Below are 60,948 nucleotides of genomic sequence, written 5' to 3' on the forward strand. Positions count from 1 at the left end.
TTTCAGGAAGTGATGTTTGTAAATTACGCAAATTTTATATACCGTATTTGTAAATGAAATCAGTATTTTGTGAGCAGAGAATGGCGGCTCATGTGTAAATCACATCCAAGGATTAAAATACACTATAGAATTAAACATTCAACTACAAAACTAAACATTCATCTGTAAAATCAACTACAAATTAAAAGCATACAGTAACATATAAAAAAAGATTATGGTCAGAGTAGAAGACGAAAAAAGATAAAAGCCTTTCATATAAACAGAATCTTAGAAACTACAATAAAATACATTTCCACCAAAAAATCTCACACCACAAAGATTGATAAATAATATAAACCTTTGCATATATGCCTAGGTCCACTATTATCCAAGAGTTATGTAACATATTTCAAAATATGCAAAATAAGAAAATTAAGTAATAAAGTATTGACCTTAAAGAACTTGTCCGTACATTGCTCAACTAACATCTCTCGCACAGGAAATTACCTCCATATGTACAAAACTGGCCTCTCGCCAGAGGAAGAGAATGATATACCTCTAATTGTTTTCTTCAAAGCCACTTCGGCCTTTCTAAATGAAAAACCAATTACTGTGTTTCCTTGTCTGTCTAATGCTACCTCCTTCACCATAAAAGGAAAAACTATTTTTGACAAAAAAAAATGTTCTTTCATGAAGCTGCAAGGAAAAAAAAATAAAAATCAAATGATTTCTTCTATTTCTAGCACACAAAAAAACATGTTTAAATATTACATCAATCTGTTTTGTCTTCTGGGGATATCTGTGGTCTGTTTACTAATCTTTTGACATCTACAAGACAAAAAATATAAAAAAATAAATTAAACACTTATGCAAATGTCTAGCCATGTAAGGAATAAATGTAAACATGCTGTATAAGTTAGTATGGTACACAGTGAACCTTTCTGACTTATCTATATCTCAATCCAGCAAACATATCTGCATAGTCTACATCTTAATGGGGCTGATTCTGAGTCACAAGTAAATTGGCTTTAGTTGCGGTCAGCGACGGAAGCCTGATTTACTATCTTCTGTTAATGCGGATTCCGTAGTGCTAATGCATCTGGCAGCGTAAACCCCTGTCGCCAATTTATTTTACACTGCCATCATTGTTATCTGCAGTTGCTCAAGCCCTATGTTAGCCATCGGTAACAGGCTTCCCTTCCCCATATGCCAGACTCAGAATTGCACAGAGCTTTTAGTACATGCCCACAACATTCCCACGACACTCCCAGAAGGTGGTTCAGAGAGCTCCCATTGTTGTCGCCCAGCTGCCGTCTGAAAACGGCAATTTCACAGAAAGACAGATGTGTCCGAGTTCCATAGGATAGCACGGCGATATGCAAAAATGCATAAATTCCATCCGCGCCTGCGCTGCATGCATAAACTCACCATTGGCACTAGGGATGAGCGGGTTCTGATTTCCGAAATCCGAACCCCCCTGAGCCAAGCCCGGGACCCGAGTCTGACTCAGGTTTTCCCGCCAGACTCTGTTCCCGAGACGAGGCAAAACGTCATCATCCCGCTGTTGGATTCTCGCGGGTTTTGGATTCTATAAAGGTCCCGTGATCGCCGCCAATTTTTCATTCCGGCTGTGGAGTGTGCAGAGTTAGGGAGCTGGGAGATACCTATTGACTTGTTAGTTGTTATTATAAATAATAAAGTACTGCTGGCTGGCTACTGTGAAGAGCGAGGGAGCTGGGAGCTGTTGCTGATGCTGACCATAGCGGCTGGCGGGCTACTGTTGTCCTTGTCCATATAGGGGCTGGCTGTTGTCCTGTCCATAGGGGTTGGCTGGCTGGCTTTAGTGCTGTGTTGTCCAGGGGGTGCTCTGTTCTTCAGGGGTGCTCTCTTCACCCACCCACAGTGTGAAAATCTGCCCTTCATCAAAATAAGTTTTACAGGGGCTGTCCTGTGGGTTGTATGCTGCCCTTCATAAAAATAATTTTTACAGGAGCTGTCCTGTGTGGTGTAGGGGTACGCTGCCCTGTACCCTGTGTGCGGCCCACTTGTGTCGCTTAGCATAGTCATCCAGCTATTTCGGTGCAGCCTTTTGGCCTAAAAACAATATTGTGAGGTGTTCAGAATAGACTGGAAATGAGTGGAAGTTAATTGAGATTAATAATAGTGTAGGAACAATAAAAAAAAATATTCTGTGATTTTAGTTGTTTTTATGCTTTTTTCCAAAAAAATACAGATCCAAAACCAAAACTCAAAACCCGGAAGGTGCTCTTGGCAAAACCAATCCAAAGCCAAAACACAAAGAAAGATCCAGAGCCAAAACAAAAACACAAAACACGAAAAGTGGCCGGTGCACACCCTTAATTGGCACCGATGCATGGAGATCTGTGTGACTCGGTATTTTAGCTGTTTTTATGCTTTTTTCTAAAAAAATACAGATCCCAAACCAAAACCCAAAATCCGGAAGGGTGGTTTTAGCAAAACCAATCCAGATCCAAAACACGAAGAAAGATCCAGATCCAAAACAAAAACAAAAAGTGGCCGGTGCACACCCCTAATTGGCACCCATGCACGGAGATCTGTCTGACTCGGTATCATTGACAACAAACAAGTGACTGCAATTCATAGGGATGTGTACAGCAGAGCCATAACTAGACTTTTTGGTGCCTTGTGGCCCATTGAAAAAATGGGGGGGCGCCAATGCACTTTTTGGTCAAAAGTGCATTGGTGCTCCCCCCTTATTTTTCAAATAGGGACAGAAGACGTGCACCTGAAAAAGGCCTCGTGGGGAAGGGCAATGACAAATCTGATGGTTGCATTGATGATACACAATAATTATGCAGAATGACTCACCAGCTCTAGATGTAGGAGAGCGCTGGTGAAGCTGCACCAATCAGTGGCTGTGTTCAGGGCTGCCATCAGAAATTGTGGGACAGAAAGCTCCATGTGTAAGTTGTCTGGCTGCCATGTTATAGGTGATACGTTTGAGTTCCGGGTATGACATAACAGTATATTTATATGTGTTTGTTAAACAAAAAGACGATGTGACTTAAGGGCATAGTTGCCGACATTCAGCTCCCTCCTTCCGGGAGGGAGCTGAATGCCTGCATTGTGTGGGGGGCGTGGCCGGGCTATGATGCCGTTTTGGGGGCAGGGCCAGGGGCCTGCCCGCACGATCGCGTCATCATGGCCCTGCCCCCTCTTCACAATGCCGGAAAAAAGACATTGTGAAGCAGGGGGCGGAGCCACGATGACGCGATTCAGCGTTTTTACTATTAGTCTGGGGGGGTAGGCGGCAGCCGGGAGGCTTGCCTGCCTTTCCGGGGGGTCGGGAGCGGCACCCGATATTCGGGAGGCTCCCGACCAAATCGGGAGGGTAGGCAAGCCTGCTTAAGGGAGGTGGCCAGATAGAGGGGGAGTCGGACAGGGAGGAGATAGGTGAGGCCAGGAGATGCCGGAGATAAAAGAAAAGAAAGCTACAAGTGAGAAATATAATAAACAGAAAATTGACAGGCCCAAACAGCGTCCCCTACCCTGCGGTGCCCTGTGCAGTGACACAGGTCGCACCACCCTAGTTACAGCCCCGGTGTATGGTAAACGGACAATGGCGACTATAGTTGAAGTTTCTCTCTATACATAAACACCTGCTTGCCAGGATTTTAGTTTTGGGGAAGTTTTGTTTCTGTGGTTTTTTAAACTGTATAATGGAATTGCATTTGTAAAACATAATACAGGGTGAATCAGCCAGCAGGTGAATATTACCCCTGAAGGAACATTTTCAGTGTTAGGGGTCTATTTACTAAGCAGTGTTAGGAGACAGAGTGAAAAGTGAAAAGTGATACGTAAGTGATAAGGTGCCAGCCAGTCAGCTCCCAACTGTCATCTCACAGGCTGTGTTTGAAAAATGACAGTTGGGAGCTGATTGGCTGGCACCTTATCACTTATCACTTTTCACTCTTTGTCCTAACATTGCTTAGTAAGTAGACCCCTTGGTGTATTAACTTCTCAGCCAGTATTAACATGCATCTAATTTTGTTTTATTAAAGTAAGTCACATTGTTCATTCAGTTGCATGTTCATTTGCTGGCTTTGTGCTTTCAATCACTAGTAGTTTGGGCCAGTGGCATTACTAGGGGGTGTGGACTGCACCGGGTGTCACCCTCAGAGGGGGTGACACCAAAATGTCAGCTCCTCCTCAGTGACAGGGAGCCGAGCGCTGCACACCAACACCACAGTACGGTGCCCGGCTCCCGATCACTGAGGAGGAGCCGGCAGTGCAGGCAGAGACTGAGTCACTCTCTGGGGGCAACCCGGCATCTCTGGGATTGCTGGGCACGCCCCCAGAGTGATGAAATGGGGGGTGTTATGAGGTCACGCCCCCTTATCAGCGAGGCCATGCCCGGTTTATTGGTCGATTGGGTGTCATCGATCCCAGTGCAGCCTCCTGTTTGGGCACCTCTCCTGTTTTATGGTTGTGAAAATCTAACTATTACTTCTTTTAAAAGTAGACATAGTAATAGTAATGATGATGTTACATGACTCGTAAGGTGTGGTATATTAAGTCGACATTCAGAATGTGACATGGTCTGAATGCTGACTTTCATAATGTTGACACTGACTTAATGTCAATATTGCCAAAATGTCAGCATTGTGAATGTCAACTGTCGGTATGTTGACAATGCGATTTTGCATGCAATTTTCATCTCAACTTAATCTCATCCTAACCCTAAAATCGGGGGTCGACAACTCGACATTCTGACTGCATATTATCTCGAAATGGTTTTTATGTTGTGTCTTCTACATTCACCATCCTCTTAAGCTAGAGAATTCCCTTAACCGTCCATTCACTGGTCGATTCACCCTAAATAAATTGTAATCATTGCGGAATCAACAAGTGCTGGTGGAAGTTATTATGGGGGCATTGGAACTAACAGGTTTCCCTCTCATACCCACCTGTCTGGATACCGAGCATCGGGATGCTGCTGTCGGCATTTTGACAAAAGTCGTCCCGACTGTCGGTATTTCACACTGATTCCCTTAGAGACAAAGGAGGTGGTATACAGGGAACATTCAGGTACAGTAGGTAGTACAAAGTCACATAATACTAACACCTACAGGCAGTGCAGATACAGCAGTAGAACCCATACAGTAAGCAGTGCTATAAATAGACAGTGCCTTTAGTATTATATAAGTCTGATGAGGGATTTTCATTACTGCATTGTTGACATTCCTCCCATACCATGCATCCTGATGAGATTGTGCTGGCATCCCCTGTTGAAGTTTGTTCTGCCAACTGCTGGCAAAGATTAAAGAAGTTCCCATGTAAATAAATTCATCCTGTGACCAGCTCCTTCCTGGCCGCCCCCTTGCCCCATCCACCCTATAGGTAAGAAGACATACAGTATGTACCAGTAAGGCAGACAATGCTGGCAGTGCCCAGGTCAGGATTCAGCGCATGAGGCCCAGAGCAGAGTAAGACACAGGGGAATCTATTTATGAATTACATAACAGAGATTTGCCTTGTCTTACCATGGGGAAGCCTTAGTAACAAGCATCGTGACAGTACAAGAGCTTCTGCAGTTCTTCTGTTATTATCACCATATCAAAAAACAAATGTGATTGCTAATGTTTATATTTATTTAAAAAAAAATTCTTCACTAAGTAGGACTGAAGCCCGAGTCACTTGCATGAACCATGTAGCTAGGCTAACTATTACCACTCAGCCGCCCAGTAAATGAAGGCAATATAGGGTGTTTTCCTATTGCTGCACTAAGGTCCTTATCCAGAGATGAATGGAATTGTAGAGCCGGACACAAACTTATTCCATCCATCTGAAATGAGAATGCAGCAAGAGGTGAATAGACATCTCCGTGCTGCATCTGCGATCCCACATTACCATCGCAACCTATGGTCACAAATTTTGGCGCCTTTGGCCAGGCTGTGGTACCTGAAGCTTACTGGCTGGGTCCTGGCAGCTGCGAGGCCAGGAAAGCTGCGTCCACCAACACAGACCCTGTCCTCATCCCTCCTGGAAAACGGATGCGACATGCCCGTTTCCAGTAACGGTGGCCATCCACACCCCCACTCCGCTCACCAAACACTGCGGCATGTCAATCATGCTGCGGCTTGGAGGGGGGGTGTCTGCGAGGACACAGAGGTCTTATACTTATTGTTTGTGACGTGACCCGGTGCTTTTCACATATTGTATTCACACCTACATATAAGGTATATACAGTTATATACAGTGCATCTATATATGCAGAGCTGCCTAAGGCCACCACATACAGTAGAAGCTGGGGATTGTCTGCATTTATTTCCTTTATTGTCTTCCTGCTTTGTTTTGTGCTCCTTTCCTTATTAGCTGTAATTAGCAGGGGCTGAAACGCTGCTGATAACATATCAGAGGACAGGAACTGTCTCCGCTGTGTGAGAGCCCCTCCTCCCGGAGCCCAGACGGACCCGGCAGTGTCTTCCAGTCACGCTAAGGGACCTGGACCCAAATGTCTAATGACCAGAAGGTGGAAGTGGCGGGGACCAGAAGATGGAAGTGGTGGGGGCCTGTATCCAGCAGATACAACTCATGGGGGCGCTGAAATGAGCTGGAGAACAGTTTCAAGCTATTGCCTATGAATTTCTTAGAATCCTTTCAACAGGTATTAACCCTGAATCAGGAGCTGGCGTTGTATTGGGGTCAGGTAATATATTCCAAATCCTTGTGAATATTTATGTAGTAGGTACAGAATAATCCGTGTATTTATGTTGTTTATAATCTGCTGATCAAAACAGAGAAATAATTACTGATTTACAGTAAATGCCTAATTTCATTTTATCAAGAACCGTACCATAAGCACTATTTCCAAAATCAATGTTTATATATCATAAAACATCTTTTTCATATGTTATTCAGTAATCCATAGTTGCCTTCATTCCAAGAACACAGAGGATACACCATAATAATAGGGGTCCAGGACTCCCAGGAGAGCTGGTTCCTAGTGAAATGAACAAGATGGGGCGACGATGCTACAATGCAGAGAAAATTCACAACCCCCAATGCGTGATGCACAATTTATGGCATCATGGAAAGGGAAGGGCCATAATGTGATTTGCAGACCCCCTGTAATTCGTGGCCCCCTGCGTGCTTACCAAATACTGAAAGCAAATGTTCGCATAATTTTGTCACTCACAGATATGTGAAATTGGATCATTTTCCTCAATTTAAAAAAATGAGCACGTCTAACTTTACTGTCTCATTTGTTTGATTTGATTCTCTTTATCTACTTCTAGGACTTGTGTGAAAATCTGAGGTAGTTTCAGCAGAAATATAGAAAATTCTGAAGGGTTCACAAACTTTCAAGCACCACTGTACATAGTAATAGCCTAACTTGACACATAAGTAAAATATAATGTAAACTGACATATCTAGGAGTAATGTACAACAATTAAAAGACAGACTAGGTAGGACGAGGACACAGGGGGCGGGGTGTATTAATGCTTACCGCCGCAGTCTAGGCTCTGAATTTGCTGCCGTGACGTCATCGAGTTTCTTTACATAAAGTTAATGTGAAAAAAAAAATTGGAAAGAGCATTAATGAATTCCCGCGATGCTACATAGACAGCTGATGGGACGAGCGGCTGGCGTATGTAACATGGGAGGCAACGTGAGTGCGGAAGTACTTTTCACGTTAACTTTGTGTAAAGAAACCCGATGAAGTCACCGCTGCAAATTCAGAGCCTAGACCACAGCGTTAAGCATTAATACATCCCGCCCAGGGTGAGGGTAGGGCAACTCGCTAACTTGTAGAGCAAGTGGAGGTAACTGACAAGGAGTGGAGGCAGTTCAGCACTCTATAAGCCCTTGTACAGGGCCAGGGCAAGCATATAGTATCAGAGACGCTGAATGGACAGAGACAAAAGAAAAGGAGCACAGATGATATGGAGAGGGCTAAGTTGTAAAGGGAGAGCAAAAATGGCTACTGACAGGAATGTTTATTCATTGTCTTTATGTGTGTGTCAGGCATGAAATGGTACAGGAATGTGGAAACTAGACACGCCCATTATCTTTTATCTCTCAATAATCCGCTACACTGGTTAAGTAACAGGGCTATTTGTTACCTCAGGGCATCCGCTGGTGTATTTCCAACATGGAGGCCAGTAGATCCTCGGCAGGCACCAGCACATGCAGGTTTATTAGCGGAACCCGTTGTTCCCGACAAAACAGAAGACAGTGCTACAATGCAAAAAAAAAAGTAGAATATATATTACTGTTAAAAGTCACACAGGGAGATGTATCAAACTTCCGGAGAGATAAAGTGGGGAAGTTTCACATAGCAATCGATCAGCTTCTTACAGATTGTGCTAGATAAATGATAGCTAGAAGCTCTTTGCTGCTATGGGCAACTTCACTTTATCTCTCTCAAAGATTTGATACATTTCCCCCACAGAGAGAAGCTATTACCTTTCATTTCTGATTATTACTAAGCACTAAGTAGTGATATCACTGCCATATCTGGTGCACATTTACAAGAGAAAAGCTGTAGGTATGCGTTTAGGAGACAGGAAGGGTTCAAATATGCAGCCTGGCTGGTACAATCACATTGTGTAGAGTACATTACACAATGTGCACAAAGCCACAACTGTTATGTCACAATCCAGAGTGCGTCGCCATCTGTCACTGCGCTGAGTGGGAAGTGTATAAGACAGAAGTGAGAGGAAAAGCCATTGTTAGGGAAGACGGGCGTACCATTCCTGTACCAGCTCATAATTGCCATTAGCCAGGTTTTCCTTTGAGGTCTGGGACACACAAGCGTCTGGATGTGCCCGGGTTAATATAAACACACAGAAGGGCCAGCTCGCTTGTAAATGCTACATCTGGTGTGTTTTCTCTGACCTACATCTCTGACTCTCAGCTGTTATTTATACTGATTACTTTCTGCCATAATCAGAGGGTAATGTAATAAACACCTAGATGTATATTAAGTAGTATGTCACTTAGAGCCTGACATATCAGCAACTGGATAGATAGATAGATAGATAGATAGATAGATAGATAGACAGACAGACAGACAGACAGACAGACAGACAGACAGACAGACAGACAGACAGACAGACAGATAGATAGATAGATAGATAGATAGATAGATAGATAGATAGATAGATAGATAGATAGATAGATAGATACAGTACTTTATCTGTGATGATACGTGTTGGAATAGCACAGGCACCTTTACTGAAGGACAAGCAACATTTATATATAAGTTTACTGAAGCTAAATATAGCTGCCACATCTCTTTCCTGCTCAATAACTTATGCTGCTTTGGTCCCTCTGTTTTAGGTGTGCTGAGCTCCTCCAATCAGAGCTCTGCTCTGGCACACAGTCACCCAATGAGCCTCGCAGCCATCAAACCTCCTCCCACCAGTCCCCAGTCCCAGCTGCTCTCCCAGGTACTTCGTTATTTCAGTACATCCACCCACAAGTTTCCCTAATAAAGAGACCACAGGATTGGGACAGCTTGCATTATTTCCTTTTTACTGCCCAGAGAGAACTGGGGAAAAATAATAGGTCATGACAGGACTTTGCCACCTGAGCTCTGCTGCATGTAAGGCACATGGTTTTCCTTTAATCCTGTGTAGTGTAGATGTCAGCCAAAGGTAAAATTAAAACAAGACAATACCCAATATTATATACTAATAATGGGGAAAGAAGAATTACTTGCTCATATGAAAGAGAATGGCTTTTATCTCCCTCTTTATGTCACCCCCCCTTCATCCACTAGATAGATAGACAGACAGACAGACAGGCAGACAGATAGATAGATAGATAGATAGATAGATAGATAGATAGATAGATAGATAGATAGATAGATAGATCGATCGATCGATCGATCGATCGATAGATATGATAGATTTCATTAATCGTTGTTAATTAACGCAGGCTAATTGATCTGCTGAGGCTATTTAATTATAAAAAGAATTACACATGTACAATGCCAACATTACTAATTATATATAATAATACATTTTGCAATAGCATTTTGCAATAAATGAATAGAGGTTTTTGGCATAATCATGGCCATGGCTATGGGCCTACCCACTGGTAGGTTAATTGGCTCCCTACAAAAATTTACCATAGTGTGTATGTTTGCGAGCATGTGGTAGGGAATATAGGCCCTCATTCAGAGCCGCTCGTTAGCGGCAGTACGCTCGTTCCGAGCGATGTTTGCACATCTGCGCATGCGTACGGTTTTTAGTACGCATGCGCGAACCAGTCAGTGCGGCCAAAAATCGTTGGTACGCAATATAGCGAGTGCCTGCTATTTTGAATGACAGAATGAGGCGTATGTGGGTGGTAACAGGGGAAGGTGCTTGAAAATGGGGAGTGGAGATCCGAACGCAGGCGTGCTTAAAGGTCAAAACGGGCGTTTTATGGGTGTGTATATTTAAAACAGCAGCGTCATTGTTCACGTCACTGGGTTATTTTATAGCCTGAACTGTTCGCAAATTTGTGGTAGCAAACACCAACCACAAGAATAGCGAGCAGTTCATACGCTGGTCGATGTACTCGATTAATCTAATAAATAGCGGACATGACGTAGGATGCGAGCGGCCAGGGGGCGTTTTTAACAAATAAACGAGCGTATGTTTTGCTCGCTCGTCCAGACTTAGAGGTGTGAACAGACTACAATGTGCGTACGGATCATTTGAATAGCCACCCCTTGTTTTTAAACGAACGACCGCAAATAGCGAACGGCTCTGAATGAGGGCCATAGATTGTAAGCTCCACTGGGGTAGGGATAGATGTGAATGGTAAGATTTTCTCTGTAAAGCGCTGCTTGAATGTGTGTGCGATATATAAATAACTGGTAATAAATAAATAAAATAAATAATAAAATCACTATAATGAGGAAAGGTGTTGGATAGATAAGAGCAGCTACTGCTGCATATAGTAAGGTGAAAAATAAAGATGTGAAAATAATACATATATATTAAACAGACAATAGAGGTGCTAAAAGTGCAAGAAAGGAAAAATGTGTTTATAATGTGATAATGTGATGCCATAAAGCAGCCCAACCAAAGCAATCCAGGTGACCCACGCCCCAAAAACCAACCCATAGCTGCACTACAGTATAAAAATTTTGTAGGACTTATCTAGATTTTGCCTCTTACTGTTTTTATGGGCGCCTTAACTAATGGACGCCAGATGGACCAATTCAATTATTGCTCCATTCAAGTGAGAGCCGCTGGCACCGACAATTTCTGCTCGCAGCCCCCTGAGGTGGCTAACAGTTCATGGTTAGTGCCCGCAATGATGCTGCGGCAGCATTCATTACTATGGCGCAAATGCACCAGGTGCCATGTCCTTGGGAGGGGGTTACCCTAGCATTGATTTTTTATTGTTGCCTAGTTGCACCGGCTGGCGCGATCTGTAAATTAATTTAAACGGTTGGCGCTGTGGCACCTAAGGATTTTGGTTGTCTGCTCCTCTGAACCTTGGGGGGCGGTACAGTTATCCTTTGTAAAACCCTGTTGTCGCGCCTGGTGTTATATTATGTGATGGTGCTAAGTTCCAGTATGTTGCATTAGAACTAGGGGCCATATTCAATTAGCAGCGAAAACTGAAAATTTTTTCGCCATAGGCGAAAACGGACGTTTTTAGCAAAAAAAGGCAATATTTTCACCAAAAAAACATGCGAAAACGCAATTGGAGAAAAAAAACTAGAGAGAAGTTTTCTCCATCCCAGACCAGGCGAAAAAATGCAAAATCCCTATTTTTGGCTAAAAATGTGGGGATTTCTTTCAGAACCCTTTGGACACCCCCTAATGATAAATTACCCCAAAAATTCGTAAGTTGCGCACTTTGGTGAATAACAACTGCACAAAATTTTGGGTAAAAAATAAAAAAACTTTGAAAATGGTTTTAATGTATTGGGTCTGATTTTTCGGGGGACGGTATGGATGTGCGAAGTATTTAAAAAATCGCACTCTGTCGCAGCAGGTGGTTTTTTACGGTTTTTAAAATTGCATTTGTACGACACGAAAATATACCTGCACCCATTTTAACGTACCCCCAATTTACGTGGAACAGTAATTTCCTGGGGAAAAAATTGCTTTGTATAATTTTCAACGGTTTTTATTTTTTTTCACCTAAAATTCTGCGGTCGTTTATCTCCAAAGTGCGCAACTTATGATTTTTTGGGGGGGTAATTAATCATTAAGGGGGATGTCCAAAGGGTTCTGAAAGAAATCCCCACATTTTTAGCCAAAAATAGGTATTTTGCATTTTTTTTTCACCTGGTCTGGGATGGAGAAAACTTATCTCCAGTTTTTCTTCTCCAATTGCGTTTTCGCCTGTTTTTTGGCAAAAATATCGCCCTTTTTGAGAAAAACCTCAGTTTTTGCCTATGGCGAAAAAAACTGCAGTTTTCGCCGCTAGTTGAATACGGACCTAGGCTTGTACATTGGAGGAGTCGCCATCCTCACTTGCCCACTGATGGTAAGTGATCATCAGCTGAAAAACACTGATGGTAAATACCCTGATGGATTACACCACACCCCTAACCCTGACATCACAGAGTCTGGAAAGTAGTGGTCCCTGCTCTCTCAGCAACGTTGTCCATGGGATGATAACTCCTCTGCTTCCAGGAAGGAGCCAAAATCAATATACTGGCAGGACGAAACATGGCGGACGAGATCCTGCAAGAGTATGACGGTCTTGATGTGTTGACGTGCTGATTCTCCCTCCTGCTGTGTTATCAATGGCCTGAAAACATTGCTGTCACCATCGCCGGAAAGCCATAGATGGCAGAGAAACATCGGACCCTGCCATACATCGTGAAAACCATCGACCATTGTTTGCTAAACATTGATGATTGATGGCCAACCCAAGTTACTACAGCACAGTGTAGAAGGAACAAATATTACATGTATTTTATAAGAATACTTTATTTGAAATAACATAACAAAAATGAATAAGAAATGTGTTTTCTTCTAGCCACCCTTTCCCCATCATAAATCACATAGACCACCCTACCCGTCCCCCACATTCATGCAGAGCATTACTGAGACTGAGGTAATCTGCTCAGCTGACCAAATGTAAATGACCCCACCCCCCTCTCCTAGCTTTTAAGCCAGAAAGTGGGAGACAGGCAACACAACCATAACTCCATTCCAACGGATCTCTGCTGCCATTATAGCGTTATAATGCTCCATTATAGTATTGGTCATTCGTGGGTTCATTGGAGCACTCGGAGGACCACTCTCTACGGGCTATCTGTGTTCCCATCAGCACGGCTTGTACAGAAAGACTGTAGTATGCTGCAAATATAAAATATACAGAACAGCATCAAGGGAATGGTGCCATATACTTTCATTTGTTTTGTCTACATTGCAGGGTTCAACTAGTTACATATATTGCTCATAATACATAAAAAACAGATGGAAATCCCACAGATGTAACCAAGTACAGAATGTGTAGCAAGCTGCTCAGTGAGGACTATCTGGAATCCTTCATTTGTATTCCTCAGTCTCCACCAAATTCGTCATCTAGCAATGAGAATAACACAACCTAAGTGCTCACTCATCACCCCCTAGTTCTCAGTTATATGAGACATGACAGGTCTTCCCCTCCGCTCCCTGAGTCAGCGTCGAGGTTCTGCACGGGACCCGTTCTGCAGAGTAAGGAACACTCATTACCAGACTTACAGTCCTTATGTCACTATTAAGGAATTTGCATGTGGCAAAAGGATCATGTTAGTTTATCTGTTGATGTATAACATAGTCAAGCAAAAAAAAAACATTATGCCAGGACATTACCTTAAACAACCTGGTGGTCTGCACAGCGCATGCAGCTGGTCTTCTTAATGAAAGTGTCGTTTTTGGCTAGATACTGTGTTTTCAGGCTGACTCTGCAAAGAACCATTAATAGCCAGAGTATTAAAATACCATGCAAGTGACTCACTGATATTTTGCTTGCTGTACTTAGGCATATCTTGTGTTTTTCTGTGCCCTCAGCCTTGGCAATTGGCTTACTCTATATGTACATAATTGCAGACAAATATTTGAAATCATTTCCTCATGATGAGTCCATGATACTGCAATGCCTTTAACTGATGGTAACAGGTCGCTACCCCCGTTACCATAACCTAATCTGTCTATGAGAGGAGTCTGATCAGCTACTTTTTGCCCTTTTGGGTGTTTTTCATGTCCACTGTATCACTGTTACAGTCTCTTAGGAATCACTGTGTAAAACCCCTAGAACCACTCTGGCGAGCTCTTCTGCCAATTGCAACCAACCACCTGCTGTTCCAAAAGAACACGACACGTTCACTGGTACTTAGGCAGCCCCCTGCTCTTCTACTAGGGATAGTAGAGGCTTATATGGTTATCCTAAGACCACAGGATGTTATGCAACTGATAGATACTGACAGGGTGAGAGTCTTTGAAGGTAGGCAAGGGTAGCCAGGATGTGGCCTTGAGGGCCGGAGTGAATGCAGGCTGAGAGGTGCTGCCTTAAAGGCTAGGATGCAACCTCGAGGGTCGAGGAGCTGCTTTGGCAGTTGAGGTGTGTCTTGAGTGCCGAAGTGAGTGCAGACTGCGAGATGCAGCCTTTAGGGCCGGGGTGCGGCTAATGAGCTGGTAGAGTTTCAGGTTGAGATTCGGCCTAGAGGGCCGAGGTGCGGCTATGACAGCCGGGTTGCGGCTTGCGAGCTGAGGTGATTACAGGTTGTGTAGTGGCCTTGCGGGCCAAGCTGCGGCTATGACAGCCGTGATGTGGCTTGAGAGATGGTAACTGATGGCCACAAGAGTGGCAAGGCAGCAGGCACAGCATGATAGCAGTATATCAGAACTCTAGATGGAGCAAAGAGAGTTAGGATGAAGAATCTATGAGGTAGTGGCAGAACAGGCATAGACATGCAAGAACACGTCTGTCAGGAACCGCAAGGAAACGTACAGACACGCTATAGCCGGCAAGGTACCAGCAGTCTTAAAAAAAGATTTAAATCAATGGAGTAACAGGGCAGGTGATTAATGGTAATCAACAGGTGAGGAGAACACGTCATCCAGCATCACGTGCTGTAATCCGGCGTCTCAGTCTCCTATCTACAGAAGTTGTCGTCCCAGTACGGCATGTACATTGCACAAGAGAAGAAGTCTGGGCATGTGGCTGGCGGCCAGGAAGGAGGAGAGACAACCAGAGCACGGATATCTAAGAAGGCGTGCTGGCGACTTATGACAATCACTCAGAAAACTTACATTTCTCTAAATATTTCTATTTATATTATTGTCTAAAGTACTCAATAATAAATCATAGCATGAAAACTTAATTTGTAACTAATACAACTACAGTACATGGACGCGGTCACATGTTAGGGACCACATACATGGATCCTGCCTATAATATGTGAATACTATTCTGTATCTGCTGGTGACCATGAAAGTATCGGAGATGCCTACAGGGGTTCGGGCTGATCTGGTTAGTCTCCTATGTATTTAGGATTTTATATTGATCCAAGAGGAATACTGAGGCCTCTAATAACATGGGTGCTGTGACACATTGGATTGCTTTGTATTGCTGGAAATGTTTCAAGGAGACAACATTTTGTTTCTCAAAGATCAGTCGTGGCCGATAGGGCTAAGAGAAGTATATGGCAGCCAATATATTTTTTCTGTAGAAAAAGCCAGGAGAAGAACTTTGGAGATTACAATTGAACCACAGAAAAAAAGGGTGTTACCTCCAGCACTAGTTGCATGCATTTTCAAATATATGATTAAGCGCCGGGCCAGCATCAAGGCTCCTCTATACCGGCGTCCCTAATATTCAGGGGTTCATGTCTGAGGCGCAGGGCACCCCAAAAGAATCCAGCCTAGGACCATCCCCAGGGTATCACACGAAAAAAGGAAAAAAGGTGATAGTGAAGTATAAAGTATAGATGTGTACAGATAATAAATAAGTGTTAATGTAGTAAGAAAGAATTAAAATTACATGAATAATAAACAAACAAATAAAAAGGTGATTTGAAAATTTATCTATGTATTTATTAACATTATTTTTACTAAAATAAAGTGAAAAGGGGTGTTTTCACACCCTTTTCACATAATTTTAGTATCACCTAAAGTTACTACAGGGTAATTGGAGTAGAATTCGTGAAATTCTACTCCAAGCCCTAATTATCAGTTATTAGTACGCGGATCGCGTTTCCCATAATTGTAATGGGAAATGTGATCTGGCCAAAGTTACTAAAAATAAATTGTGAAAAAATCCTGGGGAAAGCCCTGCGATAATAACGCCACCTGGATGTGGGTTTATCCAGGGTCTAATTAATGCTTATCCAGGGTCTAATTAATGCTACCTAATAGTAGCACCCACTCTGGGTCATATAAATACATATCAATGTACTGCATAATAACAGCATATATATAAATATACATAAGCCGAGAGCTGACTCACCTAGGAGGTACCCCAGAAACCTCCAAATGGCACTATATGAACCAGCATATCCTCCCAATGCTGGCTCCCTTCATACCTCTCAGAACTGCAATAAGAAATATAGTGGTCGCTCACATCAGCTTAATGGTATTGCACAGGTGCTTGTAAAGGGCAGGGTTTACCCTGAACCACAGAAATAAAGGGTGTTTCCTCCAGCACACTGCTACATATCAGCAAAAATCCTTGGTATAGAGGAGCCTTGACGCTGGCCCGGCACTTAACTATACAGTATATTTGCAAATGTATGCAACTAATACCTCTGCATTTCTATTACTATGTAGGGTTCAAGTATTTTGCTGATATTGTAGCAGTGTAAACCCCGCCCTTAATAAGCACCTGAGCAATACCATTAAGCTGATGTGAGCGACCACTACATTTCTTATTGCAGTTCTGAGATTAGAACTGACCCTGTCTAAGAGATTAGTGTCTCAGAGCCTAGTGGCAGTAAGTAAGGGTAACCTCCAGTTGGGATTAGTCACTTACGAGTGTCTACATACCAGGAGAGACTGTAGCACTCTTAAGAAGTCTGCAATTATGTCACCATGATGGTGTCCTTGCATAACTAACAAAGGGTCCATAAACCCCTTTATTTGTGATAAACACCTTTATTTCTCCCATCCTCTACTTTAACGCTTTTGTCTTCTTCAAACCCTTTATTTCATGTCTTTACATTTTCTTTGTCTGCTCTCTTATTCCATATTGTGTCTTCTGTGCCCCTCAGCATAATGGCCATTGCTTTATATAATGCATTATGCTCCAATATCTGATTACCACGTTTTGACGTTACCTGCCAGCGAATCAGATCTAGAGGAAATTGTGGGAATTATTTGAAAACATTCTCTTGATTCTGACAGGCTATAAGAGACTCTGCAAATACTGATCATAGTGCCACGTTTCTTTGCATCAGATGACAGTGAGGGGGTGAACCATGAACATCACATAGAACAAGGCACAACATGGACTGTGCTTTATTTCATTTAAAAGTTTGTTTTGTTTTAGTTTTGTTTGTTTTTTTCAAACGTAGGCTATTGATTGTAGTTTTTGCTATTTTTACTACTTGCATAGTATTCTGTTCTGTTTGTGAGCCTCTGTCACAGCTTAAACAGAATACATTACTGCATCTCCCTAAATCTAACGGCCTCTTTGCTTTTGTCCTGCAAGTAACCCAGTATGTTGCCTTGATCAGTCTGCCGGTGGCACCATTCTGAGATTGGTCTATGGCTAACCCAATCATCAAGTGACTGTTTCATCAGACAGCCTATGACAGGGCGCTGGCTCACTGAGGGCTAGATGTATCAAGCTTGGGAGAGAGATAAAGTACCAACGAATCAGCTGCTGTCATGTTACAGGCAGTTTTTGAAAAATGACAGGAGCTGATTGGTTGGTACTTTATCTCTCTCCAAGGCTTAACATCTCTCCCTGAGAGAGAGTGTGAAAAAAGGTACTGGGTGATGACAAGTCTGCCCAGTAACCATCCTCGTAGGTTCAGAGATTGGTCTCACATGTAAATTGCATGAAAAATTAATGTGGGCACTTTTATTGACTTTTTCATGTTTTTATACATGCACAGAGAGCACTGAATTTACTATAGTGAGCTGACTGACATTGGTAGCCGTGACCCGTCTCACACTTGGCCAGACATGGTAAAAAGGTTTGAACCAAAATGCAAAAGGGTGCATTCTGAATTACTATATCTGCCATTCTCTGTTCTCCACAGCCTGCTGAATAAGCACTGTACGGGAGGCAACAAGGAACTTTGGGGTCTATTTACTAAGCAGTGTTAGGAGACAGAGTGAAAAGTGATAAGGTGCCAGCCAATCAGCTCCCAACTGTCATCTCACAGGCTGTGTTTGAAAAATGACAATTAGGAGCTGATTGGCTGGCATCTTATCACTTTTCACTCTGTCTCCTAACACTGCTTAGTAAATAGACCCCTTTGTACCTCTTGTGAGCAGTGTGTACAAACTTAAAAGACATATAGGCCTGAGTCTCGGGTGGAGGAATTTCAGGGGCAGCATTTCTCTTATGTAATAATAATAATAATAATTTTATTTATATAGCGCTTTTCTCCCGCAGGACTCAAAGTCGCTTTACATGGGGTTATTTCTCTTATGTACATGGAGTTATTTCTCTTATGTACATGGTGTTATTTCTCTTATGTACATGGTGTTATTTTCATGGTGTATAATATGTGCAGAAGTTGGGGGCGGGCCATGGGAGCTCTGCAGCGATAAGGGTGAGAGTGCAAGCGCACATGGATGGGCCTTAATAATAATAATAATAATAATAATAGTGCGTAGTGTTTTCCCTCAGCATAATCTCTCACACCCTAGTAGTTCTTTTCAGATATAGCTCCTTCTTAGTTTTCTGCTTGAGCCCATTGATTGAGATTGTATATAGTCTAAAAGCTCTTCTCAAGTCCTCTTTCCATAGTAAGAGCTCTTGTGTGTTGCCTGGAAAGCTAAATTAAAGTGTGAACATTTCCTGCTATTGGAAGACAGTGCCATCTAGTGGTTATACCTGAATGTGCAGGTTGGCATACTGGCATTGGATAATTTCCACACTAGTAATGTGAATATATAGCATATTGCAGTAGGGAGTAGAAAAAAAAAACTTGGCATATAAGAGTACGATTTTCATTTAACAGATAATAAGTGAGTTGTCTTGATGCAAAACAGTTTCATTTATTGGCTTTTACATACCCATTCTACATTATTTACTAAACACATGTGTTTTAACATTCTTGTCTAATTCTTTATTTTTAAGCATATATTTATATTATTAGGCTGAGCTGTTCATTTGTAATGCCCTGAACAGCACTGAGCACTCTGCATTAGATACCGTTGTACACTGTCAGTCTTGTGATATTCCCAGGCTAATGAAAGTTGACACATTTGCCTGCTCATAAAATAACAGAATGAAGCAAAAATATAATATGAGATATGGTAAGAACTTACCTTTGTTATCTCTATTTCTACGAAGTCCATAGGGTTCCACAGGATACCTTGGGGTATAGGTGATGACGTCAGGCATCGGGCACCATAGAGTTAAGTTTTCAGCCTCCCAGGATGCACTCCTATACCCCGCCCCCGAGCCAAGGCATCTCAGTTACGTACCAAGCCATAGACCGGAGGAGGAGAAGGAAGAGAGAAAAAATATCTGGACACACACAAGAATCACATTCTCACCAGAGGGAGACAGAAAAACCGGTGACCAGAGCAAAGCTCATCTGCAGCACAGGTGCGACAGGGCGGGAGTCCTATGGAACCCTATGGACTTCGTAGAAATAGAGATAACAAAGGTAAGTTCTTACCATATCTCATATTTTCTACATTAGGGTCCATAGGGTATCCACAGGATACCTTGGGGATGTCCCAAAGCAGTATCCTTTAAGGGTGGGGACGCTCCTGTGCTGAAAGGAGAATCCGCCGCCTGAAGGAAGCATCCTGAGAGGCAAAGGTGTCAAACGCGTAATACCTCACAAAGGTATGGACCGAGGACCATGTGGCAGCCTTGCAGATCTGGACTGCAGAGGCACCACGTCGAGCAGCCCATGAAGGACCCACAGACCTAGTGGAATGAGCCCTCACAGAGGAAGGAACCGGAAGGCCTTCATGAAGATAAGCTTCAGAAATGGCCATACGAATCCAGCCTGCCAAAGTTTGCTTTGAAGCAGGCCAACCCTTTTTATGGAAGCCATAGAGGACAAACAAGGCGTCCGACTTCCTAAATGAAGAAGTGCGGTCAACATAAATCCTTAAGGGCCGCACAACATCCAAAGTGGCCTCACCCACTGAAAGATCAGGTGAGTTAAAAGCCGGCACAACGATTTCCTCGTTGATGTGAAAACTGGAAACAACTTTAGGAAGGAAACCAGGACGAGTGCGCAGCACCACCCTGTTCCTATGAAAAATCAGAAAAGGGGGTCTACATGAGAGAGCCCCTAAGTCAGAAACACGTCTGGCCGAAGCAATGGCCAGAAGAAAAATTGTTTTAGCTGTCAGCCATTTCAGGTCCACTGAGCCCAGTGGTTCAAACGGCGGTCCCTGGAGAGCCCTCAGGACCACAGCTAAATCCCAAGGCGCCACCGGTGGAACAAAAGGTGGCTGAATTCTGAGAACACCTTGCATAAAGGTGCGCACATCAGGGATTGCAGCAATCCTATGATGGAACCAGACGGATAGGGCAGACACCTGCACCTTCAGAGACGCAAAGCGAAGCCCATGGTCCAGTCCCACCTGTAGGAAAGCTAACACTCTAGACAGACGGAACTCCCGAGGAGCATAACCTCTCAGCCGACACCACTGGAAGAACGTATGCCACACACGATGGTATATCCTTGCAGAGGATGGTTTCCGAGCCCTTAGCATTGTTTGCACTTCAGAGCTGGAAAACCCCCTGGACCTTAACATGGCCATCTCAACAGCCACGCCATCAAAGACAGCCGAGTCAGGTCCGGGTGAAGACAAGGACCCTGTGACAGGAGGTCCGGGCGTAACGGCAACCGCAGAGGAATGTCCACGGACAGTCCCTGGAGGTCTGAGAACCAGTGCCTCCGGGGCCATGCGGGAGCTATCAACAGGAGCGTCCCTCCTTCCTGTTTGAATTTCTGGATTACCCGTGGAAGAAGGGAAAACGGAGGAAACAGATAAGCAAACCGGAACATCCACCGGACGGACAGAGCATCCACCAGAGACGCCTTTTCGTCTCTTGTGCGAGACCCGTACACCGGCAACTTGTTGTTGTGCCGTGACGCCATGAGGTCGATCTCTGGAAGACCCCACCTGTCCACCAGAAGTTGAAAGACGTCCTGGTGCAGAGACCATTCCCCCGGATGAACATCCTGGCGACTGAGAAAGTCCGCCTCCCAGTTTAGGACTCCCAAGATGAATACTGCTGATATGGCCGGGAGATTGCGCTCCGCCCAAACCAGGATTCGGGACACCTCTACGAGAGCTGCCCGACTTCGGGTTCCTCCTTGCCGATTTATGTAGGCCACGGTGGTAGCGTTGTCTGACTGGACCTGCACTGGGTGACCTTGGAGAACCCGATGTGCCTGCTGGAGAGCATTGAAAACCGCGCGGAGCTCCAAGATGTTTATTGGAAGCTCTGCTTCCACCCGAGTCCACCTGCCCTGGAACAAGTGTGGATCCGTGACTGCTCCCCAGCCCCGAAGACTGGCGTCTGTTGTCAACAGGACCCAATTCGCCAGCCAGAACGGACGACCCTTGTTGAGATGGGTTGTCTGCAACCACCAGGCTAGGGACAGGCGAACCTCCGGAGTGAGCACCATCGTCTGGGATTTTAGACTCTGAGGCAGTCCATTCCATTTGGACAGGATCAATTGCTGCAGAGGTCTGGAGTAAAACTGGGCATATTCCATCATGTCGAATACTGACACCATGGAGCCCAGTAACCTCATCGCCGAGTGCAGAGACACATGGCGATTCTGCAGACAACTGCACTCCCTCAACTGCAAGGCAGAGATATTTTCCCCGTCACAAAGATCCTTTGCTGTCCGGAGTCCAATAAGGCTCCGAGGTGCAGAATCCTCTGAGACGGGATCAGGGTGGACTTCTGCCAGTTTATCAACCAGCCGTGCTGTTGCAGTACCGCAATGGTCAGGTCCAAGTGGCGTAGAAGGAGCTCTGGAGATCCTGCCACCAACAGAAGGTCGTCCAAGTACGGCAACATGCGGACTCCCTGCAGCCGCAGGGAAGCCGCCATGACCGCCATCACCTTGGTGAATACACGTGGTGCTGTCGCCAGACCAAAAGGTAACGCCCGGAACTGAAAGTGGTCGTTGCGGATTGCAAACCTGAGGAACTGTTGATGGCGTAAAAGAATAGGGACATGCAGGTAAGCGTCCTGTATGTCCAACGACACCATGTAATCCCCAGGTTCCAGCGCCAGAATGATGGACCGTAGGGTCTCCATCCGAAACCTCGGTACCCGCAAAGCCCTGTTGAGTGCTTTGAGGTTGAGGATCGGACGATACGACCCATTGGGTTTCTGCACCAAAAACAGATTGGAATAGAAACCTGATTGGAACAGGCACTATAACTCCAGCCTGGAGCATAGTGTGTAAAACCTTCTGCAGTTCAAAGGCTTTGTTCCGGTCTGATGGAAGACCCGTGGTGAAGAATCGAGACGGGGGCCTGTGCCGAAAGGAGAGGGCATACCCGTGAGAAACCACCTCGAGAACCCAAGTGTCTGTTGTGGTAACCGACCAACACTGGGCGAACTGCAGCAGACGGCATCCCACTTTGGATCCCCCAAAGGGAGGCCCGGACCGTCAGGTCGCAGGCTTGTCATCTGGCTTAGGGGCTGGACGTCTGGTACTCCAGGCCTGTTTCCGGGCTTGGCCGATTTTTGGGGGCCAGCCTGACGGGGAAAAGACTGTGCTTTAGGCCTACCCTGGGCCCTGTAAGGCCGAAAGGATGACGTACCTGAACTGGAAGGAACTGCAGCAGATGGGAGACATGCAGATTTGGCTGCCGCCAGCGTGGCTACAATTTTGTCCAGATTCGGACCAAATAGGACTTCTCCATTAAAAGGCAAAGCTTCCAAGCCCTTTTTGGAATCAGCGTCCGCCTTCCAAGATCGCAACCATAAGGTGCGACGAGCAGCTACAGCTGCCGAAGAAATCTGAGATGCCAGGGTACTGATATCCAAAGCCGCTTCATTGATATAAGTGGCCGAATCCCGGAGATTGCCTATCAACTCGGTCTGTTCAGCCGAACAGTCGGAATCCAAAGACGCCTCAAAACTATCAGCCCAGCGCTCGATAGCTCTGGCTACCCAACAAATGGCCATAGCCGGCCTAGCTGCCCCCCCCCCGCAAGGGAATAAATGGACTTTAGGCAGATCTCCACCTTACGGTCCGTAGCATCCTTCAAGGAAGACATGGAGGGCATGGGCAATGTGGCACTACGAACTAGGCGTGTCACATGAGAATCCACCTGTGGAGGGGATTCCCACTTAGAAAATAATTATCCGCAAACGGATAAGCCACCGCCAAGCGTCTCTGAGGCTGATACCGTTTGCCAGGATGTTTCCACGTCTCCTCTAAATGGTCCACTAACTGACCCGAAAGAGGAAACACTGTGGCGTCACCCTTAATATCCTTAAAAAAGGCATATTTAGACTTGGACACCGGAGGATCTTCATCCTCAATCACTAAAGCTGTGCGGACTGCCCGAATAAGTCCAGGAATATACACCTTGGACCTAGCGTCCGAATCTTTAGTATGGAGAGGTTCCTGGTCAGAAAGATCCAGAATCTCCCCATCATCAGACGTCACGTCGTCATCCTCATAAGGAGCAGACAGAGACGCCATCGGCCACTTATGTGGCCTCAACACAGACTCCCCTGTAACACGTTCGATAAGTGCTGTACAGAACTTGTCAGTGAATTAACCCACGCAGGCTCCTGAGAGACTTGGGGAGGGGAAATAGGGAGACTGTGGGGTACCATCAATTGTCTCGGGAAACCCTATATGGGTGACGACACCACTGACTGCTGGGACAATCCCATCTGTGAGAACGCAGGCTGCGGAACTAACTGGCCCACGAGGGTTGTAAGCGCTTTGGCGAAACAAGCCCAGGGCGGCTCCTGTACCGGAGCCGTGACAGTAATTGGCCGCACCAATAAATAACACTGCCGACATAGCCCCTCTGCGTTACCCTCCCCCTCCGCTATTGGTACCTTGCATGTAGTACACATAAGCTGGAGAGGAAAGTCACTCTCAGACAAGATGATAAGTATGTGACCCCTCTCATACTTGTTAGTACAGTGTGAGACCACCCTGCAATCACCGCACCGCAAGGGCTTTAGCAGAAAAAGATCAGGGACAGTGAAATGGCTGACAGTAGAAAGTGAAAGTACAGGCAGCAGATGCTAGCAAAAGTCACATGCAATGCAAAGAAATCAATTCCTACACTATCAGCGCTGATTCTCAACTACGCAGACACAGAGCCTGGTAGGACACAGCGCTGCATACACAGACCTTAAGCCAATGGAGGAGAGGTATGCCGGGGGACCCAGACCGCGATGCCACCGATCTTCAGCGTCCAACACCGCTCACCATGCTTCCAGGAAAGATGGCCACCGAGGAGCAGAGAGGAGGCTGGCCTGGGGGAGGAGCGCTGCCACAGGGCCAGTCAGTAGAGCAGAGAGGGCTGTGTGCAGTGGGGGAGGCGCCAGCTGTGTTACAGGGAAGGCGCACTCCCCTGGCATGCATTTAACCCCTGGGACGCCACAGCGCTACGGCTCAGCCGCAGTCTGCTGTCCCAGGGGGGTTGTGGAAGCGCAGGTTAGGTACCTGGCTCCATGCTGCAGCCAGTCCCCAGGGAGCCCCCTGCCTGGGGACTCTGGACCATGTGTCAGCAGGGTCCCACCGCGGAACCCCACTGCTTACCTGCTGCCCCTTTGGATGCGGCCATGGTCCCAAACATCTGGGGTCACCGCTAGCTGTGACCCCAGATGCTTACCAGCATCCCCGGATCAGTACCGGCGTTCTGGTACCGGCGGGGGTGTAGGGAAGACAGCATGGACGTCAGTACTGACTGTCCATGCTGTACATCCAGATGAGCAACCACAGCTGCTTTGAAGAAAACTTCAGGGGCTATCCTTAGCCCCCCTCTAACAGGTGCATCCAACTCTGGCCGGGCACCAAACGAAACTGAGATGCCTTGGCTCGGGGCGGGGTATAGGAGGGGGACCCTAGTGCATCCTGGGAGGCTGAAAACTTAACTCTATGGTGCCAGATGCCTGACGTTATCACGAATACCCCAATGTATCCTGTGGATACCCTATGGACCCTGATGTAGAAAAATACGTTTATCTGCGACTTCCGGCTCCGCCCACTATGCTGTGAGCTGTGCCTGGCTGCAGTTCCACTCCGGACCCAGCGATTTCGCCATTACACGGCTGTTAAGCAGCCTCTAATCTGCCCTCTGAAGCACCCGCTGCTACCTCTGACCCCCCTCACCTGTATGGATCTTCTTATCCTCGCCAATGCCTGGGAAAACGCAGAGAAGCCGCACTGAGCACCGCCCCTCTGGATCCAAGATGGCGGCCACGACTTCAGTGCAGGCTTGCCTACCCTCCCGATTTGGCCGGGAGCCTCCCAATTTTTGGGTGCCGCTCCCGGCCCCCCGGAAAGGCAATCAAGCCTCCCAGAAGCCGGCATCCCTCCCTACCCCCCGCAGAGTTAATATCAATTCGCGCTGAATCACGTCATCGTGGCCCTGCCCCCTGTTTCACAATGCCGAGCCTGCTACAGGTACCACTGACTCTTTTATTACTTATGGGGAGATGGTTCAGGCCTTTAAAGAGGCTATGACACCCATGCTTCAGGGACAGGCAGATCTTTTTCAGCAAACATTGGCCCTCATTCAGACCCACTCGCAAGCGGGCGCACGTACGTTAGGCGTACGTACAAAATTATTTAAATTCAATGGCTCGCTCGTATTTTCGTTCGCAACTAAAATTCCTCCCTAAACTCAGGCGACCCCTCCTCTAACTAACGAGCGTGCGAAATAGCGAGCGTACATCCCCGAAATGGCTTGAAGGGAACGCACGCACAAGTATAAACCGGAAGTGGCCTTGTCAGATGTCGATTACCTGCTCCTTTATTCTGCCTACCTCCATCAATCGTATCATGCCAATCAATGTATCAATTAGCTTAATTGTTTGTTTTTTTTCAACACAATGCAAGAAACTTTACTCTTGTCCGTGTTTGTGTTTACCCGCAGAATACGTACGGATGGAACATTCGCTTTTATTGTTCCAAAAACATGTGAACCACAATTAAACAATTGTTCTATTGCTGTGGATCCCCGCATATTTCCCGGGGTTCATTTCTTTATTTAAATTTGCTTACGCATGTCACTGCATCAAGCCTATCATAACTCTCCAGAGATTTCTGGCCCTGTTGAACACATGACTCATACACTAACCAATAAAATTGCTCCTGTTAATTTCCAAAATACATTAGCCAATCAGAAATTTTTTGCACACTTTATCAAAAATGATTTGTATGAAAAACACCATTGCCATCATGAGAGCCTCCGCATTCACCAGGCGCGAGCTGCTGGTGCTTACGGAGGTGATGGATCGCCGTATCACCAGCCAGCCTCCACCCATCACCAACCGGCAGAAGCGCTCCGCGTATGCGGAGGCACGGTCCCGCCTGCGGTCCTTCGGTTCACGCCGCAACATCGGGCAGCTGGAGCGCAGGTGGTCAGACCTGCAACGGCGAACGCCCCGCTTGCTGGCATGCTTTCGCATGCAGATACAGGAAAGTAAGTGTTATGTATTGTGGTTTTCATGTTTGTGTTTGTGGGGCAAACTGCGTGTGCATGTTTTCCTGTCTGTCCTATTTATTATTTTTCCTCATATCTGCGTGTGCATGTTTTCCTGTCTGTCCTATTTATTATTTGTCCTCATATCTGCATGGCCATGTTTTCCCTCTATTTCTGTTTTTTTCATTCTACTCCTATTTGCATGTTTTTTGTTGGTGGGTTTTTTTGGGGGCACCGGATTTGGCCAGAAACTAACCTCAATTTGTTTGTCATATTTTAGGTGGACAGCCAAGACTACGCCGTCACCGTCCGGCCAGACGGCGTTCCCGCCCACTATCCCCAACCCCCAGCCAACACTCCACCCCAAATATTTCCCCTATACCCCACTCCTCCCCAGCCTTCCAAGACCCTCTCCCGGAACTGTCGGGCCTCCTTCCCCTCCATCCCACTTCCCCCTCTCCTCCACCCACCCCTCTTCCAATTACCCCCTCCCCGGAGTCCGTCATTACCCCTCCCCGTTCTTTGGGGAATGAAGGCTCCTCCGAGGAAGAACATGGAGGGACTTCCGGAGCTCCCATTTTGGCTCCTGGTATGTTTTTCTTTCTCATTTTTTTTAAGCACAAACTGTTTGTATGTAATCATGTGTCGTGCCTTTATTCGTGCTTTTTTGGTTTACTTTTGGTGATTTAGCAGTTTGCCTTTACCTCTTCCTGCTGATTTCAACATACACATATCACACCTGTGGGAATTTGTACATAGGCCTTGTATTTTTGGCAGCACCCCCTTTTTGTTTTGGTTTCTTTTTTTTAGGTTTAGGAGTGATTTCGTTGTGTTTTTGTTTTTTTAATGTGGATTCCCTATTGTTTTATTAATCCACACACTTTTCTCACCCACAGAGGAACAGAGGCGTCGGCAAGAGGTGGACGAATGTGTTGCCCAGATGCGCCAACATGTCATTGGCGTTCTTGTGGGCCTTGACCGGCTGTCTGGCATCCTTCGCCAGTAGTTTTTTTTGTTTATTTTCGTTTTCTAAATAAATTTTTTAGTTCTAATATACGTTCTGGCTCATTCTTTTTTTCCAAAGCAAAAATAGTTTTCCCTGACATAAGTAGACTGTTCCTGCAAGGATTTCCCTTTTTTAAAAGTTAGATTGTGTTTTGTATTTGTATGTTAAACAGCCACAAGAAACACATAACAGTAACAATGTCATTTCCCTTTTTGGGTGTAGTGTCAATTAGATATTTCGACATTTTACAGGTTCCTAGTTGGTGTGCAAGCTGCTTAGGCCAATCTTCCAAATACAAAGGTTTGGACAGGCTTCCTTTTGGTGTGGGTTGGGAACCTGAAAACATATTTCAGTTTACATAAACTGGTGTCAGTACTGGATTACCCCTTAGTCAAATGTAAGGTGTGTTAACCTGGTTACACTTGCTGTTAACGTCCAAAAAAAGGAAGACCATTTCACTCTCCAAACATTTATTCACAACATAAATGAGAAATCAAAGTGGTCACTCCCAAAAAAAAAAAACAGTGATAATCTCAAATACAACACATACAAATAAAATATTTAACTAAAAAAAACAATCAAGAACTGGTTGACGAAGGATCATGCCAACATGATTCCACATACATGGCGTTGCGATATGGGTTCCAGAATATATGCCCAAAATCACCAGATCCAGGTTTGATAAGGGTAGCAGGAAGTAGTGAGCGTTGGAGTGGCAAAGATTATGTGAACAAACAGAAGATGGTGAAAAAAATAAAAATAAATTAGATGTTCGCAAACAAACACAAACACATTAGGTATAAACACTGTAGTTTTGGTAAAACTTACCTAAAAAATCTGGCCACCACATCATCGCGTATGGCCCCCCCACATACTGACCTCCGACCAACCTCGGGGGGGCCATCCTCAGGTAAGGCATCCTCTGGCTGCATTGGGACACCACTCCTTATGGCGATGTTGTGAAATATCCCACACAGGACCACAATTTTCGACACCATATCCGGCAAATACATGAGCTCGCCACCAGAGCGGCGGAGGCATCTGAATCGGCCTTTTAAAAGGCCGATACAGCGCTCCACCACTTGCCTGGTGGCTGTAAGTGCGGAATTATACTCACTTTGTGGGCCTGGTGTGGGAGCCAAATAAGGAGTGAGCAGCCAGGACATGCAAGGGTATCCACTGTCTCCTGTGAAAAATAAGAGCCAACATCAGGAACACTGTGTATCAAGCTTAACATTGTTAAGTACTAAAGGTCTCCACTTACCCAGAAGCCACGCATCACCAGCTTGTAGGTTGGTTAATTTCTGCCATATCCCTGATTGCCGGATGACGAAGGAGTCATGTGCACTTCCTGGTAATTTAGCATTCAGGGACAGGATCTGGAGGGAGGCATCACATACCACCATTACATTCAGGGAGTGATAGTGTTTCCTGTTTCTAAATATTGCCTCCAGCCGTGCTGGAGGCTGAAGTGGTATGTGAGTACCATCCACAACCCCTATGATGTGTGGGAAGCCAGCTATTTGGTAAAAATTGGCCTTGGCCACACTAAGGGCACCCATATCCAAAGGCATTTTAATAAAATGATGGAGGTGCTTGAAAAGTGCCTCCATCACTGCCCTCAGGATCCGGGAAAAGGAGGATTGGGAGATGCCCGCCACAATTCCCACCGTTGTTTGAAACGATCCTGAGGCACAGAAATGTAACACCGCCATAAATTGCGTCAGTGGTGGTATTGCTGTTGGACTGTCAATTTGCCGCTCAAGATCACTTTCTATTAATGAGAGAGTGTCTATGATGATTTTGGGAGGTAAACGGTAGCGTCTTAAAATCTCATCATCGGGCATTCCAAAAAGGGTGACACGTGTTCGAAATATCTGGGGCCTTGCATGCCTACGATGCCTACGCCTGGGACGAGATTGAGGTTGGTCGGCTTCCGGGCGCAGGGCCAGAACAATTCGACCCAGATCTACCTGAAAGTTTACAATGTAAGGCTTTTGAGCCACCCCAAAAGTAACATAAAACAACTTAGCTTTATGATACCATCCATAGCTGCTTACATGCCGGGGTATTGTCATGATACGTCAAAACTGTAAACAAGCCAAAAATTATACATCAAAAATTTACAGGGTGAATTTATGTTTGTCAAATTGGTGCAAGCCAAAACATAAAATAGGCGAAACACACATTTGGGCATCGATCAAAATGACATTGCACACCGTACGTCAAATAGGGGTCAAATGTAAGCCAAAAATGGAAAAGGGAAAACAAAAACTGGTTTACATGATGAATAAGCATCCCAAAATGCGCAAATTAGTTCGCAAATGCAAGTCACTAGACCAACAGTGAAAAATGCGCTAATTAGTTCGCAAATGCAAGAAAAATAATGGACTTACCAAGAGCTAATATAAAAGATTTCCCTCAAAAAGGTCTTTGGGTCCGCAAGCCAAAAAAATCTAAAAGAGATGAAATTAGTGTTAAGCTGAAAATATTAAATTAAAAACAAGAAGTAGACACCAATTGGCCACAAGTTAGACTTCACCAAACGTACCAAATCAGGAAACGAGGCCCAAAAAAAATAACAAAAATGCGAACGGATAAATAAATAAACTGTAGCAAACCCAAAAAATGCCAAAATCCGCCAAATCCTCCAACCGTAAACCACAAACTCCAACCAACTTAACCGCCAATAATCCAACAACGCAACCTCGAATCCACACACCAAGCCATAAATAGTGTTTATTTTCCCGCACAAATTAAGGATGAAGCATAGGGACGCACAATCAATGATGCGGCCGCAAACTAAGGACGCATGTATAAATACGTCACGAAATCACATAGAAATTCTGGATGATTTCATGCTGGAAGCAGAGACATGGCTTCAAACCAGGGAAACAATGAGCAAAATTCCGGCGGTAAGGCCTTCAAGCATTTTGTCTCAATGATTATTTTCAAACATAATATTGTGCAAGTTGTGAAGTGGCTAAATCAGCATATTTACCCAAATAGTTGAGGACGATGACATGGAAGAGACTGCTGGCCCCAGTCAACCCGCCAAAGCTGCCAAAAAAAAAAGGCAGCCACATTTCACAAGAAAGGAGATGGAGGTTTTGATACAGAAGTGTGTGGACATCCTGCCACAGGCAGACAGGAATATGAGTCTAAGCCAGAAGGGAAGAATGTGGGAAGAGGTAGCCGTAGCTGTCAATAGGGTGGGTGATTATGTCCGTCTAGCCCGGGATGTAAAAAGGCGGTAAGTAAACACTTTCCCACCCTATAAACAAGCCCCATTTTAAACAAAAGGATAATGGTTCCAATTTCATTCCACAGATGGGGCGACTTCAAATATCGTCTCAAGCAAAAAGTTGCCGACAGGGCTAGGCATGCAAGGGGGACAGGTGGGGGTCCCACCCCTGTGTCATTGGAGTTGACAGACTTAGAAGAGCTGGCACAGGGGTGTGTGCAGCCTGTGGAGGTGTTTGGCGTGTCCAACATGGATACGGACATGCCAGACTTTGCGGCTCCTCATGTTGGCCCAGGTAAGTCTTGTGATGTCACCAACTCTGAAATGCTATTGTGCCAATATGTAGATTCTAATGTGACTCTTTTCTCATTTTTCCAACAGAGACACAGGCGGATGAGTCTGCTCCAGAGGGGAGCCTTGGCCGCAGAATTTCTGCTGGCTCTGCAGGGGAGGAACCAGTACATCCGGCTGAGGACCCTGCAGAAGCCAGTCCAGGGCGTGCCCCCTCACAGGCAGTGGGCCTCCTCACAGAACTCAATTTCAAATCGGATTTCCATACGGAGATTCTGCAGAGGATGGACGCCAGTCTGATACGGGTGGCTGAGGCCCTGGAGCAAAATGCTGCGGCCAACGTGACCATTGGTCAGGCCCTGGCGGAAAATACCGGGGCCAACGTCCGCATCGCCGATGCCCTGGAGCAGCTCGTTCGCCAGCACATGGTGGAGCCGACCTCCCTTCCTGCCGGAACATCAGTATCCTCCACCTCTGGCACAACATCAGCCAATCCTCCAAATGTGCCTAGCCCTGTGCCTAGTCCAGAGGCCACAACATCTGCCTCTGGACAGGCCAGCCCGATGGCATCCCGGACCCGGTCTGGCGCCCACCCTCCCCCATCCAAACGGGCGAAAAAACGGTGACAGCAATGGCGACTTTTCCCACACTCCTTCTGTGCTTGGCTCATATTCGTTTCTGGTCAAAACTTCCCTCTCCTTTCTTGTGAAATGTTTTTAATTTATTTTTGTACGTTTATGTTAGCAGTTATTGATTATTTATTTTTGTGAAAAAGTATCTTTGCCAGAAAAAAAGGCAACAAAATATTATGCCAATTGGTTTGTGTTTAAACAATAAATTTATGATAAAAATCTGACATTGTATTGTGACATTATTGTACAAATGGGTTACATTTAATCCTGGCCCTAAAGCAAAAACTGACCAAAAAAACAATTGCATTTTTTTTAAAAAAAGGCCTCTTGAAGGAACGTTTAAAAAATCACCTAACGATGCAAATTCTACAGTTAAAAAAAAAAGGGGAGCTAATTAAAACATGATGACATTATTGTCACAATAGGCCATAAACAACAAAATGAGGCCAAAATAAAACCCAAAAAATGTACGCAAATTGATTGTGTAATCCTGACATTAGCAGGTATGATTTCCACCTGCGTACGCTTTTGTGCTATCCCAATAAACTGCTTTACAAACACATACCAAGCCGGTTTTCAATACAACACTAATTGCTTTTGTGACCACCCGCGATTAATCACTGCAACATCGTGGAGTCCCGGGACGGAGGAGAAGGCCATCGCCAATGTGGTCGAGTAATCCAGACCCTAAGCTGTGCAAGCATTTTGAAGGGAAAGAGGATGTTCCAGTGACGTATGAGACGGTCCGAACACATTTGACGTTCGAATCTGCTAATGTATGTACGCCCCCAAAACGCCTCGCCACGCCTGCATTTTTCCATCTCCACCCCCGTGAACACCCAAAAACGCCCTGTTCTGTCAATCACATTTGACATGTCACTTCCTGTACGCTATTTTAGGAACGAGATAAAAAAAGCTCGCAATCTGCCGTACGCACATGCGCAGTGTAACACCGACGCATGCGCGGTTAGTCAACATCGGAACGCAACGAGCGTACTGTTGTTAACGTGCGGCTCTGAATGAGGGCCATTGTCTGCCTTAAAGGGCCAGTTACAGCAATTATCCCAGAGAGTCTCTGGGACTGAAAATGTGTCTGGTACCAATTTTCATAAACTTAACACTCTCAAGGCTGATTATGCTACACTGCATAAGTCTCATTTGCAATTACTTAATAAAGTTGACGACCTTGAAAATAGATCGCGTCGCAACAATTTAAGAGTGATAGGATTACCCAAAACTCTCAAAGGACTGGGCCTTGTTACATTTTTGACCAATACACTCCCTGCTCTTTTGGATGTTGCTGAGGGTTGTAAAGATATTATTGTGGAGAGAGCTCACCGTCTGGGCCCACAAAGGAAAACCCCTGACCGCAGACTCCGAGTTGTAATATTTAGATGCCTGAACTTTATTCATAAGGATATCATATGGTCAGCATCTCCCTAACACGGCTGTTAGGCAGCCTCTAATCTGCCCTCTGAAGCACCCGCTGCTACCTCTGACCCCCCTCACCTGTATGGATCTTCTTATCCTCGCCAATGCCTGGGAAAACGCAGAGAAGCCGCACTGAGCACCGCCCCTCTGGATCCAAGATGGCGGCCACGACTTCAGTGCAGGCTTGCCTACCCTCCCGATTTGGCCGGGAGCCTCCCAATTTTTGGGTGCCGCTCCCGGCCCCCCGGAAAGGCAATCAAGCCTCCCGGAAGCCGGCATCCCTCCCTACCCCCCGCAGAGTTAATATCAATTCGCGCTGAATCACGTCATCGTGGCCCTGCCCCCTGTTTCACAATGCCGAGCCTGCTACAGGTACCACTGACTCTTTTATTACTTATGGGGAGATGGTTCAGGCCTTTAAAGAGGCTATGACACCCATGCTTCAGGGACAGGCAGATCTTTTTCAGCAAACATTGTCTGCCTTAAAGGGCCAGTTACAGCAATTATCCCAGAGAGTCTCTGGGACTGAAAATGTGTCTGGTACCAATTTTCATAAACTTAACACTCTCAAGGCTGATTATGCTACACTGCATAAGTCTCATTTGCAATTACTTAATAAAGTTGACGACCTTGAAAATAGATCGCGTCGCAACAATTTAAGAGTGATAGGTTTACCCAAAACTCTCAAAGGACTGGGCCTTGTTACATTTTTGACCAATACACTCCCTGCTCTTTTGGATGTTGCTGAGGGTTGTAAAGATATTATTGTGGAGAGAGCTCACCGTCTGGGCCCACAAAGGAAAAACCCTGACCGCAGACTCCGAGTTGTAATATTTAGATGCCTGAACTTTATTCATAAGGATATCATATGGTCAGCATCTCCCAAACACTGCAATTTAACTTGGGAAGGCCACAGATTATTTGTGTTCCAGAACTTTTCTACAGAAGTCACAAAAGTCTGGAAAGAATTTTCCCCTATCTGCCAAAATTTGTTTTAGAGTGTGTGTGTATGTGTATATATATATATATTCAGTCAGGTGCATAAATATTGGGACATTGACATAATTTTCATATTTTGGCCTCTATTCACCACCACAATGGCTTTGAAATGAAACAAACAAGATGTGCTTTAACTGCAGACTTCAGATTTAATTTAAGGGTAATTACATCCAAATAAGGTGAACAGTGTAGGAATTACAACGGTTTCTATATGTGCCTCCCACTTTTTAAGGGGCCAAAAGTAATGATACTATCAACTCAAAAGCTATTTCATGGACAGGTGTGGACTATTCCCTCGTTATTTCATTATCAATTAAGCAGGTAAAAGATCTGGAGTTGATTCTAGGTGTGACATTTGCATTTGGAATCAGTTGCTGTCGACTCTCAATATGAGATCCAAAGAGCTGTCACTATCAGTGAAGCAAGCCATCATTAGGCTGAAAAATCAAAGCAAACCCATCAGAGAGATAGCAAAAACATTAGGGACTCTATTTACTACAATCCGCATATTGAATGCGGATTGTAGTGTGATATTACCGAGTGAATTCGCATTGCGAATTCAGGCAATATCACAGGGATTTACTATAAATCCCTTGCAGGGACAGAGCTTGCGATAAAGCTCTGTCCCTGCGGATCCCATCCGCACTCTAGTCGCGGTATTTTCGGAAAAAATACAGCGACTAAAAGCCCGCGCACGCGCCGACCCACCGTCGCTGCTGCCCCCCACCGACGTTAAGCCCCCCCGCGATCGCGGACCCCCCCCTCCCTTCATTACACTTACCTGCATCCTCCTGGCCTCCGGTGATCTTCTCCGAGCTTCCCGATCAGGTGATCTCCCATAGTGCACTGGGACCCGATCACCTGATGACCGGGCAGCAGTGCACTGTGGGAGACCAGCTGACCGGAGAGGAGCCATCACCGGAGGCCCGATCACCGGTCCCTGGAGTCAGGTAAGTAAAAAAAAAAAATTTTTACATTTTTTTTTTCTTTTTTTTACAGCACTCAGCTTGCGGTCTGTTTAGACCACATAGCTGATTACTGGTACCGGCTCCCGCCTCTGCTCTCCCCGTTAGAGCAGAGTGGGAGCCCGGTAACCGGGGGAGACCCTGGATAACGCCACCTCCAGGTGGCGTTATTATCACAGGGCTTCCCTCGGTATTTTTTTACAATTTATTTTTAGTAACTCTGGTCGGATCACATTTCCCATTACAGTTATGGGAAATGCGATCTGCTTTACTAAAAATAAGTGATACCTAGGGGTTGGAGTAGAATTTTACTAATTCTACTCCAATTGCCCTGTAATAACTACAGGTGAAACTAAAATAATGTGAAAAGGGTGTGAAAACACCCTTTTTCACTTTATTTTAGTAAAAATAATGTTAATAAATAGAGCCCTAGGTGTGGCCAAATCAACTGTTTGGAACATTCTTAAAAAGAAAGAACGCACCGGAGAGCTCAGCAACACCAAAAGACCTGGAAGACCACGGAAAACAACTGTGGTGGATGACAGAAGAATTATTTCCCTGGTGAAGAAAAACCTCTTCACAACAGTTGGCCAAATCAAGAACACTCTCCAGGAGGTAGGTGTATATGTGTCAAAGTCACCAATCAAGAGAAGACTTCACAAGAGTGAATATAGAGGGTTCACCACAAGATGTAAACCATTGGTGAGCCACAAAAACAGGAAGACCAGATTAGAGTTTGCCAAACAACATCTAAAAAAGCCATTACAGTTCTGGAACAACATCCTATGGATAGATGAGACAAAGATCAACTTGTACCAGAGTGATGGGAAGAGAAGAGTATGGAGAAGGAAAGGAACTGCTCCTGATCCAAAACATACCACCTCATCAGTGAAGCATGGTGGTGGTAGTGTCATGGCGTGGGCATGTATGGCTACCAATGGAACTGGTTCCCTTGTACTTATTGATGATGTGACTGCTGACAAAAGCAGCAGAATGAATTCTGAAGTGTTTCGGGCAATATTATATGCTCATATTCAGTCAAATGCTTCAGAACTTACTGGATGGCGCTTCACAGTGCAGATGGACAATGACCCGAAGCATACTGGAAAAGCAACCAAAGAGTTTTTTATGGCTAAAAAGTGGAATGTTATGCAATGGCCAAGTCAATCCCCTGACCTGAATCTGATTGAGCATGCATTTCACTTGATGAAGACAAAACTGAAGGGAAAATGCCCAAAGAACAAGCAGGAACTGAAGACATTTGCAGTAGAGGCCTGGCAGAGCATCACCAGGGATGAAACCCAGCGTATGGTGATGTCTATGCGTTCCAGACTTTAGGCTGTAATTTCTTGCAAAGGATTTGCAACAAAGTATTAAAAAGTGAAAGTTAGATTTAGGATTGTTTAGTTTGTCCCATTACTTTTGGCCCCTTAAAAAGTGGGAGGCACATATAGAAACCATTGTAATTCCTACACCGTTCACCTGATTTGGATGTAACTACCCTCAAATTAAATCTGAAAGTCTGCAGTTAAAGCACATCTTGTTTGTTTCATTTCAAAGCCATTGTGGTGGTGAATAGAGGCCAAAATATGAAAATTCTGTCAATGTCCCAGCGGGATTGGATTTCTGAAATCCGAACCCCCCCCCCGATCCGAGTCGTATCCGAGTCAGGCTCGACTTTTCCCGCTTGACTCGGATCTGAAATCGAGGCAAAACGTCATAATCCCACCTTCCGGATCTCACGGGTTTTGGATTCTATAAAAGGTCCCCGCATTGGCGCCATTTCTGACTCCGGCTGTGGACAGTGAAGAGGGAGGGTGGGAGCTAGGGCTGGCTGGGCTGTGTTTTGCTGCTGTTGTCCATAGGGGCTGTGACCACTCAGTCCATAGGGGCTGACTGGGCTGTGTTGTGCTGCTGTTGTCCATAGGGGCTGGCTGGGCTGTGTTGTGCTGCTGTCATCCGGGCTGGCTGGGCTGTGTTGTGCAGTCAGTTGTCCATAGGGGCTGTGTTCACTCCAAAGTCTATAGGGGCTGGCTGGACTGTGTTGTGCAGTATCCCATAAAGGCTGTAGTCCTAGAGGGGTGCTGCAGTGTTGTCCAGGGGGTGATCTGTGCATCAGGGGTGCTCCCCCAAAGTGCACTCCAAAAAATTATTATTTTTTTCTGTGTTTGTGAATTGTGTGCGCAGTAGCCGGATGTGCATCAACAAAGTAGCGCCAAGCGTGCGCCTGTGTCATAAATCAAGGGCCGGCTGGCTTGTCCGTTAAAGGGTGCTGTAACCCACAAAGTGCACTCCAAACAAAATATTTTTTTTTTGTGTATTTGTGAATTGTGTGCGCAGTAGCTGCACGTGCATCAACAAAGTAACACCAAGCGTGCGCCTGTGTCATAAGTAAAGGGCCGGCTGGCTCGTCTGTTAAAGGGTGGTGTAACCCCCAAAATGCACTCCAAACAAAATAAAAAAATATTTTCTCTGTTTGTGAATTGTGTGCACTGTGGCTGCATGTGCATCAACAAAGGAGCAGCGCCAAGCGTGCGCCTGTGTCCCATAAGTAAAGGGACGGCTGGCTCATCTCTTAAAGGGTGGTGTAAGCCCCCAAAGTGCACTCCAACAAAAATAAAAATTTATTTTCTCCGTTTGTGAATTTTGTGCGCTGTAGCCACATTTCCATCAACAAAGGAGCAGCGCCAAGCGTGCACCTGTGTCATAAGTAAAGGGCCGGTTGGCTCATCCGTTAAAGGGTGCTGTAACCCCCAAAGTGCACTCCAAAAAATATATATTTTTTTCTGTATTTGTGAATTGTGTGCACTGTACGTGCATCCTCAAAGCAGCAGCACCAAGCGTGCGTCTGTCTGTTAAAGGGTGGTGTAACCCCCAAAGTGCACTCCAACAAAAAAAAAACATTTTCTTCTGTGTTTGAAAATTGTGTGCACTGTACGAGCATCCTCAAACCAGCAGCGCCAAGCGTGCGTCTGTCTGTTAAAGGGTGGTGTAACCCCCAAAGTGCACTCCAAACAAAAAAATAATAATTTTCTTTTGTGTCTGTGAATTGTGTGCACTGTACGTGCATCCTCAAAGCAGCAGTGCCAAGCGTGCATCTGTCTGTTAAAGGGTGGTGTAACCCCCAAAGTGCCCTCCAACAAAAATAAACAATTCTTTTTTTTCTGTGTTTGTGTGCGAAATATATGCGCAGTAGCCACACGTGCATCAACAAAGGAGCAGTGCCAACCATGCACCTGTGTACTATAAGTCTGTTAAAGGGTGGTGTAACCCCCAAAATGCGCTCCACAAAAAATAAAAAATTCTTTTTTTTTCTGTCTTTGTGAATTGTGTGCACTGTAACTGCACGTGCATCAACAAAGGAGCAGCGCCAAGCATGCGCCTGTGTCCCATAAGTCTGTTAAAGGGTGGTGTAACCCCCAAAGTGCGCTCCACAAAAAATAAACAATTCTTCTTTTTTTTCTGTCTTTGTGAATTGTGTGCACTGTAGCTGCACGTGCATCAACAAAGGAGCAGCGCCAAGCGTGCGCCAGTGTCCCATAAGTCTGTTAAAGGGTGGTGTAACCCCCAAAGTGCGCTCCACAAAAAATAAAAACTTCTTTTTTTTCTGTGTTTGTGACTTGTGTGCGCTGTAGCCGCATGTGCATCAACACAGGATGACTGGGCTGTGTTGTGCTGCTGTTGTCCATAGGGGCTGGCTGGGCTGTGTTGTGCTGCTGTCATAGGGGCTGGCTGGGCTGTGTTGTGCAGTCAGTTGTCCATAGGGGCTGTGTCCACTCCAAAGTCTATAGGGGCTGGCTGGACTGTGTTGTGCAGTGTCCCATAAAGGCTGTAGTCCTAGAGAGGTGCTGTAGTGTTGTCCAGGGGGTGATTTGTGCATCAGGGGTGCTCCCCCAAAGTGCACTCCAAAAAAAAATTTCTGTGTTTGTGAATTGTGTGCGCAGTAGCCGCACGTGCATCAACAAAGTAGCGCCAAGCGTGCGCCTGTATCATAAATCAAGGGCCGGCTGGCTCATCCGTTAAAGGGTGCTGTAACCCCCAAAGTGCACTACAAACAAAATAAAAAATAATTTTCTGTGTTTGTGAATTGTGTGCACTGTGGCCGCACGTGCATCAACAAAGTAGCTCCAAGCATGCACCGGTGTCATACGTAAAGGGCCGGTTGGCTCGTCCGTTAAAGGGTGCCCTAACCCCCAAAGTGTACTCCAAAAAAAAAACACATTTTCTTCTGTGTTTGGGAATTGTGTGCATGGTACGTGCATCCTCAAAGCAGCAGCGCCAAGCGTGCGTCTGTCTGTTAAAGGGTGGTGTAACCCCCAAAGTGCACTCCACAAAAAATAAACAATTCTTCTTTTTTTTCTGTCTTTGTGAATTGTGTGCACTGTAGCTGCACATGCATCAACAAAGGAGCAGCGCCAAGCGTGCACCTGTGTCATAAGTCAAGGGCCGGTTTGGACATCTGGTCTGGACTGAAGGACGTGCCAACAATTTCTGACATGTCTACTGTCACTGCATATGATACTGTCACCACTGACAGAATGGTGGAGGATATCATTGGTGACAGCATCCAAGTAGGGATGTCAGACAGTCCGTACCTGTACTGGCAGGAAAAAGAGGCAATTTGGAGCCCCCTGTACAAACTAGCTCTATTTTACCTGAGTTGCCCCCCCTCCAGTGTGTACTCCGAAAGAGTGTTTAGTGCAGCCGGGAACCTTGTCAGCGAAAGGCGTAGGAGGTTGCTTCCACAAAATGTGGAGATGATGTTCATAAAAATGAATTATCAACTGTTCCAGGGAGACCAGCCTCTAGAACGTACAGAGGGACCTGTGGTGGTGGATTCCAGCAAGGACGAATTAATACTCTGTGAGGATGAGGATGTACACAACACTGAAGAGGGTGAAGAATCGGTGGATGAGGAGGATGAGGACGACATCTTGCCTCCGTAGAGCCAGTTTGTGCAGGGACAGATTAATTGCCAGCTTGTTTTGTGGGGGCCCAAACAAACCAATCATTTCAGCCACAGTCGTGTGGCAGACCCTGGTACTGAAATGATTGGTTTGCTAAAGTGTGCATGTCCTGTTTATACAACATAAGGGTGGGTGAGAGGGCCCAAGGACAATTCCATCTTGCACCTCTTTTTTTTCTTTGCATTATGGACTGTTTGGGGCCTAGTTTTTCAAACTGCCATCCTGTCTGCCACTGCAGTGTCACTCCTAGATGGGCCACATGTTTGTGCCACCCACTCGTGTCGCTTAACATAGTCATCTCGCTACCTCAGTGCAACCTTTTGGACTAAAAACAATATTGTGAGGTGTTCAGAATAGACTGGAAATGAGTGGAAATTCATGTTATTGAGGTTAATAATAGCATAGGAGCAGAAAAACCCACAAATTCTGTGATTTTAGCTGTTTTTATGCTTTTTTAAAAAAAAATACAGATCCAAAACCCAGAACCCAGAACCCAAAACACAGAAGGGTGGTTTTGGCAAAACCAATCCAGATCCAAAACATGAAGAAAGATACAGATCCAAAACCAAAACACAAAACATGAAAAGTGGCCGGTGCACACCTCTAGTACACACAAAGGCGGTCTTTCCAGTGAGACGCGCGGTGTCAGAAATGATGTGGAATGTTCAGGGCATTCCTGGCCGGTGACTGGGAGGTGGCTAGTAAAATGCATGCTACAATGGTCCATTTAATGGGTGGAGAGATGTATCTTCCTTTTGGCCAGAGTGGTACTCACTAGGGGCGCCAGCGCAGCTCGGTGGTGCCACCCATGGCCAGGTCCGTCTGTGAATAGTCTGTGCTGCTGCCTCAGTCAGAAGCATCAGCCCTAGACGATGAGGGAGGGGCTGTTTACTAACTGTTAGTAAATAGACACCATGGTGGCTGCTCGGGGGGAGTGATCCCCCCATTCCTTTCCCCTCCCTCATGGTCCAGAGCTTCTGAGGTGTGCAGAGGGACTGCTGAATGTGGTCAGTATTACTTATACAAACAGGCTCACAAAACAACTGCAGTAAAATCCATTCACGTTTACCCTTCCCTCCCACAGTTAATAGAACGTGCCCTGCTCTCTGCTCCACAGAAATGTTTGACAGGCTTGCAGAGCCGGCCCTAGCCAAATTAGTGCACTAGGCAAGATTTCGAATGGTGCCCTCCGCCCCCTGGTGGGATCCTGAAAAGGGATGTGGCCTCACAGAAGGGACACGGTTTCATTGTGCTGTAGCCCCTTCCCCATTGTGCTGTGCTCCAGCACTCCACTCCCAGCACCGATCACAGCACAGCACCCGTCACAGCGCCTCTCACCCATCACCCCTCTCCCAGCACAGCACCCTTCACCCAGCACAGCACCCCTCTCCCAACACAGCACCCATCACCCCGGCCCATTAGCTGAGCTCTGATTGTGGACAATAACAGCTGCCAGAATCTCTGCTCACCTGGCAGCAGGTGCCCCGGCCATACCTGCCCCAAACCTTCGCCGGCCCTAAGCGGGCTTGGTTTGCCTATGCCTAGGGCTGGCTCTGCAGTCAGGAGAGGCAAACTGATTTTCTCCTGCTAAACCACATTACTTTCACAGTCTTCACTTATCTAATTTACTTTCACAACTGCCTTAACCCCTTCACCCACATTCAGGGCCGGATTAACGGGTGGGCAACATGGGAGATCGTACCTGAGCCCCCACACCTGAAGGGCCCCCACACCCATCGGAGTTAAAGTGAACCGGAGGAGACAGAATCAGTTCCACCCCTCCGGCCAACCTAACCCCGGCGCCACAGGGAGGCACCATTTGCCAGACGCCCGCTGAGATTGTAACAAGCAGGTGCCCGGCTCCCTCCCTCCCCACAGCGGCAGCCAGAGCCAGAGACTGGAGCACAAGGCTCCGACTCACGCAGTGTATTATGGGAGAGAGACATCATGACGTCTCTCCCAAGGTGCAGAGGAGCAGCCGAGCCGACTGGGGGTGGACGGCAGCGGCAGCAGGGCTTATGGTAAGTATTAGCTTTCTTTTTTCTTTTTTTTTTTTTATTCTTTTTTTTTTAGTGCAAGTGGCTTCTGTACTGGGGGCATTACTACTAGGGGCACCACTTCTGGGGGCAATACTATTGGGGGCTCTACTAATTGAAGGTGTGGCATTACTACAGGGGCACTATTACAGAAGGAGCATTACTATTATGGGCACTAATACAGGGGCATTATTACTGGGGGCATTTATACAGAGGGTACTACTACAGGGGGCATCACTACTGGGGCCACTACCACAGGGGGCATGACTACTGGGGGCATTACTACTGGGGGCACTATTACAGGGGTATTACTACTGATGGCAGTGGGCAGCACAGACGGTGTAAAGCTTAGCGTTACTGCCTCACAGCTCTGAGGTCATGGGTTCGATTCCCACTACGGCCCTAACTGTGTGGAGTTTGTATATTCTCCCTGTGCTTGCGTGGGTTTCTTCCGTGTACTCCGGTTTCCTCCCACACTCCAAAAATATACTGGAAGGTTAATTGGCTCCCCACAAAATTGACCATAGTGAGTATGTGTGTGCGTGTGCGTGTGTGTTAGGGAATATAGAGTGTAAGCTCCACTTGGGCAGGGACAGATGTGACTGGTAACTCTGTAAAGCACTGCAGAATATGTGTGTGCTATATAAATAACTGGTAATAAATAAATTAGGGCATTTATACAGGGGGACATTACTATTGAGGGCACAACTATAGTGGTATTACTACTGGGGGTATTTATACAGGGGGCATTACTATTGGGGACACTACCACAGGGGGCACCACTCCTGGGGGCACTACTACTGGGTGCATTGCATAAAGGGCACCACTACTGTGGGCACCACTACTGAGGTCCCCATTGCGCATACCCCCAGTTCGTAACATTTAATAGGGGCCCCCACATGTTTGTTGCCCAGGGGCCCCCACAGACCTTAATCCGGCCCTGCCCCCATTAGCCACATAAACCATCACTTTTATAAACAAAATTTAAATGAAGTGCTGAACTCGCACAGGTGTTAACTATTTTCTACCAACAAATATATAACCTTCCTGCCTCATAATCTGCCATACAAATCATTTCAAATCAAGGACTTGGAGGGGATGTTCCAATGGTGAATGCCCTAATACCCATGCCAACAGCACTAGCTCTCTGCAAGTACCCCCAGCCCACCTCTTTGTCAGCAACCCAGGGCACCCTACTTACTGCCTTCTGTGCTAGCACCACAGGACACCTTCTGTACCCCTCTACCAGCTCCCTCCCCTCATGGAGTGTCAGTGACCGCCTCACATCTGAACCGCTTCCCATAAGGGGGGTATCCACTAGACGATAAAGGTGAACGATTGAACAATAACGATAAAATTGTTCGATAATCGTTCAAACATCGTTTGAACATCGTTTGAAAATCGTTTGAAAATTTGGTCTTTTAGACATCTTTTAGACATCTATCATCGTGCAAACATGCTGGTCAACCTGACAATATCGTCAGGCTCAGCATGTTTCCAGATGATGGATGACCCTGCACTGAACGTCTGCTCGTTCAGTGCAGGCACATCACACGACCGACAAACGACTGCACGATTACAATGTCGTAATCGTGCAGTCGTTTTCAGATCTTGTAGTGGATGCCCCCCATTACAATGGAGCATTCTACAACTAAGTGGCTTATCTGATTGCACCTACACAACCAATGAACGTACTCTATATGCATAGAGCCTATATGTAGTACAGCAGTAGGTACACTGCCTACTTTGTCTCGCCACATACCACAGAGAATAAGCCTAGGCTGCATCTTTATCTTGATCTGATAGAAAATACTGTCAGTATTGTCGGGACTCATATCACTGCAAGTCATGTGTGTGAGACTGTAGAGTGCTGCTTTCTATTCCAGTGCTTTGAATACATTTGAAAAAATGTATTAGAACTAGGGGTGAGCGAGTTCGGATTTCTGAAATCCGAACCCCCCCGAGCCCCCCCGATCCGAGGCCGATCCGAGTCAGGCTCGACTTTTCCCGCTTGACTCGGATCTAAAATCGAGGCAAAACGTCATCATCCCGCCTTCCGGGTCTCGCGGGTTTTGGATCCTATATAAGGTACCCGCGTCGGCGCCATTTTCTCACTCGGCTGTGGACAGTGAAGAGGGAGGGTGGGAGTTAGGGCTGGCTGGGCTGTGTAGTGTAGTGTAGTGTAGTGCAGAGTAGTGTTGTGCTGTGCTGTGCTGTGCTGCTGTTGTCCACTACTTCAAAGTCCATAGCGGCTGGCTGTGTTGTGCTGTGCTGCTGTTGTTAATAGGGGCTGTGTCCACTACTTCAAAGTCCATAGGGGCTGGCTGGACTGTGTTGTGCAGTCAGTTCTCCATAGGGGCTGTGTCCACTCCAAAGTCCTGTGCAGTGTCCCAGTCCTAAAGGGGTGCTGTAGTGTTGTCCAGGGGGTGCTCTGTCCATCAGGGGTGCTCCCCCCAAGTGCTAAAAAAATATAATTTTTTCTGTTGTTGTGAATTGTTTGCGCAGTAGCCGCACGTGCATCAACAAAGTAGTGCCAAGCGTGCGCCTGTGTCATAAGTAAAGGGCCGGCTGGCTTGACTGTTAAAGGGTGCTGTAACCCCCAAAGTACACTCCAGTCCAAACCAAAAAAAAAAATATTTTCTGTGTTTGTGAATTGTGTGCGCAGTAGCCGCACGTGCATCAACAAAGTAGTGCCAAGCGTGCGCCTGTGTCATAAGTAAAGGGCCGGCTGGCTTGACCGTTAAAGGGTGCTGTAACCCCCAAAGTACACTCTAAACCAAATAACAAAATATTTTCTGTGTTTGTGAATTCTGTGCGCAGCAGCCGCACGTGCATCAACAAAGTAGTGCCAAGCGTGCGCCTGTGTCATAAGTAAAGGGCCGGCTGGCTTGACCGTTAAAGGGTGCTGTAACCCCAAAGTACACTCCAGTCCAAACCAAATAAAAAAATATTTTCTGTGTTTGTGAATTGTGTGCGCAGTAGCCGCACGTGCATCAACAAAGTAGTGCCAAGCGTGCGCCTGTGTCATAAGTAAAGGGCCGGCTGGCTTGACCGTTAAAGGGTGCTGTAACCCCCAAAGTACACTCCAGTCCAAACCAAAAAAATATATATTTTCTGTGTTTGTGAATTGTGTGCGCAGTAGCCGCACGTGCATCAACAAAGTAGTGCCAAGCGTGCGCCTGTGTCATAAGTAAAGGGCCGGCTGGTTGACCGTTAAAGGGTGGTGTAACCCTCAAAGTGCGCTCCACAAACAATTAAAAAATTCTAATTTTTTTTTCTGTCTTTGTGAAATGTGTGGGCTGTAGCCGCACCTGCATCCTTAAAGCAGCAGCGACAAGCGTGCGTCTGTCTGTTAAAGGGTGGTGTAACCCTCAAAGTGCGCTCCACAAACAATAAAAAAATTCTTTTTTTTTTTTCTGTCTTTGTGAAATTTATTTATTTATTTATTTTATTTTATTTATTAACAGTTTCTTATATAGCCTAGCATATTCCGTTGCACTTTATGTGTGGGCTGTAGCCACACCTGCATCCTTAAAGCAGCAGCGACAAGCGTGCGTCTGTCTGTTAAAGGGTGGTGACACCCTCAAAGTGCGCTCCACAAACAATAAAAATATTCTTCTTTTTTTTTCTGTCTTTGTGAAATGTGTGGGCTGTAGCCGCACCTGCATCCTTAAAGCAGCAGCGACAAGCGTGCGTCTGTCTGTTAAAGGATTACATCGGTGACAGCATCCAAGTAGGCATGTCAGACAGTCCGTACCTGTACTGGCAGGAAAAAGAAGCAATTTGGAGGTCCCTGTACAAACTGGCTCTATTTTACCTGAGTTGCCCCCCCTCCAGTGTGTACTCCGAAAGAGTGTTTAGTGCAGCCGGGAACCTTGTCAGCAAAAGGCGTAGGAGGTTGCTTCCACAAAATGTGGAGAAGATGATGTTCATAAAATGAATTATCAACTCTTCCAGGGAGACCAGCCTCCAGAACGTACAGAGGGACCTGTGGTTGTGGATTCCAGCGGGGACAAGTTAATAGTCTGTGAGGATGAGGATGTACACAACACTGAAGAGGGTGAGGAATCGGAGGATGAGGACGACATCTTGCCTCCGTAGAGCCAGTTTGTGCAGGGACAGATTAATTGCCAGCTTGTTTTGTGGGGGCCCAAACGAACCAATCATTTCAGCCACAGTCGTGTGGCAGACCCTGGCGCTGAAATGTTTGGTTTGTTAAAGTGTGCATGTCCTGTTTATACAACATAAGGGTGGGTGGGAGGACAATTCCATCTTGCACCTCTTTTTTTTCTTTGAATTATGTACTGTTTGGGGCCTAGTTTTTCAAACTGCCATCCTGTCTGCCACTGCAGTGTCACTCCTAGATGGACCACGTGTTTGTGCCGCCCACTCGTATCTCTTAGCATAGTCATCCAGCTACCTCGGTGCAACCTTTTGGATATAAAAACACTATTGTGAGGTGTGAGGTGTTCAGAATAGACTGGAAATGAGTGGAAATTAAGGTTATTGAGGTTAATAATAGCATAGGAGCAGAAAAACACACAAATTCTGTGATTTTAGCTGTTTTTATGCTTTTTTTTAAAAAAATACAGATCCAAAACACAAAACCCAGAACCCAAAACACGGAAGGGTGGTTTTGGCAAAACCAATCCAGATCCAAAACACGAAGAAAGATCCAGATCCAAACCCAAAACACAAAACACGAAAAGTGGCCGGTGCACACCCCTAATTAGAACCTATATGCATTGGGTTTTATACCTATGATTTTATATAAGGTTCTTTACAAACATCAATTTATTTATCATTTGTATTTTATGTATTGATGTTTTTTATGTGAATTATAGATGTATTATACGTGTGAATAAATCTATTTTTAATATATCAAATACATCCGATCTCTCTATACAAATTGGATCGTGCAGCCAATATGGGTAATTTCCACTGGCGTAACTATAGAGGGTGCCGATGTCTTTTATTAACAACTGATGCCTGATTAAAAATGACAACGGCTCTCTTAGAAGCTGGGAGGAGGCGTGGCTATGATGACATCCCCAGAACAAGGCCACGCCTCCTCCCAGCTTCAGTAAGGAGAGATGGAGTGGCATGCCAGGCTCAGGAGGAAGTAAGTATTACAGGGCTGGTGAGCCCCCCATACCTCTGGTTACACCCCTGGTAATTTCTATATACTGAGTATCCCAACTACAAACAGAAAGCTCAATACATTTTCACTACTTGAGCAACTGTTCCAAAAATTAAACAAACAAAAGACATGCTCCAGATCAACAGGGCAAAGGCATAACAACTAGAGAAACACCACTCTCACAAATATATGTTCAATTACTAACTAAAACCAGCAGGACCACAAACAAAAAAAAAAGTCCTACAGCTAGAACCATCCAGCAAGGGTTCATTAAGCAAGTTAGGGAGACACAAAAATATTAAAACAACTTCCAACCATTCCATATAGCAGGCTTGCCTACCCTTCTGATTTGGTCGGGAGCCTCCCGAATATCGGGTGCCGCTCCCAACCCCCTGAAAAGGCAGACAAGCCTCCGGCTGCCGTTTGGCCCCCAGAGTACTACTAGAATCCCCCCGCAGCGGGGGGGGCCCGATGACGCGATTCACTATGAGTCACGTCATCGTGGCTCCTCCCCCTGCTTCACAATGCCTTTATTTCTGGCATTGTTAAGAGGGGGCAGGGCCACGATGATGCAATCATGCAATCACGCCCTGGCCCCGCCCCCAAAACAGCATCATAGCTGGCCACGCCCCCAGCTGTATGCAGGCATTCAGCTCCCTCTCGGAAGGAGGGAGCTGAATGTCGACATGTATGCCATATAGTGCAAATATTTGCTTTCATTGCACATTGCAGTGTCAAAAAAAATAAATATATATATATATATATTTATATATAATACTACACACATGGGCCATGTACATCATTTTAGCTTCACTACTCTTGTCAAAAGCAACAAAAACGCAAAATGTTACAATGCTCATAAACACTATGGGCCCAATATCACCTGGACTGTAAAGGTGCGTACACACGGTACGATATCTATGAACAATAACGATATCGTTCAGCGATAAATCGTTCATATAATTCATTTTTATGCAGTGAACGACCGACGAACGGCCAACGATGCGCGTTCCCTCATGGACAATAACGATATCTATGGTCGTCCGTACATGCAGGCCAACTTGGATGATTTTATCACGATTGCATGTTAAGAAATGTGGTAGGATGACTTCACTGAAAGATATCTATCAGTGTGTACACCCAATATCGTCTGTCCTGCACTACAGAAAAGGCAGTCATTCAGCGATATCCTTGGTTGTGCAGATTGTACCGTGTGTACCCAACTTAAGTACAGCTGCAATTACCCATAGGTAAAAGTAATTCACACCTAAGTGGACCAAGCCTTAAACTACATAAAAAAATAACCTATTTTTAACACTTGTATAATTGTTCTAACAACTAAAACAAACAGCAAAGAAAAAAAAATATCTTGCTCTAGATCAGAAGGGTCATGTGTCAGGTCGTAACAGCTGGGAAGACACATCTCACACATAGGTGTGACCACCCACTCATCATTCTCTAGAACCAAAAGAATCAGTGAATGAGGACCACAGCTAGAACCTAACTCTAGAGACCCCTGAAACAGATTAGGGAGACACAAAGTAATAGATCAGAATGTAACTTATAGCCACACTGTATAGGGAGAGTCTTTGCTGACATAACTGTAGCCTCTGCTCATTCATTAAAAAAAATGGTCTAAAGCTTTTCTCAACAATTCATTTTAATTTCCTCACTGTATAGTTTTGGGTATGTAATTTCAAAATATATTGTTATTGTAGAATTAATTACCTTCCATTCCCCAATAAATTAGCATGCCCCAATATTAAGGGGTGATGCACCGCAGGACAATAATAAGTCCAATATTTAAGCTTTCCAAAAGCCGGGCACCCTAGGACGGTCACACCAAATATATACTTTACTGCTGCACTCATAGGTGTTACTTTCACAGTCTCCCTGAAAAGCTTTTTCAAAAGTAGGCAAGCATGTACTAAGTCACATATATGGCAAAGAGGAAGAAATATTCTGAAAGCCGAGCACCCTGGGGTGTTTGCAAAAAAATATATCCAACCACTGAGATCATCATTCTATATTTACATGTAATGTCCCATTTTTACCAGGGACCAGGTTCTAATTTAATCAGAGGGGCAAGCAATGTGTTTCCCTTTTAAACAGACACAATGACAGACACAAAGAGGAAGGTACAACGCTATTTTATTATTGCAAATTAATAAACAACAGTAATATAAAATGTAAACCATAGACAGAATACAAACTTACAGGTTCCAATTCCAATGTAATTACTTAAAACCTCTCTGTCCTCTACCGGTGACCCCAGCTGGCAAGTAAAGGTCAACACAAGGAAACACAGTTGTCACAAAGCTTTTTGTTATTAAAAAGCGAGGAAACACAAACTATGCTTGAAATAGTAGTTCACCGGCAGATTGTAACATTTAAACACAGGGGCCTATTCATCATACCTAAATATTCTCTGGAGGTAATTAGGTTTAGAACTCGCATGGAGTTCTACCTAATTACCGGAGGCATTCATCATTCCTCCTCTCCATAACTATCTATTCCGAAAAGCTGTCATTTTTGCGATGACAGCTTTTCGGGAAATAAGATACTTTTCCCTCTCTACACTACCTTACCGCAGCTGTCAGCCGTTACATCCAAAAAACCTGCGCATGCGCAGCACTGCTTACAGCGGCAGTAAGTTTGTGTCCCTCCCCCCGCCACTCAACTCCCCCCGTCCCCGCACTTACCTGCCCGCTGCAGCGCCCCCAGCTCCGGTGGCTGTGCAGACACGTGTTCTCCCAGTTGACCACAGTAGTTTAGAAAAAAAAAGTTTTTTTTTTTTTCTAAACTTTATTATGTTCTGCTGGGAGAACACGTGTCTGCACAGCCCCAGGAGCCAGAGGGCGGACCAGAGCGCCGGAGGAAGACGCTGGGGGACCTGTCCACGCTGACACAGGTAAGTGTTACCTGCTATTCACCACCTCACAGTGGCGGATGGTAACTCCATCAAATTCCAAAAATACATAATTTTCGCAATTTGATGAATACCATAACGTCCATATCCCCATACTAATGTATGGGGAGTGTGGAAATTAATGCAGGGGGACTTAGCAAGGAGATATCAGTGATATCTCCTGTGTTAAGATACTGCATGAATCCTAAATTAACGGTATTTAAGGAAAATGGCCTTAAAAACGTTATTTTAGTGTTGATGAATAGGCCCCACAGTCCTTGCTAACACTTGAGCCTTTGGAGAGAACACTAGAGGAAACACATAGGCTATGCTGGAAGCAGTAGTTCACCGGCAATTTTTAGCATATAAACACAGTCTTTGCTAACACTTGAGCCTTTGCTGAGAAAAATAGAGGATACACACATGCATATGCAACATGCTATTACCACAGAAGTTGCCAACTGGGTTTACACAGGGATAAAGAAGCATTACATATACATTGCATTACAGATCCAACATTGAAAGTAAGAGTAGAAATACCCAGTGCTTTGCGAAATGCAACATTCAAATGAGGCACCGGCCAGAATGGATATACATACATTAGCATAAACTGTCCCTGCAGTAGATACCGGCAACCAAGCAGTGCATTAAAGACATTTACATTAACACCACTACCAGGGAATACATATACATTTCAAGGCATGAAAAACAGCATTTACACTTTACAGTAATCACATTTGCATCAGACATGAGCTGACGCAATTACCATATCTCACGTCCCCTCCCAGCATGAGCTGGAGGTTCACTATAACTCCAGGTAAGCAGGTAAGTAAGCTAATCAAGATACAGGGAGAGGGGCATCCTATCCCTAACTTCCCCCCTAAAGAGCTGCCCACCTTCACTCCTCCTCTGGGGCTGTCCTCTTTGTTGCCTGCGGCGTCTCTCTAGTACCAGCAGGCGCAGCTCCCGGGCACTACTGTGAGCTGGTGGGTCCGCTTCTTTGATGCCTCCCTGGCGGCAGAATCTTCAGCAGTCATCCCCTGCACGATGTCAGGTCCTCTCAACAGTAGTAGCACTGGGGTCCTTGCGGGGTCTTTACGGACTGGGCTGTCTAAATAAATCCTGCGTCTGCCTTATTTACTTTGCCAGGGCCACTCCTCTGGCAGTCAGGCTTCTCCTCTGACAGAGTTCTTTTCTCCTCAGCGGTAGCGTAGCGGGTCAAGTCGGCAGGCACTCCTCTCTTCTGCCAGTGAGTCCTTAAAAGATGCGCAGGTGTGGGGTCTTCTGCGCTTAAATGGTCCCACCAGCATCTGGCAGCATTACTCCAGGAGAACACAACAGCGGGCACTTTCTCCAGCCCACGATCAGCAGCACACTCCCAGAGGTCAGGGTCCTGCAGGGGGGATACTGCAGCCGGGATTCCCTTCATTGAGGCATCTGTGTCCTCAGCCGCTCCCTCTCCTGCAGGTATTTGAATCTCTATATTGACTACATGGCAGCTCCTGCTGCCCAGCACCTTCCCATCAGTGTTCTCCTCTCCCATCCAGGGGTTTGCTATTTTAACTTCCCCCCTTACTCCTCCCTGCTTGTCCAGATTCTCTGAGTGGACAGGGGACCCCCAGCAACAGACCGCCCTCAGGGTTCTCTGCCTAGTCACCCAGGCTACCAATGAATGGGGGGTATTTTTCCCCACAAAAAGGGGTTGCTGGCCAAGGGATAAATTCTTCCCCCCTGTCTGCTCAGTAGGAACTGACAGGGGAAGGGTCAATAAAAGTTCACTGTAGCCTGTCATTCCTATCCATAAGGCTAACACTGCTTTAGAAGAAAAAAAAAACAACTGGTGCTAAAGGGCAAAGCAGTTCCTAATGATTAAATGGGAGACCCCAAACTTTGGGGTAACACATACAGATTAAGGTTATATTAAAAATTAGGAAAATGTTAGATATACAGTATATTATAAGAAATCCCTATGAATTGTCTTTATAATTCTTGATTATGACATCACAGCAAACAGTGCTGGGGACAAAATGTATTCCTGCATAGAGCATAGAAATAAGAAATAATAATATCCCCCCCTCCCCCCCTGGGCTGGCTGTATAACTATTTGCTGATATTAATACTTTATATGCAGCTGTTTATGTATGATGTCCTAAATGTATAGAATCAACTTTAACTAATATACATATATAGTAAATGTAATATAATAATTTGCACACTGTAGAAGTTATTATGGGGTAGAAATATGTATTCCTATATTGGAGTATTAGAAATTCCATTTCAAATAAATATTAATGACAGATCTCCTTAATTGTATAGCCGGTCTAGGAGCCTAATTCATAGATGTACACTAATGTCGCTGCGGCTGGGAATTGTACTGAGACACCCACCGGTGGCTTCGTAAATCCAAGAAACTGCATATAAAGTTGCAGCTCAGTACATCAGCCAGTTATCAGACTTCAGAGCAACGCTAGAGTAGTGCAGAAAGGCTGTTGGTATAGAACCACCAGAGCAAATCTTTCTGCATTTGGGACTGCAGGCATGGTACAAAACCAGTCACAACAAGTCTGCATTCTCATTGCACCAATCAGAAGGGTCACATTGTCAACGATAATAAACTAACTCTCACTTATCAATTACTAACTAAAACCAGCAGTATTACTGCAAATCTCCCACACCTAGAACCCTACTGCAAAAGCCCATGAAACAGGTTAGGGAGACACAATATAATAACACAACATAAGTTACAACCAACCAATATATTTGTGAATCTTTGCTTCCATTGCACATTGCTATGTCAATACACGATAACACATTGCTATGCACATGGGCCATGTACATCATTTTAGCTACACTACTGTTGTCATAAGCAACAAAAAGACAAAAGGTTACAAAGCTCATAAAGACTATGGGCCGGATTCAATTAGCCACAAAAAGTGCCGTTTGGAGAAAAGTTTTTGCTGATTTGCGCTTTTCGCCTGTTTTCTACTTTTCTCCGTATTCAATTCCAGGACGTTTTCGCCTACGCAAAAACTTTACAAGGAAAAATAGGGGAAAAAGTTTCTCGACATATAGGCAGGCGAATTGGAAGTGCAAAATCGCTATTATGGGGTGCAAATGTGGGGAATTGATCCAGAACCCTTTGGGCACCCCCCCTAATGACTAATCAGTCCAAAAAACTTAAAAAAAAAATAAAACAAATTGAAAATGTAAAAAGTGTTGGAAAATGGTTAAAAAGTGGGGGGGGCTGGTATTTTTGGGAGCTATATGGATGGGACAGGTGTTTTTGAGATTGCAGGAGGATGCAGCCAGCGTATTTTTAGTTTTTTCAAAATCTTCATTTCAAAATATACTAGTACCCATTTTCAGGTACCCCAAATTTATCTACGGTACTTATTTTTCTGAAATAACATTGTTGTCTATCATTTTTCCACACATATGCATATAACAGCCCTTTGCCTCAAAATAAGTTCACTAAATACTTTTATTAGGGCTACTATTACTATTCTATATTGATTCCCAGGGTCACTGAAGTTTTTTTATGGGGTACAGACTGGTTTCCCCCCAAAAAGATGTCCTGTTCGCTAGTTTTGCTTTGTAAAACATTCGCCTATCCGCATTTTTGCCTGTTTTACAAATGATAGAGCAAAAACTAGGGGCGCGCATAGGGAAAACATTGCGGCAAATAGGCGAATGAGGCAAATTCATTCCGATTTTCACCAGACAGCACTTTTCACGTCTAATTGAATTCAGCCCTATAGGTCCAATCTCTCCCAGACTCGCACATTTTTGCTTACAGCCCTACAGGGCTGTGAACAGAGATATGCGAGTCTGGCAGTACTAGAAGTGCCGCATACAGCTGGACTTTACCATGGGTACAAACAATTCACAGCTAATTGGATCAAGTCCTAAGTGACACAAAAAAAAAATCTATTTTCATAACTTGAAAAATTGGTCTAAAAATCAGAAACAGCAGAAGAAAAAAAAAAATTCTTGCTCTAGATCAGAAGGGTCATGTGTCAGGTTGTAACAGCTGGGAAGACACAGCTCACACATAGGTGTAACCACCCACTCATCATTCTCTAGAACCAGAAGGATCAGTGTATGAGGACCACAGCTAGAACCTGACTCTAGAGACCCCTGAAACACATTAGGGAGACACAAAGTAATAGATCAGAATGTAACTTATAGCCATACTGTATAGGGAGAGTCTTTGCTGGCATAACTGTAGCCTCTGCTCATTCATTCAAAAAGGTCTAAAGCTTTTCTCAACAATTCATTTTAATTTCCTCACTGTATAATTTTGGATATGTAATTTCAAAATATATTTTTTATTGTAGAATTAATGACCTTCCATTCTCCAATAAATTAGCATGCCCCAATATTAGGGGGTGGTGCACCACAGAACAATAATAAGTCACATATCTAAGCTTTCCAAAGCCGGGCACCCTAGGACGGTCACACCAAATATATCCAACCACTGAGATCCTTGTTCTATATTTACAGATTAAGGTTATATTAAAAATTAGGAAAATGTTAACTAGATATATATTATAAGAAATGGGGAAATCCCTATGAATTATGTTTATAATGCTTGATTACGATAACGTAGCAAACAAAATATATATAAATGTGATGTGAAAAACTTGTTCCAGTGCTGGGGACAAATGTATTCCTGATAGATCATAGAAATAAGAAATGATACTAAAAGGTCAGTTGTAAACCATATTTGTTGATAATATTACTTTATATGCAGCTGTTAATGTATGATGTCCTAATTGTATAGAAGAAACCAGGGATGGACTGGGTCTGCTAAGCAGCCCTCTCAGTACTCCTGCACGTCTGCAAAAGGGACGTGACCTTGCCAGAAAAGGGGCATGGTCACGCCTTACTGGGCTTGCCTAAGGGCGTGGCCTCACTGCACATTCCCATCTTTCAGTATCCCCGGCCGAGCAGAGCGCCAGGAGGCAGAGCTGCTCGGCCAAGGTTTGCAGCCGGACCGGCCCATCTGGCCATCGGCATTTGCCTGGAAGAAACTTTAACAATATAATAATACAACATAGCTTACAATCACCCAATATATTTGTGAATCTTTGCTTCCATTGCATATTGCTGTTTATACACGATAACACAGTGCTATGTACATGGGCCATGTACATAATTTTAGCTTCACTACTCTTGTCAAAAACAACATAAAGACAAAAGGTTACAATGCTCATAAACACTATGTGCAATTAGGTGAGAAGGGACAAATTGCCATTTCAACAGCACAACAATTTGTACCCTTCGCGGCCCGAGTAGCAGCTTCACCAGAGCCGTAACTAGACATTTTGGTTCCCTGTGCCAGAAAGAGCAATAGGGATCTTAGGTGTGTTCCCCAAAAATGGGCGTGGCCTTATGGACATGGGGTGTGGCCTTATGGCGCATCAATCTGGGGGGTGTCCAGCACTCCCAGAGATGCTGGATGGAATCTATTTGCTAACAGTGTGGGCACATCTAATGGGGGTGGCTGGTCTGTCTTGTCCCTGCAAGTGTGCTGCCTGTGGGTGGGTCGCAGTACCTATGGCCTCCGCTCCCATAAATACATAGCACGCCCATACGTACATAGCACGCCCATACTACATTACGTCTTCGTCTGAGAAGCCAACCTGCTGTAACCGCAGTGGAACACACAACACATTTTCTTTGTGCTTGTGGCTAAATCTGTACTGCAAATCTGTAAGAACACGATTGGGAATTATGTGCGGTGCAACTCAGATGTATGCACAGGTAAAAAACATTTAAAAAAAAACACATTTGCCCCCACATTCTATGCCCCGGCCCCCACAGAGGTCCAAACTACCAGGATGAATCAGGCCAGACCCAACTGCCTTGCGGGCTGCATCTGACTCGTGGGTCAATGTAAGAGGCAACTGCAGGGCTCCTGGGTGATCCCATGAGGACCTAGGTAAGATTCTGGTTTGGGGCTCTCCTCTGATTGTTCGATAACATTGAATTTACTTACTCACTCACTGATATCACACAGCAGGCCGTAACTAGGGTGGTGCCACCTGTGCCATGGCACAGGGCACTGCAGGACAGAGGGCGCTGTTCGGGCCTGTCAATTTTCTGTTTATTATCATTCTCACTACAGTAGTAGCTTCCTCTTCTTTTATCCCCAGCATCTCCTCTGCCTCCCTTATGCACTATTTATGTCCCTATTTGAAAAATAATGGGGGGGGGGCCGCCAATGCTCTTTCTGGCACAGGGCTCCAAACAGTCTAGTTACAGCTCTGTCACACAGATCTGGGCCCTGCACAGAGGAACACATAGGGTGTTCAGGCTGAGACAGATGTGGGGTCAGGCAGAGACAGATGGTGAGGGGGCTAGCAGAGATATATGTGGGGGAGGCGGGCAGAGACAGGTGGAGGAGGCAGAGTGGGCACAAATTTAGGGAGGGAGTGGGCAGAGACACTGGTGGGCAAGGAGTGCATATATAGAGAGTTAAATGGGTGAGACAAACAGTAAAAATAACAACATATACTGTATTTATTGCAAACACTACAGCCAGACAATGGGGAGACAAACAGAAAAGCTCTAAACCTAATTCTTTCACTACATCTTAATGAATTAATACTCTGATCAAATGTATTAAAAAAATATATATAAGATCCCTTTACAAAGTGCTTTTAACTTTTTAGGTATAAGTTTCCAGGTGAGGACTGGGGGCTGCAGACATAGAGGGGGCTCAGATGTTCTGTACTCACCTTGCTGCTTTTTCTTTTTGGTCTCTGCAGTGCCTGTGATGACAGTAGCTGGTCACACCGGTGAGGAGAGAGGGAAAGTAGAAGAGGGGGGGTGGGGATCCACATCCGAAGCATGCAGAACTATTGGAGACAATGGAGGCGCCTGCCGCCGGGCTCCAGCACTGAATGGGCACCTCCTCCATTGCCCACAATATATTCACCCCACTTACAGCCGTATTCAATTTTGAGCGAAAAAACAGAATCGACGAAAAATTTTCACCAATGACGTCATTTTCGCCGATTTTCATTATCCCCGTCAATGGAAAAAACGGGGATACATTTTCGCCTGCCTTTAGCAGGCGAAAAAAAATGCAGAATTGGGGTTTAGGGGTGCAGGCTTAAAAAAATTAGCCTGCACCCTTCAGAATGACCCCCGGAAGTGATCTGTGTAAAAAAAAAAAAAATCGGGACACCCCAAAAAAGGCACTTTGAATTTAAAAAAAAAAATGTTGTGGGACAAAGTTAAAAAATAGCGAACTTGACTCTGGGGGGGTCCCCAAGTATGCCCCAGGTGATTTTTCATTGCAGCTGCTTGCGGCAGGTGGGTTTTTCACGATTTTTTCAAGTCATTTTAGCAACTTTAAAATATGCTGACCCCCATTTTCAAGTACCCCAAATTTGCTGGGCATAGTTATTTTTTCCCCAAAAAATTTTTAAATGCTCTTCTGCATCACTTTCTTGAAAGTCGCATTTATGCACCTGCCGCGGCTATTAGAAACCCCGACTTCCTTCAGGAGATAAAAATGGGGGTACCCATAGTGATCCCCCATGTCTACACATATTTAGGTGGATCCCTGGAATATTTCCGGAAAATTCCCGTTTTTATTACGCTGTAAAAAAATGGAAAAAGTTTTTTTTAAAATGACATGGGATCCCCCCCCCAAAAGCCAAACCAGCCCCAGGCTTGGCAGCCAGTGCAGGTTTCTAAAAATACAGGGAACAAAATGTGTAGGGTTCCACCGTATTTTATAAACCAACACCAGGCTGCAGGGACTAGTGCTGGTTTTAAATATAGGGGTCAAAAAAGACGTGGGGTTCCCCCTATATTTAAAACCAGCACCAGACCCAACCGACCGGGGTGTAATGCCACACCCGGAGACCTAATCACTGGGGCTCCAGGTCCAAAGCATTAGCACCCCAAGTCGGTCAGCGCAAGCCAGTGATCTCGGGAGAGTCGGGGACCCCCCAAAGAAGGGTCCCCCTCTCCCGAGCACCACAGGCTTACGCTGAAGCCCGGGGCTCTTCCCCATTACCCTGGAGCGGTGGGTATGGGGTTAATAGGGGGGCCAAATAATGTAAAACTATTCCCCATTACCCGGTCGGTTGGGTCTGGTGCTGGTTTTAAATATAGGGGGAACCCCATGTCTTTTTTGCCCCCTATATTGAAAACCAGCACTAGTCCCTGCAGCCTGGTGTTGGTTTATAAAATACGGTGGAACCCTATACATTTTGTTCCCCGTATTTTTAGAAACCTGCACTGGCTGCCAAGCCTAGGGTGGTTTGGCTTTTGGGGGGGATCCTATGTCATTTTTTTTAAAACTTTTATTCCGTTTTTTTACAGGGTAATAAAAACGGGAATTTTCTGGAAATATTCCAGGGATCCCCTAAAGATGTGTAGACATGGGGGATCACTATGGGTACCCCCATTTTTATCTCCTGAAGGAAGTCAGAGTTTCTAATAGCCGCGGCAGGAAAAAACACCTGGCAAAGCTATTTAAAAAACCCACTTTCTTTTGCAGGCAAAAATGGGGGTACTCATAGTGATCCCCCATGTCTGGACATCTTTAGGGGGTCCCAGGCATGTTTCCCGAAAATTCACGTTTTTTTTTCGTTAATGGGGTGAAGGGATAATTTTTCAATGACCTATAGCAGGTGCAAAAAAGTGCAGAATTGGGGTTTAGGGGTGCAGGCTTAACAAAAATAGCCTGCATCCTTGTGATTGGCCCCTTAAAAAGAAATGTGCAAAATAAAAGATTTTTAAAAAAACGGGACACCCCAAAAAATTAATTTAAATTTTGGGGTGAAAAAAAAAAAAAAAATAGAGAAACAAAATGCCTAACTAATGAAATTAATTCTGGTGGGGTCCCTAAGTATGTGGCAGGTGTTTTTCTCAGTGTGCAAAGTAGCGCCAGGTGCATTTTTTAAGAATTTGTAAAATTACCTTTAGGGACAAAAAAATATGCTTACCCCCATTTTCATGTACCCCAAATTTGATGGGACCAAAAAAACCTAAGTGCTCTTCTGCATCACTTTTTCAATGACGGGAAAAATCCACCTGCCGCATCTATTTAAAAAGCCGACTTTCTTCTGCAGGCAAAAACGGGGGTACCCATAGTGATCCCCGAGGTCTGGACATCTTTAGGGGGGTCCTACAATTATTTCCCAAAAATTCCCTTTTTTTTTTTCGTCGATCCCAATTCGCCAGGTCTTGTTTTCACTGGTTTCAAATTGAATACGGGGATAAAGCGTGCAAGCACGCGATACTTTATCCCCGGAAAAGCTGCGAAGTGGAGCGAAAAGTCCAGCACAGACTTTTCGCTCCAAATTGAATACGGATGTTCAAGCTGTAACTATGTACCCGGAGTGTACCATCATGGCCGCCCAATGCGTAGCACCTCTTCCCGTCACCTGAGAAGCCACCATACACTAGTGGAGAGCTGCCGTCTCCATCTATCTATAGCCTGCCCCTACTCATTGGTATCGCAGCTTCTTATGTCAGTGTGACATGTCCGGCGTCCCCTCACCCACAGCTCTTTGTCTCAATCCACCCTGACAACAGCCCTAGCCTGCTCGGACCCATGCAGCAGGGGTCATCAAGGCGGCAGTCAGTCACTCCCAGGCTCAGCACATATACAGTGCATAAGCGCAATGCAGCAGGGTAAGGAAAGAGGAAGTAGCAGACAGGTGGAGAGGAGGCGCCTCCGGTTTGCGTTCCACATTGGAACGCAATCTCGGCATCTAGAAAGAATCGGCAGCAGCGGGGCGTAGAATGGGGGAGGAGAGCCAGGACAGGAGCCGGGCGCACCGCTAGTAACAACATCGCAGCGAGCGCCCGGCAGATGTAGATTGCAGTGGCAGCTGGTTCCGCCCCGAGGGCATCAGCGCTCTGAGCGGCGGCACCACCATAGTTACAGCCCTGAGCTTCACTATTATTGTCAAAGCAAGAGAAATGTTACAATGCTCATAAAGACTATGGGCCAAATCTCACTCGGACTCGCACATTTTTGCTTGTAGCCCTATGGCGCTGTGAACAGTAATATGCGAGTCTGGCGGTACTAGAAGTGCAGCATACAGCTGCCATTTACCATGGATACAAGTAATTCACACCTAACTGGATCAAGCCCTAAATTATAAAATAAAAAAACTCTATTTTTTTACTACTTGAAAAATTAGACTAACAGCACAAACAAGCAGTAGAAGAAGAAAAACAATTCTTGTTCTAGATCAGAAGGGTCATGTGTCAGGTCGTAACAGCTGGGAAGACACATCTCACACATAGGTGTGACCACCCACTCATCATTCTCTAGAACCAGAAGGATCAGTGTATGATGACCACAGCTGGAACCTGACTCTAGGGACCCCTGAAACAGATTAGGGAGACACATAATAATAGATCAGAATGTAACTTATAGCCACACTGTATAGGGAGAGTCTTTGCTGACATAACTGTAGCCTCTGGTCATTCATTCAAAAAGGTCTAAAGCTTTTCTCAAAAAATAACTAATTTCCCCACTGTATATTTTTGGTTATGTAATTTCAAAATATATTTTTATTATAAAATA

The 60,948-nt window shown here is 45.3% G+C and overlaps 3 non-coding genes across 3 annotated transcripts; all 3 read right to left on the reverse strand.

The window, feature by feature from the left end:
* Nucleotides 1–48,853: 48,853 nt before the first annotated feature.
* LOC148509351 (small nucleolar RNA U13) lies at nt 48,854–48,950 on the reverse strand. Its single transcript, XR_015869479.1, has one exon. It is a non-coding gene; the product is annotated as a small nucleolar RNA U13 (small nucleolar RNA).
* Nucleotides 48,951–54,382: 5,432 nt separating this feature from the next.
* On the reverse strand, nt 54,383–54,479 carry LOC148509352 (small nucleolar RNA U13). Its single transcript, XR_015869480.1, has one exon. It is a non-coding gene; the product is annotated as a small nucleolar RNA U13 (small nucleolar RNA).
* A 6,129-nt stretch (nt 54,480–60,608) lies between these two features.
* Nucleotides 60,609–60,705, reverse strand: LOC148509353 (small nucleolar RNA U13). Its single transcript, XR_015869477.1, has one exon. It is a non-coding gene; the product is annotated as a small nucleolar RNA U13 (small nucleolar RNA).
* Nucleotides 60,706–60,948: the final 243 nt, after the last annotated feature.

Source organism: Taudactylus pleione, unplaced genomic scaffold (assembly GCF_031769625.1).
Source record: "Taudactylus pleione unplaced genomic scaffold, aTauple2 ptg000329l, whole genome shotgun sequence".
Taxonomy (NCBI): Eukaryota; Metazoa; Chordata; class Amphibia; order Anura; family Myobatrachidae; genus Taudactylus; species Taudactylus pleione.